Here is a 62753-nt window from a genome sequence, read left to right on the forward strand (position 1 = left end):
TCTTTATTCAGCCAGCTAGCTGGGGTCCAAGTCAGCCCAACGCAGCAGGTCTCAACAAGGACCCCGAGCACTCAGAGCCAAGGGTTTATATAGCAATTTCAAAGCACTTAACTCATAGCAATTTTCTATAACTATACATTATTCTTGCAAGACATATATCCTGGGGTTAAGCAAGGGCAGGGTAAGACTACTCCTCAATGGTTAGGGAGGTTCTGCATGATAAGCTTGGTATGTAAGATTAACTGACCAAGGTTAGCTGACCAAGGGTCATAGCTGCCCACCACCCGGTGCTCATGATTAACTTGTTTCTCAAGGCCTTACCCAGGCCCAGGGATTTTTTTTGTTTTTTTTTTTTTCCTCTGAGTCACACTGTCAGAAAATGGTTTCTAGGTTTCTAAGATGGCTATGCTTATGCTAATTTACTAATCTTACTAATGCTTAGATTCTACATTTCCCCACTTTCCTTTGACCATTCCAATCATGGAATGTTTGTTTCTTCCTGCTGTGTGAGTGAATGATACTGCGGTCTCAGCATTAGCACCTGAACAGCACTCACTCTTTCTCTAACAAAGGCTATTAGCCGGTTTAAGATACAGGGACCTAAAGTGAGAAGCAGTATAAAAATAAGCAAGGGCCCTGCCAGGGTGGATATCAGGGTTGTAAACCATGGGGATTTAGTAAACTAGGATTCAAATAGCCCTTGGCTGGCCTCTCGCTCTCTCTTCCTTTGATCTGGTGTCTCTCTAAGTTTAGACATTGAATCTCTTACTATTCCGGAATGGTCTGCTGTTAAGGTTTAGCTAAGTTTTATTAGTTCTTTTTCCTGACTCTTAATGCTCTCTGCACTCCTTTACAGGTGCCTCTCACGTTCAGCAATGAACCTCCTTGGACTGTTCAGCTCACATCCCCTCTCTTCTTTCAGCTCTAAGTTTTTAGTAGATTCCTTAGGATTTTCTAAATATAAGACCATGTCATCTGTGAATAATTTTACATTTCCTTTCCCATCTGGATACCGTTTAGTTCTTCTCTTGCGTAATGGACCCAGCTAGACCGTCCAGAACAATCTCTACAACCTGTTTTGGCTGCTCATAGACCTTCTTTGGTTCCTTGTAGATCTCAACCACGTTCCAAATGGTTGTATTTGCTAAATTAAGGACCTCTACATAGATAGGTAGGGTAGTCATGAGCTGACTTTCACAGAACTACTTGATTCTTATGCACATACTTTTCATAACCACCTCTTTTCATATTATATTCATTTCTTCTCCTTAGGAAAGTGTTCTTGAAGAAGTACCTTCCTTGTGGAATCAGATTCTATCTTATTTTTAATTCATTGCTGTTGCCAGAAAGTCCTATTAGTCTATATTTAAATTGATCTATCTTAACTCCATCAAGATTTCCTAGATTCAAAGTCAGAAGACCTGGCTTTAAGCAGGGCTCTGCCATCCACTAGCTATGCGATCTCCAGCAAGACAGTTTCCCTCTTAGCTCCTAATCCTCTTCTGCAAAGTGAGGCAGCTGAAGTAGATACCTCAGCTGAAGTCCCTCCCCATTCTAACAATTTATCATTTAAGAGGTCTAAAAACTTAATGAACGCCATGCCAGAGAGAAAGAGAACGAGAAGTTAAGATTCGTATGGGATAAAGGTCTAAGCTGCCTTTATTCTTTAGTAAACTATTAGTAGTTTACATAGTAAGGGGCTTTTAAGATAGATACACATAAGAGAAGGCCAGATTGCAAACCTTTGTTATCAAAGACACTTCTGACATGGCCTGAAGGGCTCAAAGCACAAAGGAATGCAAAGCAAACTTCCTTTGCCTAGGGTACAATCTAGAAGCTCAGAGAAGCTGCCAGCAAGAGTGAAAACTTACTGGTTTCAAAAAATCTTTATATGAGACGGGGGCAAAGGCCAATAGCCTTATGGTTGATCCTGGTCTTGGGAGTAGCTAGGTGGAAGCCATAAGGACTGTTTGTCTGAACTCCACCCTAAGTCTGAGACCTGATTCAGCCTGCGGGTGTTTCCTGACAAAAAGCAACACTTGAGCAAATGAAGGCCTCTCAACCTGGTTGGTCCAAAACAGAGTTCAGACTATGAGAGTTAATAGTTCTGTTAGTGTAAGATAAATTCAAACCAAAATAAACAGGCAATGAGAGGCAACAAAGGGCCAGGCAGTTTATTTGAACGCAATACCGGGCAATGTTCTCCAGTCTGGCTAGCTACAGGTGGGGGGTGCGGGGGAGTCGCATGTAACTAGACATGTGGGGAGTTTTTAAAGAAGGTAGGGGGAGGCAGACTTACAGCACCGTGAGGATTCGCTAGCCTAAGGCACATTTTTCTGGTTGTGAGGGGGCAACAGCCGGGGACTTTGGCACGTCATCAGTGTCTGATGTGGAAGGGGGCAGCAGCCAGAGACAATAGCATGCCATCAGTACCCGAAGTGCTCACCCCTCCCTCCGGGGCCTCCAGCCTTACCGTTAGGAATTCTTTCCATTATAGAATACAACATTTTAAAGTATAGAAAAGTAGGAAAGCATACCAAATCCTACCACTTATACTTAGAGCCACTGTGGGTCTCAATTCTGCCTCTGTCTTCTGCACTGCCTGCTCCTCAAGACTTTCTAGAGCAATGTCCAGGACCACTTTGTGCTTTGACTGACTCCCTTGGGTGGCTGTGGCAGATGCTCTTGTTGTCCCCTATGCCTTGGCCTATCTGAGACCCCTGTGGTTGCAATAGACAGCTTCCACATGCTAACAGCACCGCAACTCTGATACTTGAGAATTCTGACTGGTTCTCAAACCCTATTCTTCACCATTTTCATGTTTTCTGAAATCAGTTATTTACAAAGTCTTTCCTGCCATGCATATATTTGCTCTGTGGCTGCTCTTCCTTAGCAGCTATCCTAGGAAGAGGGGATTGGAGGCGGTGGTGGACAGTGAATTGTATGGGGCCCGTTTTTCTGCTCTAAGTACTCTGTGTATGTGTCAAGCAAGTGAGTGCATGTGCATGCACAGAGTTCAATCAACTTTGCTTTTTCAATTCAAAAAATACACGCCCAACATTAGAAAAATAACCTTTCAAACAGCACACAAACCTATCTAGACCCTTAATCTCCTTCCCCAGAAGCAACAATTGCCAAGTTTCTGACATATTCTTCCAGAAATGTTCTACGTATAAAAAGCACAGGCACCCAATATAGATTCCCTTTTTTAAATGAAGGGGATCAAAATATACACTTTAAACTTCACCATATATACTGGGGTTCCTCTGTGTCTTGCCAGCCCTTCTCTGGAAATTTGCACCACTGAGCTACTTTGCTTTTTATTTTTCCACAACAGTGTTCTGTGGTCAGGAACTCCCATAATTTACTAACCTATCCCTTTTGAATGGACATTTTGTTGTTTAACTCATTCGCTATCACAAAGAATTCTGCCTTGAACGTCGTGCTACATAATTTTGTACGCACGTGCAAGTACACTTTGTCAACACTGCATATAATCAGTATCTTGTCTTTTGATAATTGGTAGGTGACAGAGTATTTTCTTATTTCGGTTTTCATTTCTCTAATCCTAAGTTGGATGTCTTCATATGTTTATCAAACTGTTGATATTTTCATTCCTATTTTTTGCCCATTTACTGTTTACTGATGTGTAGTTTTAAAAATTCTTATGTTACGATTAGCCCTTTATTCCGTCACAGTGCTACAAATATGTTTCCTTTTGCCTTTTACCCTTTTTTAAATTTCAAATTTAAAACTTTTTAGATAGTCTAATTTATTTCCTTTTTAGCTTTCCTGTTTTGTATCCTGCTTGGCAAAGCCATCCTCCTTTCAAAATTATTTTGTGAAATTACTTGATAATTTCTCTGGTCTTCTTCCAGATTCTGTTACGTTTAAGACTCTTGTCTATCTGGAGATTGTTTTAAGATAGCAATCAGCTCTGATGTGTTTTCTAACCCTGGGTCTGTGATCATGATTCGCTTTCCTGTGCTTTCCAGAGATCTAGATTTCCCTGTCACATTCAATAAGTGACTGAATGTGGCTTAATGACACATTGCTGGTTGTGGCCCAGGACCCCTAAGTCTTCTTCTGCTCACTGAATTTCTGGTCCAGACCCAAGGAGGAAAATGGGCAGTTCACTCTCACTGGGGCATGTGGGTTCCATGTGACTTGGATGCTCATGTAACTCAGTCACAGGCTATAGATGCGACCTGGCTCACCTCCACTCTTCCCCCACATCCTATCTGTGCTCTGCCAGCTCTTTTGAAAAAATTTGCATCATGCCGCTGCAGAAGGCACTTGAGGACTGCTTCACTGAGCCATGGCCTGTGCGGCTGTCTCCATACTCCTCCTGGCCATGACTCTCCCCCAGGTGGGGTCACCAATTGCCCGAGAATCCCAACCTGTGAGTAATCCTGGGTGAAGACAGGGGTGTTCAAGCAGCGATGGCAGTGGTCTCTCAGTATGAAAGGCAGCAAGGTGTGGAATGAAAGGACAGGTAAAGGGGTAATGGATAGAGGGAGAGGAAGAATTGCATAAAAAACAAAGAGGCTGGTTTGTTATAAGATCTCGAGACTTCAGTGTTATTTTCTATGGTTTGGTGAACAGCTTTTGTTTCTTTATTTGAGCCCCTGTGAACTGCAGGAACGCTGGCTACACTTTGGATAAATGCTTTTCCAGTCAAGCTTTCAATTTAAAAATTAAAAGAAAAACTTTCCAAATTGGGGACCCATTGGTGTAGAGGACAGGAAAGAATCTGAAGACAGGCATGAAGTCTAGATTAGTACTGTCTGATTTACATTTTCTCTCAGGTGGGTCTATCTGTCTCCTCTCTATACCATATCCTTATCTATATCCATACCTGTTTTTAGATAGATACCCACATACACATGCAATTTTGAGAGAGGAAGTAGTGATAAGGAAATAAAGGGAACCAGAGGCTAAAGGAAGGTGCTGCCTTCTGCTCACCCTCATGGCAATTCCCATAGGGGGAATAGAAGTTCCCAAGTCCCTGGGCCCCTGCCAGCTCTGCCCAGCCCTCCCCACAGGAGCTCCGGACCCAGCTGCTTCAATTAGCCTAGAGGCCTGCGGACAGGTAAAGTCAGGAAGGAATTAAGCAAAACATATTGACTCTGCCGGGTGTGCCTGGTTCCTGGGTTCAGAGGAGATTTGCAGGCCCTGATGGAGTCCCTGGGGCTGCATCGCTGGCACCTACTACCAGAAGACTAATGTCTCCCCTTTGCTGTGTCCGCTTGATACCAGGCAGAAAGATGAGCTTCAGAGAGATGGAGTCATGCCAAATTGGCCATGCTGAGCCGTGAGCCACCTGGGGAAGAAGGTGTCCCTGGGAGAAACTTGGGGTCAGCCTCTCCTCAGAGGGCTCTCCTCTGTGCTCTGTTCCAGGGACAGAGTCAGGCTGGAGGGGAATCTGGGAAGCGACTAGACCAAGAGACTGAAGCAGGTGGTGAGTGGACAGACAGGAGGGGCGGAGCGGGAGCGGGGTACTGGCGGGAAGAAAGGACAGGAGGGATCCGGGGGCAGCAGGGGTTAGAGAGAGCAGCAGACCTGGCACAGGTCCAGCAGGTCCAGACACCAGTTCTCTAGCTGTGAAGCTGTGAGAAAGCCATCCGTCTCTGAGAACCTTGTCTATAAAATGAGGCTTGCTGGGAGGCTGGCAGTAGTCTGAGTGCACTGCAGCAGGGGGGGCCATTTCCCCCCTGAACCTTACCGGCTCCTCGGCAGGCTATTGGGGGGGTGAGGGTGTGGGGGTGTGCTCCAGCTTCCTGGCCGTGACCAACCAGGTGTGCAAGGCAAATGTGGCCTTGCTGCCTCTCCTCTCCACCTGTGCCCTCTGCTCTTATAGACTCAGTCCTGGTCTCGGTCCATGTAGAGCTGGACTTTGCAAATGAGGCCTGGCTACTGGCACTCTCCAGAACCCCGACTATCCCCACCGCCTTGGCCTCTTCTCCATCAAGAATTCTGACTAGCCTCAGCCTCACGACAGGTAGGGGGAAATTCTACTGCCCCTGCCTCTCGGCGGCTCTTACACCACCTCTGGGAGGAAGTGGGGTTCAGAGAGAAGGGAACAAGGCTTCCCAGGTCTCCCACCCACTGCCCTCCACTGCCCTTTTCAGGCCCGCTCTCCTGAAGCCCCGAGAGTCCCTCCTATTTCCTGGAGCATCTGCACGGCCCAGTTCTCTCCTCCCTTCCCCACGCTACAGACCTTTCCTCTCCTGCTCCACGTTCCCATCTTCTAAACTTTGGCAGAGTCCCCAGGGGCAGACAGTGGTGGGCTGGACTTCTCTATCCCCTCCCCTGATGACTTGCCCGGTAGGACCTCGGAAGCTTTGAACCCTGGCTGAGGAGGCAGTCCCTGATGGGGTGGGGGTGGGGTGACTGGGCCACCTGTGACTTTGGGGTTGTCCCAGATGCCCAGTCCTACACCCTCTCAGGTGTAGGGAGTTGTAGGTCCTGACTGCCTCACACAGCCTTCCCCCTTCACATCCCCTTCCCCCTGTCACAGAGTGTAACGTCCACTACGGCAGGGGCACCGCTTGTGCTTGCCTCTCTGGGTACCAGTGGAACACGAGTGTCTGCTCCCGTCACCGTCCCTGCCAATCCTCCCACAACCACCAGCCCTGCAGCTGTCTTGTCTTCAGCCGTCCTGAAGCCGGGTACTGCCAGCTGCTGCCACCTGGTGAGGAAGGTTGGGGACTTGGAAACCAATACCAAGAGCGAGAGAACCCCTCTCTGTGTTGTTTTCCCCTCTGACCCCTGTATTCTGCCAGCTGGTACAAGCCCAGCAGCTCCACTTGGTGGGAGAAAATCACAGGACCCGAGCTCGGGACCTGAGTAGTGAGACTAATGGACAAGAAGACTCCGGAGACATGTGGACAAGGAGAGAAAGTGCTGTAGTGACATGGCTCTTGACCCCAGCGGTCCCATGTTACCCGGGGGGACAGGGAGTGATAGGCCAAAAAGGTGGCATTTGGTTCCCAATGACAGATAGGGTCTTCCGGGCTGGGCTGCAGTAGCTACACTCACCCAGGAACAAAACAAAACAAACCAGGCTAGGAGGGGAGAGGGGTGAGGAGAAACAGGCTCAGATGATGAGGAAGGGGTGAGACTCAGCTGCCCGGAGAGCCACTGTACCTGCCAAGGGCCCCCTGTCTCCTGCCACCCTGCAGTCCCCGGAACCCTGCTCCTGAACTCCTGGCTACAGATGCCTGGCAACACGCTGAACCTGACCTTCCTCACCAGCCATGAGACCACCGACCTGAACTGGCTCCTGTGGCGCACAGGGAACTCCAGCCCTGTCCTCCTGCAGCCAGGGTCCCGGGTGTCCCTGACCTCTCATCCAGGCCAGGTGGTCCTCAGCATCTTCAACATCTCTCATGAGTGGGCAGGTAGCTGGGCAGCCCTTCCCTCCTCCTCCCTCTCTTCTCCTTCCCTCTACTTTTGTCTCTTCTTCCTGCCCTCTTCATCTTTCCATTTATTCATTATGGGGAACGAAGGCTTAGGGGCCCATTGATGTGAAAAATTATAATGAGAAAATGCTGAAAATCTGGGCTCAATTTTGCCTGAGAGCAGATGTTTTTTCAAGAGGCTGAACTGGAGAGGCTGGTGCAGGAAGGACCTCTACTGGCAGGAGGGAGGTTCACCTCAGAATCCAAGGCGACAGGCTAATAGTAAAAAAGGGTCAGGAACTCCTTGTCCAGATCTCTTCTTCCTCGCAGGAATCCTCTTGGGGACAGGGATCTTTCTTGCTGGGGTTCAGCAGAGGCTGGACCAACAAGGCGACCTTGGGCGTGGCTTGGGAAGCAGCAGATTGAGTGGCAGAGTTGGGGCCAGAGCAGCGGGAGTTGCAGCAGCTGTGTGTCTGCAGGGGAGTACCAGTGCTGCTTTGAGGCCCAGGGATTCAGGTGGGAGCTGTACCACGTGGTGAGAGTGCCCCTGCAGGCAACAGATGTGGCTCGGCTTCCAGACCAGCTGTCCATCTCCTGTGCCACGTCTCCCGGCTTCCAGCTGAGCTGCTGTGTTCCCAGCACACACCCCACCTACGTGGTGTCCTGGAGCCCCGGAGAAGGCAGCAAAGGTATGGAGAGGGGCCAGTGCTTGGGGGTCAGGAGCTGGCCTTCCAGCTCACAAGACACAGGCTGCAATTCACCCTGGAGTCTGGGGCCAAGACCAACTCCTTTTAGTGCATAGGGCAATCCCAGCTCTGTTGATACAGAAATAACCAACGAGTACAGATAACTTTTGCAAAATGTTCCATCCACAGCGTCTCGCTGAACTCTCACAAGACACTTCACGAGGGTCGTTTGGTGACAGTGTGCATTTCACAAATGAGGAAACTGTGGCTTCAAGTTCTGGGACTAGTCAGAGACCCCCGGGGTGCCGTTCACCAAAACCCGGGTTCTTCCTCCTGTAGTCTGATGCCCATGTACTCAGCTCTTCCCTGATGCTGCATCTGCTTCTGAAATTGCTAGAAAGACTGGAAGAGCATCCCTGGGCCTGCTGGGATATAGGTGTGCTACAGGCCCAGTGACTGTCTCCTGTCTCACCTCACCCTCAGCTTCCTTACTCAACACGTCAGGCCACCAGTGTCTTGTGCTGCACATTTTGCACTGCCCGGCAGCTGACACCACGTACACTTGTGACCTGCAGAGCCCAGGACTAACCCCTCTCAGGGTCCCTGTCTCTGTCACCATCATCCAGGGTATGTGGGACTTGGGGTACAGCTGGCAACCCCCCACCTGCCTGTCCTGGGAGCTCCTCCTGGACATTCCCTGCACTGGGCAACAGGGTGGGGCTCCAGAGCCTGCCTGGATTTCTGCCCAAGGAACAGCCCAGGGTAGACTGTGGTCTCTGTGCCCTCCCTGATACCATTCTACAGATGGAGACACCACTTGCCCCGAGGACTCCTCAGCTACTGCCTGGAATGTCACCAAGGCTGGTCATGTGGCACAGGCCCCGTGTCCCGTGAACAGGACGGGCATGGTGAAGAGGACCTGTGGGCCCAGTGGGGCCTGGGGACCCACCCACAGCAGCTGCACAGACACGGGGCTCCTGGCCTTGCTTCATAGAGCCCAGGTAAAGCTTCTGGCCCTGCTGCCCACATGCCTTGCCCTCAGTGACCTACCCCTTCCTCACTCAGGACCCAGGTTTAGAATCATTTGCCCCTGAGACCCAGCATGTAGGTTAGTCCGCCCCTCTGAACTGCAGCCTTGGGTAGAACCAGGAAGGAGGTGTGGGAGCCTTGGCATGGCTAGCTCTCTCCAGGGGGGGAGGGCGCTATTCCCAAACCTTAACCATCAAGTGTGGGTTCCACTAACGCTGGTGTTAGTTCCTTCCACATGGTCACCTTGCTTTGTACTTCTTGTTCCTCTGGGGTGGGGTGCTACATGGGGAGGAAGAGACTGGATGCATTAGGAGGGTGCCCTCCCCTGTGAGGACTCACCCACCATTCCCTTCCTGCCATCTGTCTGTCTCAGCTGCTGCAGGCAGGCCAGGGCTGGCCTGCTGATGAGGTGCCACAGATCCTGGCACAGCTGCAGGAGCAGGTGATGGCAGTGGACTCGCCCTCAGATTTATTGGCGCTGCTGGGCACCATGACACTTGTGGCCAAGGTGGTGGTGAATGCCAGAGTACAGCTTAACTACAGTGCCGTGGAGGTGAGATCTATGAGCCATAGCAGGAGCTGCCTGGGTAGTGGGAGCCAGCAGCTCTTCACCTCTGGGCACATCTGTCCCTTAGACATCACTGTGGGCTATCAGATGGCAGATCGTTTTAGAATCTGCTCTCCAAATCCTGGTCCATCTCTGCTCTTGGACACCAGTGTCCAAGGCTTTGGAATGTGGAGAAGGCCTGATATATAAAGAAGGAAACACATGTAAAGGGGGGGGGAGGCAAGAAGAGGTGTGAAGATAGGAGTTCAGAGGCATGCACATGCAGATGTGTGGCTATGACAGGAGTCCCTTCAGCCCGACCCCTCCATATGCAGGGTAGGTAGCTATATGGAGATACTGAAATGACACTTGACTTTGCAGGACTCACCTAAATCAGTTATCAGTATTGGCATCAGCCGGTGATTCAAAGCCTGTAGCCAGAAGAATAAGTGGGGCAATGACACTACACACCCTTCCTGTCTGGGAACATGCAACACATATGGGTGTACAGACATGCATGTGGCCCTTATTTCAGAACATTGTGCCCTCTACCTCTGAGCAGTGTGCCTAGCTTAACAGACTTGTGGAGGTCACAGAACTGGAGGGCATCTCCTTAGGGATGGAGGGGAAGAAGGCTGTCAGATGCAGGGACTTGCTGTGCATCAGGAGACCACCTGCTTGAAGATGCCCAGCAGTTAGCTGAGCAGCTCCCCGTTCCTCCTACCTAGAAACTTTCCCTTCACAGGCCTGCCCACCTTTCTCCTGTCTCCCCACTGGAATAGGAATGGTGGGTTTTGGGGTCTGTAGTTCCCAATGCCCCTGGCTAGGAAAGAAGGGCTCATTTCTCTGTTGGGTACCACAGGCTCTCCTGAGAACCACAGACAAGGTCCTAGACATGGACAGCAGTTCTCTGTGGACCCCAGTCCAGGCCCAGAGGCCCTCGGTGGGCTCAGATCTTCTGCTGGCTCTGGAGACCCTGGCACGCAGCCTGTGCCCACAGGATCACCCCTTCTCCTTCAGCCTGTCCAACGTGCAGCTGCAGACCCAGCTCCTGGGACCCACATTTCCTGCTGACTACAGAGTCTCCTTCTCCACTCAGCCCCCTCTGGACATACAGATTCCCGGGTGCTCACTGGCCCCACTGGGCCGTGTTGGAACCAACATCAGTATTACTAGCCTGATGCTGCAGAAACTAGACCGCCTTCTACCCTCAAACTATGGACAAGGGCTAGGGGACTCCTTCTATGCCACTCCTGGACTGCTATTCGCCATCTCCATCATGGCAGGTGGCCAGGCCTTCAATCAGGGAGAAGTCATCATGGACTTTGGAGACACAGATGGCACCCCCCACTGTGTCTTCTGGGACCATGATCTCTTCCGGGGCAAGGGGGGCTGGTCAGATGAAGGGTGCCAGGTGCAGGCAGCCAGTACCAGCCCCACCACTCAGTGCATCTGTCGGCACCTCACTGCCTTTTCCATCCTCATGTCCCAGTACACTGTTCCAGAAAACCCCACACTGGAGCTGCTGACCCAGGTGGGCTTGGGAGCCTCCATTTTGGCACTGCTTGTGTGCCTGGGTGTGTACAGGCTGGTATGGAGAGTTGTGGTCCGGAACAAAGTTGCCTACCTACGTCACGTGGCCCTTCTCAACACGGTGCTCTGCCTGCTGGCTGCAGACACCTGCTTCCTGGGAACCCCACTGCTGCCTCCAGGGCCCCAAAGCCCACTCTGCCTGGCTGCTGCCTTCCTCTGCCATTTCCTCTACCTGGCCACTTTTTTCTGGATGCTGGCTCAGGCCCTGATGTTGGCCCACCAGCTGCTCTTTGTCTTCCATCAGCTGTCCAAGCACAGGGTGCTCTCCCTGATGGTGGTCCTCGGCTACCTGTTTCCCATGGGGTTTGCGGGAGTTGCCTTGGGCCTTTACCTACCCCGAGGGCAATACCTGGGGGAGGGAGCATGCTGGCTGGATGGGAGGGGAGGGGCACTCTACACCTTCGTGGGGCCAGTGCTGGCTATTTTGGGTGTCAACGGGCTGGTACTAATTATGGCTGTGCTGAAGTTGCTGAGACCATCGCTGTCAGAAGGGCCCCAAGTGGAAAAGCGCCATGCTCTTCTGGGGGTGATCAAAGCCCTGCTCGTTCTCACACCCATCTTCGGCCTCACCTGGGGGCTGGGCCTGGCTACTCTGTTAGAAGAAGTCTCCGTAGTCCCTCACTACACCTTCACGATTCTCAACACCTCCCAGGTGGGTGAAAACGTGGTGGCTGTGCTTTTCGCCCTTTTAGATGGTCTAAGTCTCTGCCAGTCCCTTCTCAGGGAGGCATGGTGGTGGAGCAGAAACACAGGCTCGGGAACTTTAGAAAGCTCAGGCTTGGATCCCAGTTCTTCCACCAATCAGCTAGGTAACTGTGGACAAACCTCTCTGAGCTTTGGTTTTCTTATCTGTGAAATAATACCTGGTTTTGTCAGAGAAGTCAGGGAACTGTCAGTACTGAATCCTATGATATTGCTGAGGTAATCCTAACGGTTAAGAAAAGCACCTAAAATGGATCCTGTGCACCAAATGATGTTGACACAGAACTCGAGATGGGACACTTCAGGATGTGAATTAGACAAGAGGACAGAAGCTGAAGGGAGAGGGAAAGGGCTGATTTCAGTTGATTCCTTCCTCCTCTGCCTAACTCATCCCCACGTCCTTTCAGGGCGTCTTCATCTTGTTCTTCGGCTGCCTCATGGACAAGAAGGTACGTCTGGCCACCTAACCTCTGCCTGACTAGTGGTGCCAAGGCTGGAACTTGGGCCAGCATAATCCAGGCATTTATTTCTGCTGCAGGTACAGGAGGCTTTACTCAAACGCTTGTGCCACACCCAACCTCCCAACTCCACCATCTCCCTGGTGAGTTCCTGGCTTTGAATCCCCAGTTCTCCCAAGAGCATGTCAGAAGCAGGTGTTCCAGAGCCTTCCTCAGAGGAGATGGGCACAGCTTAGAAGCCAAGAGTAGATTGGGGTTGTTTTTAGAATGAGCACTTCTCAGTGCTTTTCTCCAGAAGTGGAGAAAGCAGCCTCGTCAGGGCAGTCAGAATCAGGTTCCTGGGTTCCTGATCACAACCGGGACTCCTGCTAACTCTCTTGTCCCTGGTTTCTCCATCTGAAAATCTGCCTCCAGTTACCATCTGAAGGGAAACGGTAGGACAGGTGTGCATGGGAGTCACTGTAGCTAAGAGCAAAGTACCTAGATCACAATAGGAGGGCAGGTGATAATGGTAAACTGGATACAGCCTCTGTAAGAGCTGACAATATAATAAATGCCCTGCAACTGGGCCACCTCACCCCTTCCTAGGGCACAAATGACACCTGCATCCCAGAACACAGCAAAGAAAGAAGTGAAAATGCCAGGTGAGAATTAAGCTTTCTTGGGAGCAGTGTGAGCAGCACAGGGTGAGGAATGCAGTGAAGGTTTTCCTGGCAAAGCTCTTGGCTGAGGTTCATCCTCATATACCTGTCCCAGCCCAAAGAGTGGAAAACACACTATCAGTACAGACATTTCAAGGTGGGCTGGTGAATGTGGAGGCCTCAAGAGAGCAAATGGTATAGCATCTTCAATTGCTTTCCCAGGAAGCTGCAGGGAATTTCTTCTCCACCAACCCTTGACTCTGTTCACTGAAAATTCCTTTTCATATTATCAAGTTTAATTATCCTGTAAAGCCCTTGCTTTGAAGGAACTGCAATTGCTGGGCTTGGTGTCTGGAGGGGAGGGCAGCTGAGGAGGCGGTGCAGGGTCTCCTTTCACCAGCCCAGACCTTCAGGGTGAGCACTTTCCCGGGGAGGCAGAAGCTACAGACAAACTACATGCTCAGCCTGTTCCTCCAAGGGAGTAGAGGGAATGTTTGAATCCACCAGAGTGCCCCTGGCCCCATTCTCCTAGCCCTTCCCCGCCCAAAGCTCAGGCTGCAGGAAAGACAGGCTGTGTTTCCATTAGTCATAATCCCTTCTTTTGGAACTCCCGGGTCCCCACCCTAAATTACCCAAACAAGAACAGCATAAAAACCTAGCTAAAGCTGCCTAAGGAATAAGCCTGCATCTGCTATAAGAATAATGAACAGATATGAAAATTCAAAACAAGTGCTAGTAAAACTGTCTCAACCAGTTTTTAACTACTCAACAGCTCATATTACAGATGTATTTGATCAAAAGCTTTCAACTATTCAGTGATTTCTTTTCTGATTACTTCTTTATAGGTACAAAGAAAGGATGACTTAACTGACAGGAATTCTGATGTTCCAAATGGAAGTGAGGGACAGAAATCGGTTTGCTTCTTTTTAAAGTTTAGGAAAAGATGAAATTAATAGATCCCTATTTCTTTAACCTTTAAAAAAATATTAACATAACATGACAGTTTCATGGACGTAGGCATGTAGACCAAAAGTCACTGGTAAGAGCACATTTGTTAAGAATGTATCAGACATTTTAAAGTAGACGGAGAGCACTGCAGACTGCCCAGAATTCAGGAGAAAAGATGACAAATGCTGACAGTTAAAAGTAAAGGGACCAAGCTATGACTACACGAAAAGAAGAAATACTTAAGAAAAGCCTTTCGAGGACCCCAAGATGTCCAGCTAAATTAACTTACAGAATCCACAAGAGGATGACAACAGGATTCTAGAAACCTTTTAGATAAATGAAAATATTCTGAGTGGGTCTCTGTTAATTACAAAATTCATGGATATTTTTATAAAACAGAATGGGAACACTTTGTTGAAATAAAGATGTGTTATCACATGCCACTGAAAACACTTCTCTTACAAAAGCTGTACCTTCATTTAAACCATTTGTGTGAATATTTTAATTACACATAAACTGGCCCAAGTATTTCTCTAAATGGTTTCAATCAAGAAGTCACCAACTCACCGGGCAACAGCAATGTTCCTATGCCTCCCTCGTACTTGTTCCAGCCCTGGTGTGTGCCAAGCAGCTGCTGAAACAGTGGGGACTGTGCCTTGCTGGTTTTCCTGATGACATAGTCACATCGCAATTTCACTTCCTTATTAATATTTAGTCTCAATATTTTAAATTATAAAATTATTTTTGAACAATTCAAATAATCACTTGTACTTTAGAAGCAGCATAGACTGCTTTTCTGAGTATGTTTTTAAAAAATGTGTTCTCATTTTCCTTCTCAACTGTGAGCACATACTCAATGCATGCTCTGCTGCAAAAATACTTTAGAATTGATAAATGAAATAATGTTAAGCGTTTGTTCACTTGGCTCTCAGCATAAAAAAAAGGACTATAAAAGGAGGGAGGCTATAGAGGCAAATACAAGAAAGTGAGATTTAGCAGTGATTCCATTTCTAAACAGATGGCTGAAAGAAATAAGTAGGCAAGTGAACAGATAAATGGATAAAGGATATGCATTCCATGTTTACACCCTTAAAATAGATGCACTTAGTAACTAACAACTTAGGATAACCATACAAAGGAATGCTATGTGGTCATTAAAAATTATGTATAGCTACACCTACTAATATGGAAAAATGTTTTGGCTCTATTGCCAATAAAATTCATAGACCTAAGCAACATTCACAGAAATGGTCACATTTGAGACGTTTGCTTCATCGAAGTACTAAGCATACATATTTAGTGTAATCTGGTTGACAAAAAACTGAGGACTTTTATTATGTTGAACAAAAATTTTAAATTTCTTTTCATTTAAATACTGGAAAACAAAAGCATCTTCAAACAGAGCATAAACATCTTCAATGGAGCAATGGGGAAAAAAGGCGTTAAAGCAGGACCCTCTTTATGTTCCTAGCAGCCTCATGGTTGACGAATATGGTTTGATTACAAATGAGTGATCAAAGGCAAAATCTGCCAGTAAGCTGAGAACCACACTTACCTCTTATAAAAAAAAAATAAAGCAAATAGTTCTCCAATACTTTTCCATTTTATTAAGGTTAACAAACATGGTATTTATGTATGTAAACATTTACTGTTAAGTTTTCAGTGATGTTTAGATTCTAAATTATCTTTCCATACTTAAGTTCATGTAGGCACACTGGTGTGTATTTTCTAGAAAACACTTATCTTTAGGTAATAAATAGGAATGAGCATAATTTGCAAATGTTACAAAGATGATTCCAAATCTAATTAACTTCTTTCCCAAGCTGCAACCACTCACTAAGCCTTTAATGAAAAGAGAGACCAAAAGCGATTGCTTCAGCGTATCACTGGGTGAGATTCCGGTGACTAAGAAATCCCTGAAAGCAGTAAGCTGTGATTATTGGAAAGCTCAGAACACCAGCAAAGCTACTGCAGAGTGTTTACCAGAAGGCCATAAATTTGTTTTCCTCAGAGGAGCTAGAAACTATAGATCTCCTTTAGTAATGCACTGAAATGGCATTGCCTAGCGTGAATGTTACACAGAAATTCAGGTTGCCTCTTCTTGATCTATTATTTTGGATAAGCTTCTACTATCATAGCATGGCCCTGTAAAGGAAAAAAAGTTCAGTGAGAGCAATGAAAGGAGATGAATCCAGCCAACAGAGGCACCAAAGAACATGGGAAAAATACAGCTCTGGAGTTTGATTCTGGTTCTGATCTTCAAATACTGTGTGATCTTGGAGAAGTTATTAGCCATTCTGGGCCTCAGTTTCTTTTGTAAAATGGGGCTCATGGTGCCTATGTCATCGTGGTTTATGAGCATTAAATTAGCATGCTGTGTGTACATAGACATGTATTTATGTACACATACGTATAAATACACACATCAGAGTCTGTCCAGTAGTCTGATTCCCAGTAGATGCTCTATAAATGGTTTCTATTAAAAGTGATTTTGTATTTTCCATAATGAGCATATATTAACTTTTAAAAACACAAATCATAAACATTGTTTTAGGAAAAAATTAGTTTCGATTCATGGCCTAGTATGTGGTCTATTCTGGAAAATGTTCCATGTGCACTTCAGAAGAATTTGTATCCTGGTGCTTTTGGGTGTAGAGTTCTGTAGATGTCTGTTAGGTCTATCTGTTCTAATGTGTTGTTCAGTGCCTCTGTGTCCTTACTTATTTTCTGTCTGCTGGATCTGTCCCTTGGAGTGAGTGGTGTGTTGAAGTCTCCTAGGATGAATGCATTGCATTATATTTCCTCCTTTAATTCTGTTAGTAGTTCTTCAACATATGTCGCTGTTCCTGTATTGGGTGCATATATATTTTTAATGGTTATATCGTCTTGTTGGACTGACCCCTTTATCATTATGTAATGTCCTTCTTTATCTCATTACTTTCTTTGTTTTGAAGTCTATTTTATATGATACAAGTACTGCAACACCTGCTTTTTTCTCCCTATTGTTTGCATGAAATATCTTTTTCCATCCTTTGACTTTTAGTCTGTGTGTGTGTTTGGGTTTAAGGTGAATCTCTTGTAAGCAGCATATAGATGGAACTTGCTTTTTTATCCATTCTATTACTCTGTGTCTCTTGATTGGTGCATTCAGTCCATTCATTTAGGGTGATTATTGAAAGAAATTTACTTATTGCCATTGCAGGCTTTAGATTCATGGTTAACAAAGGTTCAATGGTAGCTTCTTTACCATCTATCTATCTAACTTAACTTGCTTATTAAGCTATTATAAATGCAGTCTGATAATTCTTTATTTTTCTCCCTTCTTATTCCTCCTTCTCTATCCTTTACATGTTAGGTGTTTTATTCTGTACTCTTTCTGTTTCCTTTGACTGCTTTTGTGAATAGTTGATTTTATTTTTTGCCTTTAGTTAGTATTTGGTTGGTCTGCTTTCTTTGCTGTGATTTTATTTTCTCTCGTGACATCTGTTTAGCCTTAGGAGTGCTTCCATCTAGAGCATTCTCTTTAAAATATCCTCTACAGGTGGTTTGTAGGAGGGAAATTCCCTCAACTTTTGTTTGTCTGGGAATTGTTTAATCCCTCCTTCATATTTAAATAATTGTGCTGGATACAGTATTCTTGGTTCAAGGCCCTTCTGTTTCATTGCATTAAATATATCATGCCATTCTCTTCTGGCCTGTAAGGTTTCCTCTGAGGAGTCTGATGATAGCCTGATGGGTTTTCCTTTGTATGTGATGTTTTTTCTCTCTCCGGCTGCCTTTAATACTCCGTCCTTGTCTTTGATCTTTGCCATTTTAATTATTATATGTCTTGGTGTTGTCGTCCTTGGGTCCCTTGTGTTGGGAGATCTGTGGGCTTCCATGGTCTGAGAGACTATTTCCTCCCCCAGTTTGAGGAAGTTTTCAGCAGTTATTTCTTCAAAGACACTGTCTATCCCTTTTTCTCTCTCTTCTTCATCTGGTACCCCTATAATGGGAATATTGTTGCATTTGGATTGGTCACACAGTTCTTTTAATATTTTTCTTTCATTCCTAGAGATCCTTTTCTCTCTCTCTCTGCCTCAGCTTCTCTGTATCCCTGTTCTCTGATTTCTATTCCATTCATGGTCTCTTGCACCTCATCCAGTCTGCTTTTAAGTCCTTCCAGAGATTGTTTTATTTTTGTATTCTTCCTTCTAACTTGATCCTTTAGCTCTTGCATATTTCTCTGCAGGTCCATCAGCATGGTTATGACCTTTATTTTTAATTCTTTTTCAGGAAGATTGGTTATATCTGTTTCCCCAAGCCCTCTCTTGGGTTTGTCCGGGTGATTCAGGACTGGACCAAATTCTTCTGCCTTTTCATGGCGATAGAGGTAGTCGTAGGCAGGGGGCCTGTGTGTCAGCTGGGAGGACAAACTCCCTTTCTGCTTGCTGATCGCACTGCCCCTCTCCGCTGCCTGTGTCAGTTACCCGCACACCAGGAACAGCGCTCCGGGAAGTCCATAGCCCTGCGGGAGGAGGCAGCCGCACCAGGTGTGCTCTCCTGCGAGAATGGTGCCCCTTCACGTCCTGCCCCGGCTTCCTCTGTCTGAGCCGGGCAGCTGCACTCCACCGGCAGCCCGGGACCTGGCCAGGTCAGCTGTGCACCGGGAGGTGACTCTGGGCAGCTGCTCAGCTGCTTTTGTGGGGTTGCGCCTGTGGGGGAGTGGACGGAAGGCTGTTTATCACTATGAGGGGCTTCAGAGCAGCGTGGCCTCCCAGGGAGCTGGGGTGCCCAAAGCTCCTCAGGATTCCTAGCCTGCTGGGCTGAGTGTGCTGGGATGATGCTGTCCAGATGTGAGGCCACTGTCTCTTTAAGGCTTTCAGAAAGCACTTGCTTTTCTTTTGTCCCAGGGGAGCCGGCAGCAGGGACCAATAACAGGTTGCACTTTTCCTTTTCCCTAATATCCAGCGCACCATGCAATGCGTGTCTGTGCTCCCAGTGCAGATCACTAGGGCTGGTTACTTACCAGTCCTGTGCTTCCACTCCCTCCCCGCTCCGACACCTTTCCTCCCGCCAGTGAGCTGGAGTGGGGGGGGGGGCGCTAAGGTCCCGCACAGCCGTGGCTTTTATCTTACCACCTTCATGAGATGCTGAGTGCTTGCTGATGTAGAAGAAGCCTGGCTGTTGTACTGTATCCTCTGGTCTCTCTTTTAGGCGTAGTTGTGTTTGTTGTATTTTCAGAAACATATATGGTTTTGAGAGGAGATTTATGCTGCCCTACTCGCGCCACCAACTTGGCTCCTCCCATCATTAGCTTGGATTTAAATGGCACCTTCCTTCCAAAGTACTATCAGAATTAAAGTTGTACCTTCTAATCCTCTGCCAAAATAATTTTCTGGTTGTCTGTCAGCAGAAATATTGCTCTAAGGATGTTTTAAAGAATGAAATCAAACCTTCTTGGATGAGCTTCTTTTGTTTCTAAGAAAATGACTTTCCAAGAAGCATGTATGAAGCTGCAGTGACATACCTGCCCTCCAGCTGCACAGGCAGCCACTAAGCCATATTGGCCTCCTTCCTTCCATAACCTATTGGCAGCTGCCATGACCGGCCAACAGCCAGTGGCTCCAAATGGGTGGCCCAGAGACAGTGATCCACCCCAGTTGTTTAACACAGATCTTTGAGGGGCTGGCAACAGATCCATCTTCCTAGACAAAAGGAAGGTAGCATTCTTGATGGAAGTCTCTCTTCCTACTGTGCAGCTGCTAAGTACAAGGAGGATCCTCTGTCCTCACTTTCCTGCTGCTAAAGATTCAGATTCTTACTCGTACTGCTGAAGCGTCAGTATAGGAAAGAGATTACAGAAAGAAATGGGTTACACCGTATTCAGAAAAGAAGGTAAATGAAGAAACTTCACTACCATTTATTTACAGCATTATTTCCATAAAGAAATACTCTGCAAGCCTTAAACCATCTGTTTAAAAATAAACATTTATAATTTCTGTACATTTGTATACACACACACATACACACAGGTGTGTATCGTGCACAAATGATGGCATTATACACACTGTACTTTGCTTTTTATACTTAACATATCTTCTAGATCATTCTATATTAGTATGTAAAGATAGGTCTTATTATTTCTAGCAGATACCAAACATACCCCCAGTATATTTTTAGGTTAATGACTTGTTCAAAATATAAACACCAAAACAATATAAACAGAAGAGAACTAGTATTTCATTTAGTTTTAAACTAATTACCAAAGTCCATTATCAGCTTTTGAAGAGATTGGGCCTTACTTGGGGACAAAAAGTGGCACAAAAGTCTAAGGAGAACTGCAGTTTGATTGTAGGGAATTTCTGTGCAGGTCTAGGATCATTCTGATTCCACACGCTTGGCATTGTACTGTGCCAAGGTTTGGATCAGCCCATCAACTCCAATTCTGCTACTTTCCAGAAGGCAAAAGCAGAGGATTAAATGCCCTTCACAATAACCATGGGCCCTGAATTCAGACTTCAGAAGAGGCCCAGAAACAATGTATTTATCTCAAGACAAGGAAAGGATATCCCTGTTGGAACTACACTACCCAGAGCCACACTAGGTTTTCAAAACAGGGCTGGTTCAATCTAACATTACACTAGGCTTGCTCATGAAAAAGGATGAAAAACAAATGTTATCATATTATTTGACTTACTCTATTCATTTCATGAAAATGCTATCCATATATTAGTCTACTAACAGTATTACCTACTGGGTTACACAAAGACCACTTTTGAAAGTGCCTTAAAAGGAGTAAATAAACTATGTAGGGTGATGGATATGTTCATTAACTCGATCATGGTAACCACTTCACAATGTACATACATATTAAATCCTCACATTGCATACCTTTAAAGGAAATCACATTGTACAATCTAAATATGTACAAGTTTTTATATATCAATAATACTTACTAAACGCCAGCGGGGAAAAGGGTGGGGGGAGAACAGAAGGGAGGGAGGACACAATCATTCCATACTTACGAAGTGCCTCATAGTAAAAATGGAATGCGAATGCCCTCCATCACGACAATATTCCTTATATTGGGTTTGGCTGAGGTTTTCTTCGATTTGGTATGGACAGCTTTAAGATAAAGTTCAAAGAACTATCAATTAAACATTTGAAGTTAGATGACCTTAAACATTTTTTAAAATAGGCATTCTAGGAAGAATCACATGATTCAATGCCAAGTTGCATTGCCATTTACAAAACCAATTCAATAAAAAAAATTTTCTTAAAGCTAAGAAACTGACTACCATTTACAAGTTCCCAAACTATATTTCAGGTAAACTCATGATAATTACACCTAATACTAAGGGTTTTTATGCCATTAACAAAGTTGTTTCTTCTGTCCATCAGTAGATGAATGAATAAAGAAGATACAGTACATATACACAATGGAATATTATTCAGCCATAAGAAGAAAACAAATCCTACCATTTACAACAACATGGATGGAGCTAGAGGGTATTATGCTCAGTGAAAGAAGACAGGTGGAGAAAGACAAGTTGTCAAATTATTTCACTCATCTGTGGAGTATAAGAAGAAAGGAAAAACTGAACGAACAAAACAGCAGCAGACTCACAGAACCCAAGAATGGACTAACAGTTACCAAAGGGAAAGGGACTGGGAAGGATGGGTGGGAAGGGAGGGATAAGGGAAAAAAGGGGCATTACAATTACCACACAGAATGTATGGGGCAGGCACCAGGAAGGCAGTATAGCACATAGAAGAGAAGTAGTGATTCTATAGCATTTTACTACGCTGATGGACAGTGACTGTAATGGGGTATGTAGTGGGGACTTCATAATCGGGGAAATCTCGTAACCACAATGTTGTTCACGTAAGTATATATTAATGATACCAAAAAAATTAAAATAAATAAACAGATTCTTGTTTTCAAATGCTTGACAATCTATAACATTGAATGCAACTGATCTGACAAGTAAGTCTGTCCTTCAGATTAGAAGTTGCCAATAGCTCATACTGTTTACTCTCCACATAGCTTAATATTCTTGCCTTTCTATGCAGAAATAAAGGCCATTTGTTGGGTGACTATTGCCATTCTGTAAAAACCTACAATGCTTCTCATTTGTTTTATTCAATTTGTCACTATTTTCAAGCTAAGAGTCATGATAAAACGGGGAACAAAGATCCTTCTGACAGCTTTAACAGAGATGTGTTAAAGGAGATAAAGGCACAGGAAGGTAAGTGAGGAGACTGGGGCAAACTCATGCATGTGGCTAAAGGTCAGGGTAAGGCAGTGTCAACAGGAAAGGAAAGGAAGGGACTAAGGCAAGAGATTTTATAAAGGAAGATGAGGTATCTTGGTGCCCAGTCAGAAATGGGAAGAAAGGAAAACAAAATTATAAAGGAAGCTTAGAGACTAAGAAAACCTGGCTACTCTACACAGAATGAGAACTGTTTTTGGAAGAAAGGTGACTTAGTTTTTAAAAATGCTGATTTTGAGCTGACAGAGACATGTAGGTGGGTACGTCCATTTGACAGGTAGCTAGAGATGCAAAACTAAAGCACCCTTAAGAGAAGTGAGGTGTAGGTGAGAGAGCTACGAGATTTTGCAGTTTAGAATACAGAGAAAAGAACAGACATGTTTTGTAGTGCCTGCTCACCTACAATACCTTCTAAAGGGGCTACCCTGATTGGAGTGTCTGCCAGAGGGGCTGCCACAGACACCTTGTCCCTAAGCCCACAGCCAAAGCTGATTAGATTCAGGGTAGGTACTGGACAACCAAAAGTCAATCCCCAGAGTGGCCAATCAGTAACCCATGTCATCTACCTACAAGTGATAAGTAGTGCCAGTCAGATTCTCTCTCTTAGGAATCTAAAGCATAGAAGTACCATTTAATTGAAGCTGAGAAGATGTCATGAGGAAGGAACAGGGGGATGGTAAACTGAAGTCATTTGTAAGCCAGAGTTCGGGGCAGCAAAAACTGAGTGAGCAAAGAAGCCAGCAAGAAGTGGAAAGGATATAGACAGAGAAGCAGAAAGGCCAGGAAGAAATATACCATATGGCCAGGAAAGAAACAAAGTTGCTTAGCTCCTGGTACTTCCCCAGTTGTAGTACACTCAAGGCCTCTTTTTTTTTTTTAAGTTATGATTGATATACATTCCTAAGAAGGTTTCACAAGAAAAATAATTTGGTTGCTACATTCACCCATATTATCGAACCCCCCATACCTCATTGCAGTTACCATCCATCAGTATAAGATGCTACAGTCACTACTTGTCTTCTCTGTGCCACACTGTCTATACCATGACCCCCAACACACACCATGTGAACTAATCATAATACCTCTCAATCCCCTCCTCCCTCTCTCCCCAACCCCTCCCCTTTGGTAACGGCTAGTCCCTTCTTGGAGTCTGTGAGTCTGCTGCTGTTTTTTTCCTTCAGTTTTTCTTCGTTGTTAATATTTCACAAATGAGGGAAATCATTTGGGGTCGTTCTCTGCCTGACTTACTTCACTCAGCATAATACCCTCTAGCTCCATCCATGTTGTTGCAAATGGTAGGATTTGTTTCTTTCTTATGGCTGAATACTATTCCATTGTCTATATTTATCACTTCTTCTTCATCCATTCATCTACTGATGGACACTTGGGTTGCTTCCATATCTTGGTTATTGTAAACAGTGCAGCAATAAACATAGGGGTACATATGTCTCTTTGAATCTCAGATCTTCCTTTCTTCGTGTAAATTCCTAGGAGTGGAATTCCCAGGTCAAATGGTATTTCTATTTTTAGTGTTCTGAGGAACGTCCATATTCCTCTCCACAATGATTGAACTACTTTACATTCCCATAAGGAGCAGAGGAGAGTTCCCCTTTCTCCACATTCTCGCCAGCATTTGTTGTTCCTAGTCTTTTCCATGTTGGCCATTCTAACTGGTGTGATGTGATATCTCACTGTGGTTTTAATTTGCATTTCCCTGATAATTAGTGATGTGGAGCATCTTTTCATGTGCCTTTTGGCCATCTGAATTTCTTCTTTGGAGAACTGTCTGTTAATATTCTCTGCCCATTTTTCAATTGGGTTATTTGCTTTTGGGGTGTTGAGGTGTGTGAGTTCTGTATATATTTTGGATGTTAACCCCTCATCAGGTAAGTCATTTACAAATATATTCTCCCATACTGTAGGATGCCTTTTTGTTCTGCTGATGGTGTCCTTTGCTGTACAGAAGTTTTTCAGCTTGATATAGTCCCATTTGTTCATTTTTGCTTTTGTTTCCCTTGCCTGAGGAGTTGTGTTCAGGAAAAAGTTGCTCATGTTTATATTCAAGAGATTTTTGCCTATGTTTTCTTCTAAAAGTTTTATGGTTTCATAACTTCACTCAAGGCCTCTTATCTTAACTTGAATGGGTCCGTTACTTATAATAAGAGACACTTAGTTTTGTGATTTCCCTACATGTGAAGGCTGAGAGAAGACGTGGGACAGAAGGTAAACGTGAGAGGCAGTAGAATCAGGAGAGAACAGTGCATGAGAGCAAAGGCAAGAGGGTATCAAAGAGTACAAGGTGGTCAAAAGTATCAAAGCTCAAGGAGAAAGAGGTCTGAAAAAGGCCACTAAATTTGAAGACTGCAGATTAACCATGACTGACCTGGGAGAGAAACTGATGGCCAGGAAAGTCAGATGACATGCCAGCACGTCACTCTACTTTTAAAGAACTGAACACACGTCCCTTTTATACACTTTGAGATAAAATCCAAACTGTTAACTCTTCTAACAAATTCCCTGCTTTACCTTGTTCCACTTAACTATACGGAAGTTTTTCCCACTGCTGTTCAACATGTAAGAGACGAGCAAGCTCCAGTCCCTCACAACCTTGCTCATTACATCCTCCTTGCCTTCATTCACGCATCCTCTCTTCTGATTGGCCCGTTTGTCCATTTAATTTTTACCTGTCCCACAAGGTCTTGTTCACATCCCACCTCCAAGTAAAGCCTTCCCTGATCAGTGATATACAGTTCATGCATGTAAACATCTATGGCAATCTCTGGGTCAAAAATTCCTTCTTACAAACAATTTAGCACATTATAAAGTAATTATACTAAAGCTATAAGCCACATTTTAAAATAGTATTCATTATGTATTAAACAGTCACCCAGAAGACTCTCATTCTCCATCATATGAACATTGGTTCCTAACCACATTGGAATATTCTCAAAGGCTCCTTTTCATATATTTATGGAGCTATGCGCACACAATAGCAAGACATTGTAAGAATCTCAATTGAATATCTGGGTTCCATTTCCAGTCTGCCAAAAGTTTCTCATTTACAAACATGGAAGCTGGACTACATGACCGCAAATACTCCTCCTCCCAACTTCAAAACCTAGGAGTGTATGGGTGACTGATATACATTCTGTATTATATATATATATATATATACAATAACATCAAAGCAGATAAAAGATGTATCATGTATCATACCACTGTAGCATGTGTTACACCACATAAAACCATTGAAATCAATCAAAATTTCCATAAGACGCTTACATTTCCAGTCCATCCGATGACTGAAATATAATAAATCCTGTATCCCTCTATTCTAATTCCTTCATTCTAAGAGCTCTGTCAAGCAGGAATATTCACACAAGCTTCAGGAGGAATTAGTTAAAAAATTATTGCAACCTAAAACCTGTTTAGTGAGGGAGCACATGGCTGCTACCTCCCTTCAAATCAGCTGACATTCTTTTGTCTCTCCATCACCTTCTTGCACCACTATCATTATCAGTGTCAACACAAATCACTTGTAGGGTGTTAGCCACTAGCGATAGGAAAAGGTTTACAATATAGCTGGGGAAACAGACACACAAGAACAGATAAGGAACAGTACGCAGAAGAATACTCTAAATGCTAGATTAATGCTTTCCCTCACTGGTATTCAGTATGACCTTCACCCAGCTGGCAAGAATCAGGTTTACTTTTGTGACTGGAAAGCAAAGGCCTAGATAAACACTAGAATTAGGGAAAAGGTGAAATGAGGCAGAAAGGAATTATTCTTCAAACAGCTAATCCAAGTCTACATTCTATTTAACATTTAGAAGCCCACAGAAAATATATTTGTTATACGACAACATGAAACTTTTGCAAGGTGGAATTAGGCAACAGATCTCTGAGAATATACTATTTGTAAAACAATATAAAAATATCATCTTGATATTGAGTTTACAGTTTTCAAAGTGCTTCTAGTTATCTCTGCAACTATTTGAAGTTAACAAGACTAGAACTGTTATTGTTTCAGACAACGAAACTAAAGCACAGGGAAGTGACATGACCAGTTCAAGGCCATACTGCCCAGAAACAGGTAGAACTGGAACAGAGTAGAGGTCTTCTAAATCCTACTAAGGTGCTCTTTCTGCTAAGTCATGACCTAAGTAGGAACACCGCAATAAAATCAAAACCAAAAGACATAGGTCAATACAGGACCTGGGCAAGGAGAACAATGAACTTGTGAGGGAGGCCAGAGAAAATACATACCAACAGCATGTTCTGTAAACATAGATAGTCAACAGTGAAGTCACGGAGTTTACCACGGGACTAAATGACCATAGAAAATCTACAAATTTCCTTACCTTTTCATTTCATATTGGCCAAACAACCTTCTTTTATTATCTACTTACCCACTCACCTCTTTCTCAGGAATGGATCCTCCGGTTTATCAGAGAAGAAGGTATTTATTAATAGAGAAGCCTATCAGTAATGCCAAGTTAAAAAGTTAATTAGTGGCTCCACAATACTCTAAAGAGTGTTTGTGAGCTAATCATTTCCCGGACTGACAGCCAGTGAGTGAATAAACTGATCAGTAAGGTTCATGAACATCCAACTCTATCTGGCTCCAAATTCCAGAAAGCAGCCTCCTGTCAAAATCCTCCAGCCCAACCCAACACCATGTAACATCATTACTGCCTGGCCCTATGTTGTTTTAATTTGAAGGCAACAGTGATGTTCATGTTGCTCATAAAAAAGGTGAATTAACAAATTAGTTTTGGTTTTTATTAAGAATTCATAAACCTAGAATCTAGAATCTAACATTTAAATCAGAAATGTTTATTTTACACAGTATTGTACCTGGGGCAGCTTGTAGCTGGGACGAACAGCTCAGAGGTCTTAAAGCTGGAAAAAAAAAATAAAGTTTACAAAATGCAATACAATTCAGTAAGTAAAACGCTTATAAATCCAAATCTAATCTTACAAAAGAAAAACCAAATTAAACTTACAAAATCTGTGGGCCCATTTTGACGTACTGGGAAGACTTTTAAAAGTGTAAGTCAAGATGGAAGTCATTGTGAAATCTAAAAAGAAGATGAGAAATACATCCTGGATTATTTGAATGTGTAGTTTATTTTGTAATCTATGATCTCTGATAACCTCATCCATGGCTACAATAAAATACTTACAATTTAATCTATTACAACCCTCTTTCTTCTAATATTATTATTACAATGTTGAAACCACTTTCAGTATGAAACCACTATTCTATTACACCCTTCATAAGGGATGACAACACTGAGACATACAAGGACTGAGGGCTTTACCCAACAATCCATACCTAGTAAGAGGCGGAGCTGGGATTTGAGGTCAGACAGTCTAGCTCCAAAGTTTATGCTCTTCTCTAGGGCCAAAGAAGTTGAGAGATTGCTGAACAGGAAAATGAAGCCCCCAGTGTTAACTTCCTGATTTTGAAGATGGTATTGTGATTATGTAGAATGCCTAATGGAATGTTTGTATTTGAAGGGAATACACAGCAAAGTATTCAGGAATAGTTTGGTAAATCATCCACTTACTCTCAACAGCTGTAAGAAAAAGTTGTGTACTGCACTTGCTACTTTTAATATAAGCTTTATGCTGTTCCAAAATAATAAAAACTGTTCAAACCCCATACTAAAAAATGTTCAAAAAATATTAACCACTGCCCTAAATTCCTAAAAATGAGTTCCAACAAATTAGTAGGGAAAAAAATGGACAAAAGATATGAACAGTTTACAGAAATGGAAATAAAAATGGCTTAGATACATGAAAAGATGTTCAAACTCACTCGTGAAATGCAAATTAAGAACACACAGAGATACAATATTTGAACTCTCAAACCACAGACTCAAAGGTTTGTTAGACGTGTGCTGAGAGTACGCACAAACAGGCACTCTCATATCCTGCAGCTGAGTGTGTAAACTGGTGCAGCCTATAGGGCGTGTAATTTAGCAACTGTCAAAACTACAACTGCACCTGACTTTTGATCCAACAATTCCACTTCCATGAATTTACTTCACAGATGTTATTTACACACATGGGACATGACCTTTGTTGTCACTATCTATAATAAGAAAAGATTAGAACAACCAACAGAGAACTGGCTAAGTAAAAGGCTTCCAATGTATGACATAAACCACCCATGCTATAACCACCCGGTGAAATATTATACAGCTATAAAAGATAAGTAATTTATATGCCAATGTGGAACCCTTTCAGATCTGTATTAAGTGAAGAAAGCAACATGCAAAATAGTGTGTAAGCTGCTATCATTCATGTTAATAAGAGAAAAAGTGATATATACATTTCCTTGTAACTGCATAAAATATTCCTGCAAGTAGAGATAAGATGTTAAAGGTTGCTGGAAGGAAGGGAACAGTTAACGTGACGGGGCTACGGAAGATCTGTCAGTGTACATCTTTTACAATTTCTCAATTTAGGAACACATTTTAACTTCAAAAACAAATGGTAACAATAAACTGGTGAGATTTGCCATTGAAGGCCGTGGTAGCCAGCCTCCAAGATGGTCCCAATAATCTCTGGTTTGGTATTCACACCCTTGCACAGTCGCCTCCCACACTTTACCACAGTTGGTTTGTGTAAACAAACAAAATGTGTCAGCAGCAATTGTATGTCACTTAGACTACAGGAAATACTGCAGTTTTGGTCTTGGTCTCTCTGAGGTCCCTCACTCTGGGAGAAGACAGCTGGCATGTCTGGAGCAGCCTTATCAAGAGGCCCATGTCGTGAGAAACTGCTGTCTCCAGCCAGCAGCCACTTCAGTGAGCCTGGAAGAGAAACCGCTAGCATATGAAGGCAGGCAGGCAAACTTCCAGGTGACGGCGACCGTGGCCAACCATCTCACTGCAATCCTGCAGGAAACTCGTCAGAACAACCCAGCCAAGTGGCTCCCAGAAACTACAGGAGATAGTACATTTTTTATTGCTTTAAAATGTCACATTTCTGGATAATTTGTTACACAAATACAATAGATAACAGAAAAGCCTTGTTTAACTTCTCTTGGGTCTTTATAGACTAAAAAGACCCTATGGCTAAAACGGAAAATAAAATCATTGTTCTCCAAATATGTGGATTGGAAAGAGATGAATGAATCCAAGCTCTGGGTTCACCAGCCTAGGGATACTCAAAGGCCTTTAGCCAGGGAGACAAAAAGTGGCCATGAGACGGGCACCACTGTCTCTAGAAGCTACACAGGATGCCACATGAGTCTGGCATACAAATTCCCTTAAGAAAATAAAGTTCATCCTGAAATAGAGTTCATGAAAATAGCTGAGAAAATGTTGATAAAGAAAAAGGGGGACCTTGCTCTAATAGTTATCAAAACTTGCTATAAAACACTAGTAATTAGATGTGCAATTCTGGCACAGGAAGAAATTAATCAACAGAAGAGGATGTAGCAAGTTCAGAAACAGACTCATGTGTATGAGAATTAAGTATATAATAAAGATAGCACTTCAAGTAAGTGGGAGAATGATGAATTATGCAATAGATTTGCTGGGCAAATGGCTAACCATTTGGAAAGAAATGTAGGTACATAATCCATACAGTAAGTACAAGTAAATTCCAGATGGATTTATCTAAATACATATTTTTTAACACAAAAATACTAGAAGACATCTGAAATTTTTTATAATCCTGGGTGGGAAAAAGGCTCCCTACATATGACACAAAACCCAGGGGCCATAATGGAAACGAATAACTAATAAATCTGGTTTACCAAACATTTTAAATATCTACACACCAAAGATACTAAAATAAAGTTAAAAAGTAAACAATATATTCACAAAAAATATTTGTAACATGTAAAACAGACAGAGGATTAATACCCATAATCCATAAAGAGCTCTGTACATTGCAGGAAAAAGAGGAACAATCTTTAATGGAATCTGATTTTTAGCCCAATACCCACTTCAACCCATTATGTAGATTTACATAGGGTTGAATCTAGTCCAACTTCAGAGTTTAAGCCAATCAGAAACATCTCATTCTCTTTGCCAAGGACACTGGTTCAGGTTAACCTATCAGGTATGGAAGGTATTACCAGACCACTGAAATTGATTTCAGGGTGGTCTAGTCGGCCTGACATTGAAATCCTCTGCCTGGAATTCTGGAACACAAATCTCTCCTAAGGTTTTGCACAACCACAGCACTTTGCGAACATGAAAAAAGCTAATCTAAAGATAGAGCTAATCCCCAAAGCGGACAGAGCAGAGAATTTCAGAAAAACTAGAGCCCTGATTGAATCATCTCTGAAACCCACCATCGTGGTGTTGTGCTTTTCAGTTCCGTGAGTCATTAAATCCCATGCAATAAGCCAATTTTCAATGAATTTTCTGTTATTTGAAACTGAAAGACTTCCTCCTAATACATGACCAAAAGGAAAAAATAAAATGAAAAATTCACATTAGAAATTAAAATGTCAATTTTAAAAGTGCAACCTCACTAACAGTAAAAAAAATTGAAGTAAAACAAGATACCATTTTGGGATTATCAGATTGGCCAAAAAAAAAAAGTTTGGTTAATATAGAACTCTAGTAAGAAGGCATCTATTTAGGTATCTGCATGGCAGTTGACAGAAGCGTAAACTGCCGAGATCTTTTTGAAAGACAATTTTCAGTTACCTATCAAAATCTGAACTGTGAATTTCTGAGACCAGTAATTAATTCCTCTTACCGGTCTTTAACCTATAAATACTCAAGGGGTATGTGTAGCATACATAGATCTCTGGCCTATAGAAATACTCAAGGTGTTCACGGTAGCATTGTTTACATTGCTGGAAAACAAACTAATATAAATACACATCAGTAGGAAATGGTTAAATAAATTATAATACAACAAACCATGGAATACCATGTAGCAGTTTGGAAAGAAAAATGAAACATAATGACATACATGTATATACTGACATGGAAGATGCCCATAATACATACAAAGTGAAAAATATATATTAAGATGCAGAATATGTATAGTGAGACTCATTTTATGAAAGAGAAAATAAAGTCCATAGAGTCTTAGCTGCAAGGGATAATTTTATTGTTTACTTAAAATTTTTACGTGCATTTTGTTTTTAATGTACAATTCTAGTTTTATTTAAAATCTACATATATTAACATTTTATACATAAAAAAATAATAAATGCATAAAAAAACTCTGGAAAAATGTGAAGCTTAATGTTAATGATAGTTATCTCTGGATGATGGAATTATAGGTGTATTTACTTTCTTTAGACTCTCCTGTGGTTTCCGAAAAAAATTATATAAAATATATATTCCTTTAATAATTCTTTTTAAAGTAGAGATTTCAAAACAAAGAGGGACTAGCAAATTACTCTATGGGAAGGTTGAACTTTACTGTCATTTGCTCTAACCTTTAAGAAATACACATTTTGACTCAAGGATTTGGGGTAGGGGGTGGGCATGGAAACTCTAAGTAGCACGAGCTTGAGTAGGGTTCAGAACTACGGAAAGATGGAACAAGTTGCAGACACCTACGAAAAAAGGGGCTAGCCAAATAATGAAAGCAACATGGAGTGTCTTTAACAGCTCATCTTCACAATATTAAGACACGATGTAATGGTTAAGAGTACAGACTCTAAAACCAGGCTGTCCAAAGCCAAACCCTGGCTCCACCCTAGCTGTATGAGTTTAAGCATAACTTACTACTAAGGCAGAGAAAGATTAAGCAACCGGGTAATTCAATCCATCTGTAAGATGTAGAATATTCCAGTACCTACCTGATAGGATTTTTGTGAGGAATAACTACATTAATATCCTTAATGCACTCAGAACAGTTCCTGATACACAGTAAGGGTTATACATGTATTTACTATTCATAACAGTGCATGGTGGTATAACTGTACTTAGTTCCCCTCTGTGGAAGCCACAGTAAGAAACGTAACATTTCTGTCCTGACAGAGCTTATGATTTTGATAAGAGCACAGGGTAAAAAAAGTTATGAGCCAAAAGAGTCATCAAAATTAAGGGTTGGCAAAGGACAACCCCTGGGCCTTGAGCTAACAATACTTTTTACATTTCAATCAGGTGCTGAGTAAAACAAAACAAAGACTTTATATAAGGCAGAGATCAATGTGGGTTTGCAAAGCCTAAACTATTTATCTGGCCCTTAAGGGAAGTTTGCCACCCCTGATCTAAATAAGTGTTATATGGAATTCGGAGCAGAAGAGAGCATTAGGTGGACAGGAGACAAGCTTTGAATTGTAAAAATATTTTGAGTTGGAGGGCCTATGAAAGTCATAAAGAATCCTTTTTGGTAAGTGAAATCATCACTAGTCATCCAGTTCCTGTAAAGTGCTTACAGCAGTGGAGGACTCCCTATTTCACTGCAGCTTCAAACAGAAACCTCTCTTCTTTCTTTCTGTACTTCTCATTTCAGCCTCGACTTCCTGCCATTTCCCTCTGGCCACTCTTGATCCCCCTCTCGCGGAACAGTCAATGTGGTGAGCAGTCAGACATATTCCTGGCTCTGCCACCTAAAGGAAAAATAACATAAGCTCTCTGAGCCTCCCAAAGTTCAGCTAGAAAATGCGAGTAACAATTTGAGATCAGGAGGATTAAAAGAGATTGCGTGAAAGTGCCTAGAGGGCTCTCAACACTACTTCCTTTTGGAATCAAATGCCTTTACTCGAGGACTCGAGACTATCTTCCCAGCACAAGAACAGCTACCATGGGGTGCGGAGTTCTAGACTAGAAGTTAGTAGGTGTAGGTTTAAGTCCTATTTCCAACCACCTGTGATCATGGGTAAAATCACTCTGATTCAAGCGCCTCACCGAGGAAGTCAAGGGGACACGTAACCAGACAATCGCCAGTTACCTTTTGGTTGTTAGATCCTCTGGAGCGCTGGTTCACCAAGCAGTAAATTGAAATATCTCAACTCCCTCAAACTCAAGTCCCAAAAGATCACATGATCGAGTCCCACTCCCAGTAGCAGGAATGGGGTAAACCCACGCCGGTTCTAAATCTCTGTGCTGCGAACCCGGCTACAGGAAAAGCAAGTGAACAACAAACACTGCCTATACACAGACAAGGAAACAGTTCGTTACTCTGCGACGGTAAATTAAAAACACAGGTGATACGGCTGTGAGAGCTACACAGAAAGATAGTCCAAGTCACAGCGCCGAACGCGTTGGTACTGGAGGACCCCACTGGAAGAGCTTTCTTCGCTTGTGTTCTCTCCAACTCCAGTCCCCGAGGAGGGGTATGGCCGCCGGCACCGCGAAAAATCTGGGAACGGAAGTGCGGCTCTCGCTGGGGGAAAGGCCAGGCGGAAAGCCGAGCGCAAGCACAGTCTCACCTCAAAAAGACTGCTTACAGCCCAACTGCCAAGCTAGGTTCAGATGCAAGTGACGGGACGCGTCCCGACTAGGAGGCGGGTCTTGCCTAGGCTTAGGTCCTTCCTAAGTCCGGGCGCTTCCCGGGTCTCTCGGGCTGCCAGGCGCTCGCCTGACTGGAGAACCCAATACTGTTTCCCTCTCCTCCGTGAGTCTACTTCCTCCCAGAGGAGAAAGTCCTTTCAACCGTATTGGCCGCAACGTAGGGCCGAGTTAGGGGGCCGATGGCAACTCGGAATCGGAGTTTTAGTCAGGCAGTACACCGGGCGCCTAGCTGGAGCTAGGCTGCTGGAGGAAAAGTCCTTTGCCCGCTGCCCCCACAGGAAGCTCTTTCTTCGTTCGTCCCTTTCATCTCAAGATGGTGGCTTTCCGGGCAGTTGGCCTCAGCCGCTTCAGTGAGTCCAGGGCGCTGAGCTCTTCAGGTGAGGCCCTGCGAATGGCAACGCGCAGCCCGGGTGGATTTCTTGCGGAAAGTGGGGCGGCCCCGGAGCCCCTTCGCTGCCGCCTCCCGTCCCTGCCCCGGGACGCGGCCTGGAATGCGGGAGGCGGGAGTGATGCTGTCCTGGGATCCGGGCTTCTCTGTCCTAGCGCTGGGACGGACACTTTCTCTTTCACGACCCCGAGTCCTGCAGCGATTTCAGGCTCTGTGATCCCTAACGTATCTGGGTACTGTCCACTTGATCTGGCACTTGGCGCAGGTCTCCCTGTCGCACTTCTGTGTTCACGCCTGTTTTATTTACTTTCTTGATAGCCTTGGACTTATCACTACCAGATCAGGAGTTCCAGGAGGACTGGGACAGGTCCAGTCTGTCACATACATCCCTCCACAGCACCTTGCCTGCAACAAAAGCCAGCTTAAAAACTTAGATGGCATTAACGAACCTTGCGAATTTCGGCGCTCTTAGCTCTTTTCCCTCGAAACCATTTTTCTGCACGTTAACACGATTCAGTAGGAACCTTAACTTTTGCATTTCCAATAATCCCATTGTGAACGCATAGTATATTAAATTTCAAGGGAAGGTTCTGCAACTTGATAAATATTTTTTAGATGCAAAAACCTTTATGTTAAGGACAAAATTTTGCATAATGTTAAGAACTACTTCTAAGATTATTTCTGACGATGCGCAGTTAGCTTGCATTAGCTAGCTTCAGGCTGGCAGTTAAGGGTTAAAGTGGGTGCTTGTGGAAAATCAAGCATTTTCCGCCTGTCTCAAATCTGCAAGGTAAATGGGACTTTTTATTGCACGTTTTACTTAAACCGGTTACTTAATTAGAAATTTAATTTGTAATATGCCTTTCTCCTGAACCGCTAGGATGGTACGCTGTTAGCTGGAGTCTCCCTTTCCTGTAAGGGATTAATTTTGTATGAATGAATGTTTATCTGTTTTCTTATTTCAACCGGGGTATTTAGTCTCCACAAGAAAGCTGTGTGTGTGTACCAATAATAATATTACAAAAATATTGAAGTGTTTTACACATTGGGGCAAGGGATTAAGAAAAAAGAACCACCCATTCTCTTCCTACTCACATAACTACTGTTAGTTAGCATTTGGTCACGTTAACCGTATGGTTTTGTTTTGTTTTCCTGTTTTCCACATTTATGGTTTAATACTTTAAAAAAGGTCAAATGTGTATTTTTACACTTGCCCCTTCATTTGTTTTAAGGTACTTCTATGTTTTAGCAGTTGGTGTGACACTGAGCTGGTAATCATGCCCTGTGGTTTCTAGTCACTAACTAGCTATGTGACTTTGAACAAATATTTTATTCTAATTCTCACAGGGCTTTATTTTCCTCACCAGTAAAGTAAGTCACTGAGACTTTGGGTTTTCTTTGACATTAAAAATAGCATGACAGAGCAATTAAAAGCACTAAAGTTGGACTATGCCTTCTAGGTTTCAATCTGGCTGTGCCTTTTACTCTCTGTTGACCTTGGGCAATTAATTTCTATGTATGTTTTTTCCTTTGTGAGATGGGGAATAACACCTTCTTGTGAGGTTTAAAGGAGTTATTTTAGGTGTACAGCAGTTTTTTCATGAAGTCAGTCAGCCATTGTTAAGTCTTCCCTGCCCTAAAGAAGCAAGACTGAGTATTCTGGAAGTAATTTTTGCATTTCAGATGTATAATAAAAAGTGAGAAGCTTAGTTTTTCTATATTTTTGTATAGAAATATTTACACACACATAAAAATATATATATATATGTTTTGCATTGTGTTTTCACCAGTAAAAAAATATGCCTTAGTATAGTTATGGCCCATTTTAATAACAATTTGTAAATTTTCAGAGAAAGTCTGGAAAGTCAATGTAAAATACGTGCACACCTGAATTGCCATTTAGACTCAACTGAATAGTCCTTCACCCTGAAAATCTGTGCCAAGGCATTGCCAAGCATTTAATGAGATTATGACATTTACCAGTGGATGATTAAATTCTCTTGAAACTAGTTTCTAATTCTTGAAGTTGTAACCCATTCTGTCTCTGAGTACTATAGTTCTGAATATGACTGTCACATGAAAATCACCTACCTCAATGAAAATATCTTGTTCTCCATTCCTACCCTTGAGCTACATGCCTTAGTAGCTCAAGTAGATTAAAAAAATTTTTTAATTGAAACATAGTTAATACACAATCCGACATTGCTTTCAAATATAGAACACAGTGGTTCAGCAGTTACCCATATTACTAAGCATCACCACTCCTAATGCAGTTACTGTCTGTCAACATACAAAGGTGTTACAGAACCATTGACTGTATTCCCCATGCAGGCTGTACATTTAAATTTGACTCTCAAATCCCTTAATCCTGTCCCTTCTCCCAGAATTGAATATTGGGAAAAGTTGTTGATTGTTACAACCAAAGTTGGAAGTTACATGTTCATATTTGAAATTTATATCAGCATAATCCACCCCTCTCCACTGCTGTGGTCTTAAGTTATTAGGTGTCTTATTGAGTTACATTATTAAAATGATTAAAAAGTAGGACAAAGGTTTCTCTCCTTATTGCTAGCACAGTAGATGTAGGCTACAGTTCACCCGGTGCTCTAATGTAAGCTCTTCTGATTAGGTAAAGCATCCTAAGGCTAGATGCCAACAGCAGAGCTTCCTTGTACTCCAACTTGGTTTTGTTGACTAGTTTAGGATTCTTTTCCAGATATGTTTGCACATTTACTAACTTTCGTGTCGTTTCTGTTTCTCTATTATTTAGAAGAAGGTTTGTGTAGATGTGGGTGCGGCAAAGGTCGTTTAGTGGGGTAGAGTTTAAAATAATTTTAACTAAGCTAATGAGCACCCACCTGTTGTCTCAAATATTTGGTCTTTAAAATTGTAACCCCTTCCTAAGCTCCCTCACCGGTTCCATTTTCTCTTTTGCTTAAGACCTTATCTTCTAACAGACCAATTTACATATTTTGTTTCTTGGTTTTTGTGTTCCTGCTCCATCCCTCCCACACTATTCCCAGTCAGCCCATTCCTACTCTAATCTGCTTTACCCTGCTAGCAAGAATTGCCTATTCCCTGGCTCCCCTCCCCTGGCATTTCTACATTACAGGCAAACTGCTTTTTTGTCCAGGCCTCTTTTTACTTCTTCATTATCTCTGCTGAATAGGAACTAATTCTTCCCAGATGTTCTATCCCCCTGTCAGCATAGAATATAAACTTTTTTTGTCTTTGTTCATTCCAAGTTCAAACCTAGAACTGTACATGACATACCGTAGGTCACAATAAATTTTTGTTGTTGAAGGAATGACTGTGAGATGATGTTGGAAGAGATTACAGTTGCAGGAAATACCTGATACAGATCCAGCGATTAGAGGACAAAACAGTAAATAATAGAAATCAAAATTTGGGCAGGAAAGGGAAAGGCCATTGTAGATCTCAAGATCAGGCTTTGAGGAAAGGTTGGAGTCATGACACAAATATAAAGAAGGAAGAGTGATAAGTGTAGATGATACAGATTTCCAATGATGGAAAAGGGAGGAAGGGAAACATATCATTGGTGAAGTAGAGGCACTGGGGATTGAGGAGATAGCTGGCTCCTATCTTAACTTACTTGTGTGTAGCCACTTGAGTTAACAGCTACCTTTACAATCATGACATCACTTTTATTTCAGTCTTCATGACAATGCTAAAATGCACTAAGAGACTCGTACATGGTCATACAAGTAGTAAATGATAATTTTGATGTTTCAGCCCAAGTCTTTTGACTCTTAGGTCCTTTGTCTTTGCGCTAAGACAGCTTGACTTGGATTGCTTAATGAAAAATGCAGTCAGGACTCGAGATCACCCACTTTGTTTCTGCTGCCATCTACATGGTTTTCTTTTTTTAATAATAGGTCGCTTTGCCTTTCAAACCAGTATAAATCTGCTGTTTTCTGTGCTTGCTTTTCCCCTTTAAGAACTGCTTGACAGAGAGAAAGATGGAGGAAGAGTGAGCATTAACTACTACCGATGGGCCTCTTCTCCACTCCACCATCAGTGGGTTCTCCAGATTAATGTTCTCACATGCCCATTTGATTGCTGTCCACTTCAGTTACTTTTTTAAAAAGTACAGATTCTGAGGCCCAGCCACTTTGATTCTGATCCTGCTGTCCCAGGTTGTCTGTCACTCAGGGATCTGTGGGTGTATTTGAGCCTCCCCAACTGATTCCCATGGCCAATACAGTCTTGCCACTTTTCAGTACTGCCATGAGAGTCACAGTCCGGCTGGGTATGTTGGATATTCTCTTGGGTCCTGCTTTGGTGGTATGGAATAATTCCCCGGTCCAGAAGAGTTCTTGCTTCTTGGTCAAGCACAGACCATCCTTAACTTGGAACTGGATGTGGTTCTAGGGTTTGTTTATAAATCACACAGAAAGTCTTTTTAATTGAGTTGATGTTTTAAATTGTATTTGAAATACTACTGTGATATAAAATAACCAACGTGGTTTGATTTCTTGTCCATTGTCCTTGATAATGATTGCATGCTAAGGCAAAGTCGTAGGCTTGTTTGACATCCCTCAAAATATGGTCCAGATAAAGAAAGGTAGGAGATTTACAGAATGAGACAGAAAGCACAGAGAGAGCAGGTGTTCACAAGCTGGTGGAAAAGGTTTAGCCACTGATATTGGTAGGGAGTTTAACTTTTTTTTTTTCTAACACTAGCACTCTTAAATTAGGCAGGCATTCCACATTCCTAAATTACGTTTGTGGATTCCAAGACCATTTAGCCCATATAGTAACCCCAATGCAGTATACGGCAATGAAAATTAGAAATAAAAATGTTTTAATACAAGTAATTAAGGATTAAAATAATACTTGGGGAAAGCTGGTGTAATTAGGGGAGCTACATGAAGGAACCACTGGATATTAGTTTTGTTTTTTGTTTTTTTTTGAGATGTAATTGACATAGTGTATGTTATATTAGTTTCAGGTATATAGCATGGTGGTTTGACATTTGAATACACTGGAAAATGCTCACTACAATAAGTCTTGTCATCATCTCTCACCATACTAAGTTAATACAGTATTATTGACCATATTCTCCATGCTGTACATTACTTCCCTGTGACTTACTTATTTTATAACTAGAAGTTTGTACTTTAATCTGCATCACACATTTCATACCTCCCTCTCCGCTCCCCTCTGGCAATCACCAGCCTGTTCTCTATGAGTCTGGGTTCTGTTTGGTTTTGTTTATTTTTTGCATTCCACATATAATCAGGCAGTATTTGTCTTTCTCTCACTATTTCACTACTAGTTCTTTCTTGCCTGTGATACTAATTTAAAACTTATGCCTTTTCAGAATTCGAAATAACAGTCATAACCATGCTCATGGACCTGCAGAGAAGTATGCAAGAGATAACAGATGAAGTTATAAGGGAATTTAGAGAAATAAAAGAATCTCTGGCAGGACTTAAAAGCACTCTGAAAGAGGTGAAAGAGATCATTAATGGAACAGAAATAAGACAGCAGGAAGACAGAGAAGCTGAGGCACAGAGAGATAAAAGGATCTCCAGGAATGAAAGAAAATTAAGAGAACTGTGTGACCAATTCAGACGCAACAATATTCGCATTATAGGGGTACCAGAAGGAGAAGAGAGAGAAAAAGGGATAGAAAGTGTCTTTGGAGAAATAATTGCTGAAAACTTCCCCACACTGGGAAAGGAAATAGTCTCTCAGACAATGGAAGCCCACAGATCTCCCAACACATGGGACCCCAGGAGGACAACACCAAGACATATAATAATTAAAATGGCAAAGATCAAAGACAAGGACAGAATCTTAAAGGCAGCCAGAGAGAGAAAAAAGGTCACGTACAAAGGAAAACCCATCAGGCTATCATCAGACTTCTCAGAGGAAACCTTACAGGCCAGAAGAGAATGGCATGATATATTTAATGCAATGAAACAGAAGGGCCTTGAACCAAGAATACTGTATCCAGCACGGTTATCATTTAAATATGAAGGAGGGATTAAACAATTCCCAGACAAGCAAAAGTTGAGGGAATTTGCCTCCCACAAGCCACCTCTACAGGGTATTTTAAAGGGACTGCTCTAGATGGAAGCACTCCTAAGGCCAAATAGATATAACCAGAGAAAATAAAATCACACCACAGAAAGCAGACCCACCAAATATGTAACCAAAGGCAAAAAATAAAATCAACTATTCACAAAAGCAGTCAAAGAAAACACAACAGAGTACAGAATAAAACACCTAACATATAAAGAATGGAGGAGGATTAAGAAGGTGGAAAAATAAAGAATCATCAGGCTGTGTTTATAAAAGCTCAATAAGCGAGTTAAGATAGACAGATAGTAAAGAAGCTACCGTTGAACCTTTGGTAATCACGAATCTAAAGTTGGCAAAGGCAATATGTACGTATCTGAATAATCACCCTAAATGTGAATAGACTAAATTCACCAATCAAATGACATAGAGTAATGAAATGGATAAAAAAGCAAGGCCCATCTATATGCCGCTTACAAGAAACTCACTTCAAACCCAGTGACAAGCACAGACTAAAAACCAAGGGATGGAGAATGATACTTCATTGAAACAATAGGGAGAAAAAAGGACGTGTTGCAGTACTTATGTCAGAGAAAATAGACTTCAAAACAAAGAAAGTAACAAGACAAAGAAGGACATTACATAATGAGAAAGGGGTCAGTACAACAAGACGATATAATCATTATAAATATATATGCACCCAATATAGGAGCCGCAACATATGTGAAAGAAATACTGACTGAATTAAAGGAAGAAATAGAATGCAATACATTCATTCTAGGAGACTTCAACACACCACTCACTCGAAGGGACAGATCCAGCAGACAGAAAATAAGTAAGGACACAGGCACTGAACAACACACTAGAACAGATGGACCGAACAGACATCTACAGAACTCTACACCCAATAACAGTAGGATTAACATTCTTCTCATGTGCACATGGAACATTTTCTGGAATAGACCACATACTAGGGCAGAAAAAGAGCCTAAGTTAATTCCAAAAGATTGAAATTCTACCAACCAACATCTCACACCTCAAAGGTAGAAAACTAGAAATAAATATTACAAAGAAAACAAAAAGACACAGAAACACATAGAGGCCCAACAACATGCTCCTAAATAATCAATGGATCAATGACAAAATTAAAATAGAGATCAAGCAATATATGGACACAAATGACAGCAACAGCACAAAGCCCCAACTTCTGTGGGACGTGGCGAAGGCAGTTCTAAGAGGAAAGTATATAGTAATCCAGGCCTATTTAAAGAAGGAAGGACAATACCAAATGAATAGGCTAAAGTCACAATTATTGAAACTGGAAAAAGAACAAATGAGGCCCAAAGTCAGCAGAAGGTTGACATAATAAAGATCAGAGAAAAATAAAAAGTTACAAAAAAGTCAATGAAACCAAGAGCTGGTTCTTTGAGAGAATAAACAAAATAGATAATCCCCTAGCCATACTTATTAAGAGAAAAAGAGAATCTACTCAAGTCAACAGAATCACAAATGAGAAAGGAAAAATCATGACGGACTCCACAAAAATACAAAGATTTATTAGAGAATACTACAAAAATGTATATGCTAACAAGCTGGAAAACCTAGAAAAAGTGGACAACTTCCTTAAAAAATACAAGCTTCCAGGACTGGCCAAGGAAGAAACAAAATCTAAACAGACCAATTACCAGCAACAAAATTGACTCGGTAATCAAAACACTACCCAAGAATAAAACCCCCGGGCCAGATTGATCCACCTCTGAATTTTGTCAGACATATAGAGAAGACATAATACCCATACTCCGTAAAGTTTTCCAAAAAATACAAGAGGAGGGAAAACTCACAAACTCGTTTTATGAAACCAACATCACCCTAATACCAAAACCAGGCAAAGACCCCACCGAAAAAGAAAATTACAGACCAATATCCCTGTTGAACATAGATGCAAAAATACTCAACAAAATATCAGCAAACCGACTTCAAAAATACATCAAAGGAATCATACAGCACAATCAAGTGGGACTCATCTCAGCGATTCAAGGATGGTACAACATTCGAAAATCCATCAACATCATCCACATCAATAAAAAGGAGAAAACCACACGATCATTTCCATAGATGCTGAGAAAGCATTTGAACAAAATTAAACCTCCATTCATGATAAAAACTCTAAAAAAAAATCGGTATAGAAGGCAAGTACAACATAATAAAGCCCATATATGAGAAACTCACAGCCAACATTATACTTTACAGTGAGAAGCTGAAAGCTTTTCCTCCAATATTGGGAATAAGACAGGAATGCCCAATCTCCCCACTGTTATTCAACATAGTATTGGAGGTCCTAGCCACAGCAATCAGGCAAAATGAAATACAACGCATCCAGATTGGTAAAGAAGAAGTCAAACTCACTATTTGCAGATAACATGATTTGTACATAACCCTAAAGACTCCATGCCAAATCTACTAGAACAAATACCCAAATTCAGCAAAGTTGCAGGATACAAAATCAATACACAGACATCTGTTCCTTTCCTATACACTAATGATGAACTAACAGAAAGGGAAATCAGGAAAACAATTGCATTCACAATTACCTCAAAAAGAATACCTAGGAAAAGACCTAACCAAGGAAGTGAAAGACCTATACCGTGAAAACTACAAGGCACTCAGGAGAAATTAAAGAGGACACTAACAAATGGATACTCATTCCATTCTCTTCACCAGGTAGAATTAATATTGTCAAAATGGCCATCCTGCCTAGACCAATATGCAAATTCAATGTAATGCCTATCAAAATACCAACAACATTGTTCAACAAACTGAAACAAATAATTTAAAAATTCACATGGAACCACAAAAGACCCCGAATAGCCAAAGCAATCCTGTGAAGGAAGAATAAAACGGGGCATCTCACTTCCCAACTTCAAGCTATACTACAGAGCCAAATTTATCAAGACAATTTGGTGCTGGCACAAGAATGGACCCACGGACGAATGGAAAAGAATAGAGTCCAGATATTAACCCAAACATATACGGTCAATAAATATATGATAAAGGAGCCATGGACATACAATGGGCAAATGACAGCCTTTTCAACAGCTGGTGTCAGCAAAACTGTACAGCTACATGTAAGAGAATGAAACTGGATCATTGTCTAATCCCTTACACTAAATTCAAAATGGATCAAAGACCTGAATGTAAGTCATCAAACCATCAAAGACTTAGGAAAAAACAGGCAAAAATCTCTTGGACATGAACATGAGCGAATTCTTCATGCACATATCTTCCTACGCAAGGGAAAAAAAAGCAAAAATGAACAACTAGGAAGACATCAAACTGAAAATCTGTGAAGCAAAGAACACCAGCAATAGAAAAAAAAAAGGCATCGTATAGTATGGGAGAATATATTCATAAATCACAGATCCAATAAAGCGTTAACATCCAAAATATATAAACAACTCATGCACCTCAATAAACAAAAAGCAAATAATCCAGTCAAAAAATGGTCAGATGAAATGAACAGACAGTTCTCCAAAGATGAAATTCAGTAGGCCAACAGACACATGAAAAGATACTAGTGAAATGTAAATTAAAACCACTATGAGATATGACCTCACACCAGTCAGGATGGCCAGCATCGAAAAGAAAGCAAAAAATGTTGACAAGTATGTAGGGAAAGGCAAACCCTCCTACACTGCTGGTGGGAATGTAAATTAGGTCAACCATTGTGGAAAGCAATATCAAGGTACCTCAAAATTCCATTCCTAGGAATTTATCCTAAGAATGCAGTATCCCCATTTGAAAAAGACATGTGTACCCCTATGTTTATCACAGCTCAATTTACAATAGCCAAGAATTGGAAGCAACCTAAGTGTCCATCAGTAGATGAATGGATAAAGATGTGCTACATATACACAGTGGAATGTTATTCAGCCATAAGAAACCAAATCCTACCATTTGCAAAAATATGGATGGAGCTGGAGGGTATTATGCTCAGTGAAATAAGCCAGGTGGAGAAAGACAATTATTGAATTTCACTCATGTGTGGAGTATAAGAACTAAGAAAAAACTGAAGGAGCAAAAGAGCAGCAGACTCATAGAACCCAAGAATGGACTAACAGTTACCAAAGGAAAAGGGACCAGGGAGGATGGATGGGAAGGGAGGGAGAAGGCGGGTGGGGAGAAGGGCATTACGTTTAGCATGTATAATGTCTGGGGTGTGTACACAGAAGGCTGTACAGCACAGAGGACAGTGATTCTACCGCATCTTTACTGATGGACAGTGACTGCAATGGGGTATGTGGGGGGATCTTGGTGTTGGGGAGAGTCTAGTAAATAATATTCCTCATGTAATTGTAGATTAATAATACCAAAATAAAAAAATTAAACAAAAATTGCTTGTTGCCTTATAGCAAATCACAAAAAACAGCAGCTAAACTAATAGCCATTTATTTGCTCATAATTCTGTGGGGCAGCAATTTGGGCTGGGCTTAACTGGGCAGCTCTGCCAGTCTTGCTGGTCTTATTACTGTTCCGAGAAGTCTTAAGTAGAAGCTGTAAGGCCTTTCAAGGCCTAGGCTCACAGTCACGCAATGTCACTTCTGTCTTATTCTACCAGACAAAGCAAATCACAAGGCCAGCCCAGATTCAGGGAAAGGCAAACAGATTCCACCTCTTAGTGGATAGAATGGCAAAGTTCCCTTGCATGGAACCTGCACAGAAGGATGGGAGGAATTATTGCAACCGTATTTGCACAGAATCTACCACTTGAGATTAGATGCTAAAACTCAATGACAAGGGAATAAGCAAACCGCTTTAGGAGGAGACTTGGAAACCAGTAAGTTACACTTTAATTGTTTTAAGGTATGGAGAAACAGAATGTCAAAACAAACTGAAGTGGTAAAAAACCGCATCACAAGGCCTTTTTCAGCCACCAAAAGCCATCTCTTACGTCCAAACTTCCCTCTCACCCTTCCACCATATTCAGTTTGGTTTCCAGCGGCATTGACTCCACTGGATTCTCTGCTTCTAGGCTCCTCCACTAAGTTGCAATACCAGTTGACACTTTTAGTCTTCTTATTTGACTTCCTAGTTTACAGTACCTGGAACGTCTCCTTGGATCACCATACTCCCTCGATTGCTCTGAATTACTTTTGTCTTTCATCTCTGATTCCTCTTCTCAACACCTGTACACCCACACATACACGAGCTTGACCTCACAGGAATACAAGAATATTCATAAATCCTCAGTCACTTCAGGCTGTATTTATAGTTTCTATTCCTTTGTTCATGCCTGGCTAACTCCCTCTGAGCCTTCAAGATTCTCATTAAGTTTCATCTCTTCCAAGAAAACTTTTGCTCCCATTTCCAACCCATTTCCACTTCATCCAGTAACAGTCCACTCTGTTCCTCTGTACTCCCACAGCATCCAGGGTATACATCTTTCCTCATACTCATATGTTATGAAATTATCTTAACTGTCTTAACTGGACTATAAGTGCCTTGAAGGTAAAGACCACATCTGGATACCCTACATCTGTACATAGCATAATGCCTCATACTCAGTAAGCCCTCAGTAAGCTTTTGTTGAATTAAATTGAACTGAGGAAATTAAGAAATACATGTTGCTGGCACCAAGTGCTATAAAACTTCATATTCATTGATTAGTAATCCCACCTTGGGAGACTATACTTCCAGGAAATAATCTAAAAGAGAAGAATGTTACAATGATTTGTAAGGAATCATATTTGTCGCTGCAGAAGAAAAATGCAAGCAATCAAAATGCCCAATGAAATAAGGACCCAAATGGTAAACTGATAAATCAATGTGATAAAAGTTCAATACGTGCAGGTTTTCCAGGACAGCCTTGGGTGCGGATACCTCTCCTGGATGGCCCTGGCTCTTCCTGTTGTCTTGGAGACTGAAAAGCTGGTGATACTGTAGCTCCAGCAACAGCAGATGCTTGTGGGGCTCAACACACAGCCCTTGGGAAGAATGCCAAGGGATCTACCTTCTCTGGACCAATCTAGAGTGCTGCTGCTCTAGTTGAGCTGACTTGGTGGGTAAAACTTGAAATTCACTAGTGTTTGAATCACTGATTTTTTTATTACTTTCATTTTTATTTTACATTTGATGCATTGATCTATCTAAACCTGGTGAGAGCTCTCCCTCCGTCTCAGAGTCCCAACCCTATCTGCCCTCCCCACTGTCCTCCCTTCAATCTTCCAGAGAGCTTCAAGGTAGTCTTACTCCAGCTCTGGTCACCCCCAGCCCTTCACTAAGCTGCTCCTAATCAGATTCCCCCTCACTCTCCCGTTGTAGGATGGAAACTGATGCCACTAGGAGGGAAGATCTCTGACCAGTAACAACTGTTTGGTTGTTATTTTAGAGTGAAGATCTTAAGTAGGGTAATGGGCACTTTATGAATCAGAGCGTATGCATTAGAGCTGCAATATAAAGCAGCCACTGTGGGTTCCTGTGTGTTGGAGAGGAGGTGGGAGGGCGCACAGCAGGGTCAGCCACAGGATGGGACTGAGGGTGTCAGAGACGAGCTCATTTCCTCTATGCATTTTGACTGTTAAGACTGTGTTTTAAAAAATGAAAATCATAGAAAAAAAAAGTCAGTGCTCACTTTTTGTCTTTAAATATTAAGATGGTTCAAACTGGAAGAAAAAAAGGAGAAAACAACTGTTTCTAAATATGTACTATATACTGCATCTATAAACTTATCTGTTAGCAGAAAAGGTATAAGGATGAGTCAATGCTCTCTTTAATAGTCAAGACCAGGAAAGGTTCCTTGTCCCTCTATTTAGCAGCTGCATCATCACACATTTTAACTATAACGAATAGAAAGTGATGTACCCAGTTTCCATGTACAACTCCACGAATTAAAAGATAATTATCTTTTACTGGATGTGCTTCAGATCTTTTTTTTTGGTTTCAGCTAAAGCTCCAGCTCTACCCCATCTCTTTCCCTTTTGTCCCCAGAGTTAACCACTATTTGAAGTTATTATTCCTGTTCATATTTTTATACTTCTATTACAGATGTTCACATTGAGAATCAATACAGTATTATTTTGTGCACATGTGTGCAAGTGTGCGTGTGTGTAATGGTATGCCACTATTCCAAACCTCTTAGATTTTTTATACTTACAATGTTTTGAGGTTGATCCATATAAATATGCATAGCTAGTTCATTTTCATTTCTGCATGGTTTTCAAGCATGGAAGTCTATTGTAGAACTATCTACCGTTTGTTTAACCATTCTTCTGAGGGACAGTAAGTCATTTCCACTTTGGCCATTCTTTGGTGACGCGGTCCAGCCACGCCAAGTCGAGCAGGTCCTGAAGTGCGGAAGGGGGGCAAAGAAAACAGAAAGAACTGGGAGGACTGATGCTCCTGCACATCACCAGCAAAGCTTTATTGGGTACCAGGGTATTTATACAGCAAACACATACACGATTTCAGAAAATAGGCTTATCCAATAAACAGTCAAGCACAGTATTGATGTCAGCGGCTGCCGGGCAAAGGTAGGCACAGCAGGGCTCCTTCAGTTGCTCCTGGAATGCGTGAACAGGATGTTCTTTGTTCTCCATTCCTGCCACATCAACAAGTGGGGGAAGGGGCATACCCTGCTCCCCACGTCTCCCCCTTTTTTTATTTTATAAGAGGGTGACAGTGCCTGTCTTAGGTGTTCCTGGATGGCTCATCTGGACGTACCCATCATTGGTACCCACATTCCATCATGAGGGCCCTGACTTAGGTTGCCAGGTCTCCAAGACACTTACCCATCATTGACTATCCTGTTCCCTTCTCAATATCTGGCATCAGGGGGTGACTTTTCAGCTGAGGCATATGTAGCTCTGCACCAAGGTGCAGAAATGCTTTTAAACTCATTTTTAGGAAACAAGGCAACAAGAACACAATGAGAAACATACACACAATGGCTGCACATAATGATAACAGAAAATGAGGCAAGACTTTAGAATTTATGATTTACAAGTGGGGGGGGGGCATCTGCAATTTCAAATGATGCAGGTCTCTTAAGGCTTGCCGGATGAGTTTCCACATGCTGCAAAGGACACAAGGCCCTAGTAACAGCAACAAAAGCTATAAAATGCTTAGGGTTAAGAGACGTGCGGCAGCATGCCAGAGACTATTCAGGGAGTCCCTGAACACGTCTTTTATCCGATTTAATATATCAGATGCAGTTTTGGTTGCAAATAATATTTAAAGAGTTCTGTGGTGGCCGGGGATATAACTCCCCCTTTTGTTTTTTCCAAATGAGCTTTAAGGGTGCCGTGGGCACGTTTTACAGTGCTTTCCCTTGTGGATTATATGGTATCTTAGTTTTGTGGGAAATATGCATTACATGGCTGAGATCGAACATGTTGAAAGACAGACATAATTTGAATATATATATATAGGTTTTAACAAACTACTAGTTAAGTTCCTTACATACATTAACAGAATAGGAATACAGATACATAACAAAGACAGACTTACAATTACTAGTTATCTCTAATGAAATTTAAAAAACTAGTTAGATAGCTTAGGCATTTGTAAAAACTTATTGACAATATGAGGGATATCATCTAATTGATTTTGGGTAGTTTGAGAAAAATCAGACAAATTGAAACAGCACATTTTTGGAAATTGTTCACATCTTACATGCTCTTAACAGCAGACAGTCCACAGCACCGCGATTCTGAAGCACCACAGCTCGCAATTCTCTAGTTCTTGGTTGAGTTCAGATAATACAGAAGCAGTCAAATTTGTTGTTTTGCTATATGCACAGGCCAGAGTAGATATCTCTTTCTGCATTCCAATGACAAGTCTAGGAACTGGCAGGAGGAACGCAGCTGCAACTGCAACAGCGGGAGGATCTCAAAGTTTCAAGTTTTCATGACAATCAGATGGCAGAGCTCGGAGAAGTCTCTTGTGCTTATATTCAGGTGGTCTATTAGAGCAGGAAGAATGCGTCCCACCTCACAAACACCTTGATAGGGTGAATAAAGGGCTTGATATGTTTTGTTATTACACAAAAATACCCAACCATTTGGAAGTCTATATCTAGAAGACTATTTTACAATGACTGAAGAATTACAGTAAGAGGGTACATGAGTACAATCAATACATACACAATCAGTAATTATAGTAGTACTAACAGGTAAATTTAATTGGGCATCAGGAGTAAGCGTCTTAGGGGGAAGAGTGACATTTCTGTAACATAAAACATTCAGTAATAAAGTTTAGCATTATACTTTTTGACAGTGCTTTCCAGGTAAATGTATATCAGGTAAATAAGCCAAATTAGTCAAATATTTTCTTTGATGAGAAGAAATTCTCCTGATATGTTCCAGGGGCCCTCTGGAAAATATCAGAGTTAATTGAAAGGTAAAAATACCTTTTTAAATTTTGGTTCTGGGAAGCTGTCAAAAGCTTTTAAGGCACTTGCCTAAATAGAATTATAGTTATTAAATAACACTTATTATTTAGCCAGAATAATAATAAGAAAGTTTAAAAGCAAATGCAGAAGGTTACATAGTTAACAACACTTAGCTTACAGTCCTTTTAATATTAAGATCTCATTTTCTTAAATACTCAATTGATTGAGACTTTAAACATAAGAAACATTTAATAAACAAACAACTTTGCAATCTTTCAACATTAAAGGTAGACTAATAAACTCTTGTTCTTTTAACAAACAAAAATTTTAGTCTAGCTATGTACTTGATATCAAGATTTCTATGCTTTAATTTCACATAGCATGATTATATCTTTTCACATAGCATGATTATATCAATCTTTTATAAACCTTTTACAACTTTTACATTGTGTTTTCTTTCTTTGAACAAACAGCTGTACTTTAGAACAACAAAATAAATTTCTATTCTTTATACTTTCCCTTATTAAAACACACATCTGTAACATACTAAAATATTTTCCTTATTATATCAAGTAGTTTTCCTTAGAACTTAAAACTATTTGGTACATTAACTTTCAAAGAACACTGAAAAATATACCATTGTAAACTGTTACAATAGCATTCTTCAGATTGATACATTTATGAACATATTTTATCATTTTTGTAAATGTGCCTTATAGCACAATTTCTCATTAAGTACAAAATATGTCTATATAGCTTAGCAAACATTAAGAATATTGGTTACCACAAAAATTCTCAAGCTGTTTGCAGATACATACACTATTATACATTAATACAGTATTATTATTAAAAAGTTTACTTGCTACACTTGTTTACTTATTTTTAGCAACCATGCTAAATTACTTACAAAACTTTTACCAAACATTAGACAAAGTCAAGCTTTTCTTTAAGTGTTTTCTTGAAATATTTAACAGGTAACATCAACTTAAATGACTTTAAGTAAACTATGGCAGCTAATAACTATAAGGACATGTCCATATCAGTTAGGCTTAAATTAGCATTAATGCATAATATTTTTTATTAGATTTTCTGGAAGTTTTAGAATGTCCAATTTTCACAAGCGCTTGTTTTTGTTTTTGTTTTTTTTTGAGAAAATTGATAGCTTTATTCTGTTGAATCTCCCTAATAATAAACATGATGTATCTCTACATTTGTTTAGGTCTTCCTTTATTTCTGTTATGAGCATGTCATAATTTTCACATATGTATCCCATATATGTTTTATTATATGTATACCTAAATATTTTGTTCTTTTGGCTGGATTATAAATACTATTGTGCTTTTTATTTTTTATTTATTTATTTATTTATTTTTTGAGAGGGCATCTCTCATATTTATTGATCAAATGGTTGTAACAACAATAAAATTCTGTATAGGGGACTCATGCACAATCATTAATCAACCCCAAGCCTAATTCTCAACAGTCTCCAATCTTCTGAAGCATAATGAACAAGTTCTTACATGGTGAATAAATTCTTAAATAGTGAATAAGTTCTTACATGGTGAACAGTGCAAGGGCAGTCATCACAGAAACTTTCGGTTTTGATCACGCATCATGAACAATAAACAATCTGGTCAATTATGATTATTCGATTGATTTTTATCATTGATGTGTATGTAGGCCCCACATTTCTCCCTTATTATTATTATTATTTTTATTTTTAATAAAATGCTAAAGTGGTAAGTAGATGCAAGATAAAGGTAGAAAACATAGTTTAGTGCTGTAAGAAAACAAATGTAGATGATCAGGTGTGTGCCTATAGGCTAAGTATTAATCCAAGCTAGACAAGGGCAACAAAACATCCACGGATGCAGAGGATTTCTCTCAAAACAGGGGGGGTGAGGTTTTAAGCCTCACCTCTGTTGATCCCTAATTTCTCACCTGATGGCCCCCCTGCGACTGTGCCTGTATTAGGTTGTTCCTCCCTGAGGAATCTTACCCGTCTCTGGCTAACCAGTCATCTTCCGGGGCCATACAGGGAAATGTAAGGTTGGTAAGTGAGAGAGAAGCAATATTGTTTGAGAAGGTTAGCTTTTTACTTCTTTGCAGATTTCTGACCTCTGGGTTTTATGCCCACCATTTGTCTTGAGGTATCTTTACCACTTGGAAGAATTATGATACTCGGTAAATTCAATATGAGGCACGAATTCTATTTAAGGGTTGTAATTAGGAAGGAAGAAGAAAATCTATAGAAGTAGCAGACAGAAGAAAACATGGGACGATTGGTTATTTCTTTGACATATCTTCTTGTAGAGTAACTTAAGCATGTATAGCTTTTAAACTACTAATTAAATTCCGCACACACATTAACGTAATAGGAAAACAGTTACATAACCAAAGCAGATCTACAATTACCAGCCATCTCCAGTGAAACCAAGAAAACCAGTTAGGCACCCTAAGCATTTGTGAAAACTTATCTATGATATGATGGATATTGTCTAACTGAATTTGAAGAGTTTGAGAAAAATCAGACAATTTAAAACAACACATTCCTGGGAACTGTTCACATCCCATATGTTCTTTTAACAGTAGATAGTCTGTAGTCTCAAGATTTTGGAGCGCTGCAACTTGCACTTCTCCTAATTCTTGGTTGAGTTCCAACAGTACAGATCCAGTCAAATTTGTTGTTTTACTGTATGCACAGGCCAGCTTAGATATCTCCTTCTTCATTCCAATGGCAATTCCAGGAGCCAGTGGGATGAATGCAGCTACAACTGCAACAGCACCAGGATCTTTGTTGACATTTTTTGATGATCATCTTATGGAATGACTCTTCCAGACTATGTTGATGTTGGAACTTCTTCGTATTGTATCTTAGTTCATTTTCTGGGTAGCCAAATTAGGCTCTGATCCTCTGTATAAACACAAACAGACCCTTTGACCACACTTTGATATGCCCTTTATACCCTTGTGAAGAACTTATTGGAAGTCACCACACAGGAACTCCTTTTTTTTTTCAGGGAAAGGAACATTATCAGAGAAATGTACTTCCATAGCTGATCATCTGACACCCTTTAAATAATCAAAATTAAGGATATTTAAAGCATGCATTAATTGTTGATTTACAGTTAGTTTTATCCTATCAGGGTGTAATCCAACTTTTCTTTTTTTTTATCTTTAATCTACAATTACATGAAGAATATTATGTTTACTAGGCTCTCCCCTATACCAGGTCACCCCTATAAACCCCTTTACAGTCACTGTCCATCAGCATAACAAAATGCTATAGAATCACTACTTGTCTTCTCTGTGTTGTACAGCCCTCCTCTTTCTCCCACCCCACCCCTTTATGCATGCTAATCTTAATACCCCCCTTTTTCTCCCCCCCTTATCTCTCCCTACCCACCCTTCCTCCCCAGTCACTTTCCCGTTGGTACCTGTTAGTCCATTCTTGGGTTCTGTGATTCTGCTGCTGTTTTCTTCCTTCAGTTTTTCCTTTGTTCTTATACTCCACAGATGAGTGAAATCATTTGGTATTTCTCTTTCTCCACTTGACTTATTTCACTGAGCATAATACCCTCCAGCTCCATCCATGTTGCTGCAAATGGTAGGATTTTCCCTCTTCTTATGGCTGAGTAGCATTCCATTGTGTATATGTACCACATCTTCTTTATCCACTCATCTACCGATGGACACTTAGGTTGCTTCCAATTCTTGGCTATTGTAAATAGTGCTGCGATAAACATAGGGGTGCATCTGTCTTTCTCAAACTTGATTGCTGCGTTCTTAGGGTAAATTCCTAGGAGTGGAATTCCTGGGTCAAATGGTAGGTCTGTTTTGAGCATTTTGATGAACCTCCATACCACTTTCCACAATGGTTGAACTAATTTGCATTCCCACCAGCAGTGTAGGAGGGTTCCTCTTTCTCCACAGCCTCACCAACATTTGTTGTTGTTTGTCTTTTGGATGGCAGCCATCTTTACTGGTGTGAGGTGATATCTCATTGTAGTTTTAATTTGCATTTCTCTGATAATTAGCGATGTGGAGCATCTTTTCATGTGTCTGTTGGCCATCTGTACTTCTTTTTTGGAGAACTGTCTGTACAGTTCTTCTGCCATTTTTTAATTGGATTATTTTTTTTTTGTTTGTTGAGGCATGTGAGCTCTTTATATATTTTGGATGTCAAGCCTTTATCAGATCTGTCATTTACAAATATATTCTCCCATACTGTAGGGTTCCTTTTTGTTCTATTGATGGTGTCTTTTGATGTACAGAAGCTTTTCAGCTTAATATAGTCCCACTTGTTCATTTTTGCTGTTGTTTTCTTTGCCCAGGGAGATATGTTCATGAAGAAGTCACTAATGTTTATGTCCAAGAGATTTTTGCCTATGCTTTTTTCTAAGAGTTTTATGGTTTCATGACTTACATTCAGGTCTTTGATCCATTTTGAATTGACTTGTGTATGGGGTTAGACAATGGTCCAGTTTCATTCTCCTACATGTAGCTGTCCAGTTTTGCCAGCACCATCTGTTGAAGAGACTGTTATTTCGCCATTGTATGTCCATGGCTCCTTTATCAAATATTAGTTGACCGTATATGTTTGGGTTAATGTCTGGAGTCTCTAATCTGTTCCACTGGTCTGTGGCTCTGTTCTTGTACCAGTACCAAATAGTCTTGATTACTATGGCTTTGTAGTACAGCTTGAAGTTGGGGAGTGAGATCCCCCCTACTTTATTGTTCTTTCTCAGGATTGCTTTGGCTATTCAGGGTCTTTGGTGTTTCCATATGAATTTTTGAATTATTTGTTCCAGTTCATTGAAGAATGTTGCTGGTAATTTGATAGGGATTGCATCAAATCTGTATATTGCTTTGGGCAGGATGGTCATTTTTATGATATTAATTCTTCCTAGCCATGGGATGAGTTTCCATTTGTTAGTGTCCCCTTTAATTTCTCTTAAGAGTGACTTGTAGTTTTCAAGGTATAGGTCTTTCACTTATTTGGTTAGGTTTATTCCTAGGTATTTTATTCTTTTTGATGCAGTTGTGAATGTAATTGTTTTCCTGATTTCTCTTTCTATTGGTTCATTGTTAGTGTATAGGAAAGCTACAGATTTCTGTGTGTTAATTTTGTATCCTGCAACTTTGCTGTATTCCAATATCAGTTCTAGTAGTTTTGGAGTGGAGTCTTTAGGTTTTTTAATGTACAATATCATAACATCTGCAAATAGTGACAGTTTAACTTCTTCTTTACCAATCTGGATTCCTTGTATTTCTTTGTTTTGTCTGATTGCCGTGGCTAGGACCTCCAGTACTATGTTAAATAACAGTGGGGAGAGCGGGTATCCCTGTCTAGTTCCCGATCTCAGAGGAAAAGCTTTCAGGTTCTCGCTGTTCAATGTAATGTTGGCTATGGGTTTATTATATCTGGCCTTTATTATGTTGAGGTACTTGCCCTCTATTCCCATTTTGCTGAGAGTTTTTATCATGAATGGATGTTGAACTTTGTCAAATGCTTTTTCAGCATCTATGGAGATGATCATGTGGTTTTTGTCTTTCTCTTTGTTGATGTGGTGGATGATGTTGATGGATTTTCGAATGTTGTACCATCCTTGCATCCCTGGGATGAACCGCACTTGGTCATGGTGTATGATCCTTTTGATATACTGTTGAATTCTGTTTGCTAATATTTTATTGAGTATTTCTGCATCTACATTCATCAGGGATATTGGTCTGTAATTTTTTTTGTCGGGGTCTTTGCCTGGTTTTGGTATTAGGGTGATGTTGGCTTCATAGAATGAGTTTGGAAGTATTCCCTCCTCTTCTATTTTTTGGAAAACTTTAAGGAGAATGGGTGTTATGTTTTCTCTGTGTGTCTGAAAAAATTCCGAGGTAAATCCGTCCAGCCCCGGTGTTTTGTTCTTGGGTAGTTTTTTGATTACCGTTTCAATTTCTTTACTCGTGATGGGTTTGTTTAACTTCTGTGTTTCTTCCTTGGTCAGTCTTGGAAGGTTGTGTTTTTCTAGGAAGTTGTCCATTTCTTCTACGTTCTCCAGCTTGTTGGCATATAGGTTTTCATAGTAGTCTTTAATAATTCTTTATTTCTGAATTTCTGTGGAGTCTGTCGTGATTTTTCAGTTCTCATTTCTGATTCTGTTGATTTGTGTTGATTCTCTTTTTCTCTTAATAAGTTTGGCTAGAGGCTTATCTATTTTGTTTATTTTCTCAAAGAACCAGCTCTTGGTTTCATTGATTTTTTCTATTGTTTTATTCTTCTCAATTTTGTTATTTCTTCTCTCATCTTTATTATGTCCCTCCTTCTGCTGACTTTAGGCCTCATTTGTTCTTCTTTTTCAGTTTCAATAATTGTGATATTAGACTATTCATTTGGGATTGTTCTTCCTTCTTCAGGTGTGCCTGCATCACTATATACTTTCCTCTTAAGACTGGTTTAACTGTGTCCCACAGAACTTGGGGCTTAGTGTTGTTGTTGTCATTTGTTTCTATATATTCCTTGATCTCTATTTTTATTTGTTCATTGATCCATTGATTATTTAGAAGCATGTTGTTAAGCCTCCATGTGTTTGTGAGCCTTTTTGTTTTCTTCATACAATTTATTTCTAGTTATATACCTCTGTGGTCTGAAAAATTGGTTGGTAGAATTTCAATATTTTGGAATTTACTGAGGGTCTTTTTGTGAGCTAGTATGTGGTCTATTCTGGAGAATGTTCCATGTGCACTTGAGAAGAATGTATATCCTGTTGCTTTTGGATGTAGAGTTCTATAGATGTCTATTAGGTCCATCTGTTCTACTGTGTTGTTCAGGGCCTCCATGTCCTTACTTATTTTCTGCCCGGTGGATCTATCCTTTGGGGTGAGTGGTGTGTGGAAGTCTCCTAAACTGAATGCATTGCAGTCTATTTCCCCCTTTAGTTCTGTTAATATTTGTTTCACATATGCTGGTGCTTCTGTTTTGGGTGCATATATATTTAGAATGGTTATATCCTCTTGTTGGACTGAGCCCTTTATCATTATGTAATGTCTTTCTTTATCTCTTGTGACTTTCTTTGTTTTGAAGTCTATTTTTTCTGAAATTAGTACTGCAACCCCTGCTTTGTTCTCTCTGTTGTTTGCCTGAAATATGTTTTTCCATCCCTTGGCTTTTAGTCTATGCATGTCTTTGGGTTTGAGGTTTCTTGTAAGCAGCATATAGATGGATCTTGCTTTTTTATCCATTCTATTACTCTGTGTCTTTTGATTGGTGCATTAAGTCCATTTACATTTAGGGTGACTATTGAGAGATATGTACTTATTGCCATTGCAGGCTTTAAATTCGTGGTTACCAAAGGTTCAAGGTTAGCCTCTTTAGTATCTTACTGTCTAACTTAGCTCAGTTATTGAGCTGTTATATACACTGTCTGGAGATTCTTTTCTTCTCTCCCTTCTTATTGCTCCTCCTCCTTTCTTCATATGTTGTGTGTTTTGTTCTGTGCTCTTTTTAGGAGTGCTCCCATCTAAAGCAGTCCCTGTAAGATGCCCTGTAGAGGTGGTTTGTGGGAAGTAAATTCCCTCAGCTATTGCTTATCTGGGGATTGTTTAATCCCACCATCATATTTAAATGATAGTCGTGCTGGATACAGTATCCTTGGTTCAAGGCCCTTCTGTTTCATTGTATTAAATATATCATGCCATTCTCTTCTGGACAGTAGGGTTTCTGTCGAGAAGTCTGATGTTAGCCTGATGGGTTTTCATTTATAGGTGACCTTTTTCTGTCTAGCTGCCTTTAAAACTCTTTCCTTGTCCTTGATCTTTGCCATTTTAATTATTATGTGTCTTGGTGTTGTCCTCCTTGGATCCTTTTTGTTGGGGGTTCTGTGTATTTCTGTGGTCTGTTCGATTATTTCCTCCCCCAGTTTGGGGAAGTTCTCAGGAATTATTTCTTCAAAGACACTTTCTATCCCTTTTTCTCTCTCTTCTTCTTCTGGTACCCCTATAACATGGATATTGTTCCTTTTGGATGGGTCACACAGTTCTCTTAATATTGTTTCATTCCTGGAGATCCTTTTATCTCTCTCTGTGTCAGCTTCTATGCATTCCTGTTCTCTGGTTTCTACTCCTTCAATGGCCTCTTGTATCTTATCCATTCTGCTTATAAGTCCTTCCAGAGTTTGTTTCACTTCTGTAATCTTCTTCCTGGCATCTGTGATTTCCCTCCAGACTTCATCCCATTGCTCTTGCATTTTTCTCTGTATCTCGGTCAGCATGTTTATGATTTTATTTTGAATTCTTTTTCAGGAAGACTGGTTAGGTCTGTCTCCTTCTGTGGTGTTGCCTCTGTGATCTTGGTTTTCCTGTAATTTTGCCTTTTCATGTTGATAGAAAAATTTGCAGAGCTGGGACTAGTGATGGCAGGAAGAACTTCCCTTCTTGTTGGTTTGTGGCCTTCCTCTCCTGGGAGAACAGTGACCTCTAGTGGCTTGTGCTGGGCAGCTGCTCGCATGCAGGGCTTTTGCTTCCTGCCCGGCCGCTATGCCGTTCATCTCCGCTGTTGCTGTGGGCATGACCTGGTGCTCTGGCTGCTGCTCCAAAATGGTGTAGACCCATTGGAGGGGGAGTGGCCAGGAGGCTATTTATCTCCGTAAGGGGCCTCCGTGCTCCCTGCTGCCCAGGGGTTTAGAGTGTCCAGAGATCCCCAGCTTCCCTACCTATGGGCTAAGTGTCCCTCCCTGCCCCTTTCAGACTTCCAGAAAGCACTCGCCAAAACAAAACGACAACAACAACAACAACAAAAAATGGCTGCTCATATTTCTTTGTTCTCCTGTGCCAGCCTCAGGTACCCGCTCACTGGTCTTGCTGCCCTGTTTCCCTAGTATTGGGGTCCCTGTCCCTTTAAGACTTCCTAAAAGCACTCGCCAAAAAAAAGAAAAAGAAAAAAAATGGCCGCTCGCATTTTTTTCTCTGGTGCTGGCCTCAGGCACCCGCCCACTGTTCTTGCTGCCCTGTTTCCTTAGTATCCAGGACCCCATGCATGCACTGTGTCTACACTCTGGTCCTGATGGCTGGGTCTGGGTGTTCAGCAGTCCTGGGCTCCCTCTCCTTACCTGCTCTGACTCTTCTCCTCCCACTGGGAGCTGTGGGGAGGGGCACTTGTGCCCCATGTGGCTGGGGCTTGTATCTTACCCCTTTGCGAGGTGCTGGGTTCTCGCAGTTGTGGCTGTGGTCTGGATTTTGTCCTGTGTCCTCTGTTCTCTATTCTAGGAAGAGTTTTCTTTGTTATATTTTCATAGATATATGTGGTTTAGGGAGGAGATTTCTGCTGCTCTACTCACGTCACCATCTTGGCTCCCACACAAGCGCTTGTTTTTAAATCAATTTTATTAATACCTTCCAGAGGTAGAAAATATTTTTTTGTTACACACTTAGACACACAAACATACAGACCGTGATATAATGACTACAGTTAGCAACACTTTTCATGTAAAAACATATACACAGACAAACTGACATAAAGATTTGAGTTTCTAATATTTAATGGTTTTCTTTCTTCTTAGTTTATCTGATTAAAAGTACTTCAGTTTTCCTGAAGGAACAAAACAGCAGCGGAATCACAGAACCCAAGAATGGACTAACAGGTACCAAAGGGAAAGGGACTGGGGAGGATGGGTGGGTAGGCAGGGATAATGGGGGGTGGGGACGAAGAAGGGGGATATTAAGATTAGCATGCATGGGGGATGGGAGAAAGGGGAGGGCTGTGCAACAGAGAGAAGACAAGTAGTGATTCTACAACATTTTGCTATGCTGATGGACAGTGACTGTAAAGGGGTTTATAGGGGGGACCTGGTATAGGGGAGAGCCTAGTAAACAAAATATTCTTCATGTAATTGTAGATTAAAGATAACAAAAAAAAGAAAGAAATAAAAGTGGGATTACTCCTTGATAGGATAAAATTAACTGTAAATCAACTATTAATGCATGCTTTAAAAATCCTTAATTTTCATCACTTAAAGGGTGTCAGATGATTGGCTATGGAGGTACATTTTTCTGATAATATTCCTTTCTCTTAAAAAAAAGAAAAGAGCAGTTCCTTTGTGGTGACCTCCAGTGAGTTCTACACGATGTTATAAAGGGCATATCAAAGTGTGGGCAAAGGGTCTGTTTGTGTTTATACAGAGGATCAAAGCCAAATTTGTCTACCCAGAAAATGAACTAAGATACGATATGAAGAACTTCCAACATCAGCACTCTCTGGAAGAGTCATACCAGAAGATGATCATCAAAAAAACCTCAACAAAGATTCAGGCAATGCTGCAGTTGTAGCTGCCTTCATCCCACCGGTTCCTGGACTTGCCATTGGAATGAAGAAGAAGATATCTAAGCTGGCCTGTGCATACAGTAAAACAACAAATTTGACTGGATCTGTATTGTTGGAACTCAACCAAGAATTAGGAGAAGTGCAAGTTGTAGCGCTCAAAAATCTTACGACTACAGACTATCTACTGTTAAAAGAACATATGGGATGTGAACAATCCCCAAGAATGGGTTGTTTTAATTTGTCTGATTTCTCTCAGACTGTTCAAGTTCAGTTGGACAATATCCACCATATCATAGATAAGTTTTCACAAATGCCTAGGGTGCCTAACTGGTTTTCTTGGTTTCACTGGAGATGGCTGGTAATTATAGGTCTGCTTTGGTTATGTAACTGTATTCCTATTATTTTAATGTGTGTACGCAATTTAATTCATAGTTTCAAACCTATACATGCTTAAGTTACTCTACAAGAAGATGTGTCAAAGAAATAATCAATCTTCCCATGTTTTCTTCCGTCTACTACTCCTATAGCTATTCTTCTTCCTTTCTAATTGCAACCCTTAAATAGAATTTGTGCCTCATATCGAATTTACTGAGTATCATAATTCTTCCAAGTGATAAAGATACCTCAAGACAAATACTGGGCATAAAAGTCACAGGGCATAAATCTGCAAAGAAGTAAAAAGCTAACCTTTTCAAACAATATTGCCTCTCTCTCACTTACCAACTTTACATTTCCCTGTATGGCCCCGGAAGATGACTGGTTAGCCAGAGACGGGTAAGATTCCTCAAGGGAGGAACAACCTAATACCGGCACAGTCGCAGGGGGGCCATCAGGTGAGAAATTAGGGATCAACAGAGGTGAGGCTTAGAACCTCACCTCCCCTGTTTTGAGAGAAATCTTCTGCATCCATGGATGTTTTATTGCCCTTGTCTAGCTTGGATTAATACTTAGTCTACAGGCACAGAACTGATCATCTACATTTGCTCTCTTACAGCACTAAATTATGTTTTCTACCTTTATCTTGCATCTACCTACCACTTCAGCATTTTATTAAGAATAAAAATAATACTAATAATAAAGGGAGAAATGTGGGATCCACATATAAATCAAGTATAAAAATCAAACAAATATTCATATTTGACCTGATTGTTTATAGTTCATAATGCGTGATCAAAACCGAAAGTTTCTGTGATGACTGCCCTTGTACTGTTCACCATGTAAGAACTTATTCACTATGTAAGAATTTGTTCACCATGTAAGAACTTGTTCATTATGCTTCAGAAGATTGGAGACTGATGAGAATTAGGCTTGGGGTGGATTAATGATTGTGCATTGAGCATTGAGTCTGCTATACAGAATTTTATTGTTGTTAACAACCATTTGATCAATAAATATGAGAGATGCCCTCTCAAAAAAAAAATTCTCAGCATATTATCTGGCACATGTATGTGTTCAATAAATGTAACTCTCAATGTCACTGTTAAAATAAATAAATAAATAAATAAAATAAAATAAAATAAAGTACTTCAGTTTTCAAGAATACACTCTATGGACAAGCAGTTTACATAACTGGGTTAAGGTTTAGACGGCCCCAGACTAACAGGGTCGATGAAGGCTCTGAACTGATAGGAATCATGTGTGTCCAGGGGGCTGGAAATGAAATGCAAGTACAATTCTAGCTCCAGTCATTTAAAGCCAGGCTGTTTTGCAGAAGATAAATTTCTTCTATCTCAGGGAGTTTAGTTTAAGACTTCTCAATTCTCAAAGACAATGATGAACTTAATAAGTAGAATAGATGTTCACTAAAAGAATTTAGAAAACTAGCTCCATATTATAGTAGTTCATGGAACTTTTGACTATTTTCTTCCCTTGTGGCAAAATATATTTAGCTGCATAACATTATATTGCATACTTCTTTTAGGGGCCAAGCCTCTCTAATTAGAGAGTTTGTGCTGGGGCCAGGTTTGTGTGCAGAAGATAAGATACTTCTTTTTAGAGTTTAGGGATTGAACTGCTCTCAGTTTTCCTAGTTTTTTCTGCCCGAGCTTTAGTCATTCCTCAAGAGGCCCCTGACTGTCTGATAAATGCAGGGACTGTGTGACTTTTCGCTACTAGAGCCCTGATCTGAGTCACAAGCTTGTTTGGCTTCCCTGGGGCTGCTAAGGAGGAAATGCTTAGCTCCAGGATGACTGCCTGTAAGGAAAACAGTTAATAGAATAGAGCTATTTACATGTTGATCTGAGGGTGCCGCTTAATTACAGTCTCTATTTACATTACAGAGGAGAAAGTAACTCAGGTCTAAGAGGACTGCTTTGAATAGGGAGCAAGGTAAAAAAGCAATCTTTAAGGTCAATGATAGTCATATTCCAGTCTTCTGGAATCATAGCCAGAAAACTGAGGCGTTGTTGTAAAGGTCCCATAGGTTTAAGAACCGCATTAATTTTCCTTAAGTCATGTAAGAGTCTCTAATTAAGGTCCACAGGCCAAATGTGTCCACCAGAACCTTTTTTGGACTATGGGTAGAATAATAAGATTGAAGTCCCTTTCCTACCTCATTCCATAATTCTGTGTCTACTGTCCCTTCTTCCGGGAACCAAGGGCACACATTCTCAATAAAATCTAAAAATCTTTCTAATTGGGGTTTCCCTACTTTATTTCCTCTGGCGGATAAGAACCTCTTTAGCCCACAAACATATAACTGTTTGCTCCCTGCCTGTCCCTTATTGGACTCCCAGAAAAATCACTTACCACATCCACGTTGCTTGCATGCCTCTTCTCTCACACATCTTCTCTGGTTACCCAGGCCAAGGCTTTCTTTTCTCGACATGGTGACCCCACCTTCTCCCTCTCCTTCAGGTCCCTATTTGGGCACCACTTGACTCGGTCCAGCCGCGCCGAGTCGAGCAGGTCC

The 62753-nt window shown here is 41.4% G+C and overlaps 1 protein-coding gene and 2 long non-coding RNA genes across 11 annotated transcripts; 2 read left to right on the forward strand and 1 right to left on the reverse strand.

The window, feature by feature from the left end:
- The first annotated feature begins 327 nt into the window (after positions 1-327).
- On the forward strand, positions 328-15494 carry ADGRF3 (adhesion G protein-coupled receptor F3). Of its 2 annotated transcripts, none has more exons than XM_073215603.1 (13): positions 328-5461; positions 5861-6001; positions 6521-6694; positions 7185-7403; positions 7883-8092; positions 8573-8716; positions 8894-9090; positions 9492-9671; positions 10528-11910; positions 12368-12409; positions 12499-12561; positions 13007-13062; positions 13905-15494. In XM_073215603.1, exons 1-13 carry the CDS (start codon positions 5305-5307, stop codon positions 13924-13926), a joined length of 2988 nt encoding a protein of 995 aa, XP_073071704.1. In that variant the 5' UTR covers positions 328-5304; the 3' UTR covers positions 13927-15494. The 2 variants fall into 2 exon arrangements, with proteins under 2 accessions (XP_073071704.1, XP_073071705.1); XM_073215604.1 differs by lacking the exon at positions 13905-15494 and having other exon boundaries at positions 328-4402; positions 5401-5461; positions 7158-7403; positions 13007-13896.
- A 97-nt stretch (positions 15495-15591) lies between these two features.
- Positions 15592-33742, reverse strand: LOC118966968 (uncharacterized). Of its 7 annotated transcripts, none has more exons than XR_005053723.2 (8): positions 33631-33712; positions 32635-32808; positions 30580-30680; positions 27269-27343; positions 27120-27164; positions 21015-21114; positions 19517-19819; positions 15592-16152 (listed from the first exon to the last, which is right to left on the reverse strand). It is a non-coding gene; the product is annotated as an uncharacterized lncRNA (long non-coding RNA). The 7 variants fall into 7 exon arrangements; XR_005053722.2 differs by having other exon boundaries at positions 19517-19816; positions 33150-33665; XR_005053720.2 differs by having other exon boundaries at positions 33150-33665.
- A 191-nt stretch (positions 33743-33933) lies between these two features.
- On the forward strand, positions 33934-60025 carry LOC140844131 (uncharacterized). 2 transcript variants are annotated; one of them, XR_012122379.1, is made up of 4 exons: positions 33936-34089; positions 39445-46203; positions 59082-59162; positions 59729-60025. It is a non-coding gene; the product is annotated as an uncharacterized lncRNA (long non-coding RNA). The 2 variants fall into 2 exon arrangements; XR_012122380.1 differs by lacking the exons at positions 59082-59162; positions 59729-60025 and having other exon boundaries at positions 33934-34089; positions 39445-44539.
- Positions 60026-62753: the final 2728 nt, after the last annotated feature.

The sequence above is a fragment of the Manis javanica genome, chromosome 1, assembly GCF_040802235.1.
Source record: "Manis javanica isolate MJ-LG chromosome 1, MJ_LKY, whole genome shotgun sequence".
Classification (NCBI taxonomy): domain Eukaryota; kingdom Metazoa; phylum Chordata; class Mammalia; order Pholidota; family Manidae; genus Manis; species Manis javanica.

What these genes read in the sequence shown, in the direction of transcription:
- ADGRF3 (XM_073215603.1), top strand. Translation starts at nt 5,305, where the DNA reads ATGCTGAGCCGTGAGCCACCTGGGGAAGAAGGTGTCCCTGGGAGAAAC. An exon ending in CCAAGAGACTGAAGCAGGTG is followed by an intron (nt 5,462 to 5,860) that starts GTGAGTGGACAG and finishes CTGCTCTTATAG; the next exon opens with ACTCAGTCCTGGTCTCGGTC. An exon ending in CGATTCTCAACACCTCCCAG is followed by an intron (nt 11,911 to 12,367) that starts GTGGGTGAAAAC and finishes ACGTCCTTTCAG; the next exon opens with GGCGTCTTCATCTTGTTCTT.